Below are 72089 nucleotides of genomic sequence, written 5' to 3'. Positions count from 1 at the left end.
TTGTCTCTGCCTGCCTCTCTCTCTGTCTCTCATGAATAAATAAATAAAATATTTTAAAAAATCCCTTGGAATTCTACTGTCTGCAGAACCAATAATAAGTTTTCAAATATGTCATAGGCCATTATTTTTGTCCCAACCATCATTCCTGATATAACACCCAGCATTCCACTATAGCATAGCCTGATCTCTAGCCACTCCACATCACTAGGATTTTCTTTTAATATGCCATGTTCTCTTTTGCCTAAGTCATTGTACATCCCTTCTCTTCTGCCTTTAACACGCCATCCTTTTCTTATCCACTTATAAGACTCACTCCTTTTTGAGGGCTTCCCTGACCATCAGGGTGGAGCTAAGATGCTTCTTCTGTTCTCAGTTCCCATAACATCTTGCACAAATTGCTCTGTTTCTTATTTTGTCTCTTGCCGCCATTAATATTATTACCCTCATATAATAGATGTGGAAATTGAAGCTCAGAGAGATTATATAGCAGAAAGGTACCTGCTCTGAACATCAGTTATTCCCAAGCTGTAGCCACTGATTGATCTTCAAGAGGTTTAATTGTCTATATTTTCTAGTATGGTACATTTGATATTTGGTCCCTTTATGTCTGAATGGTTTAAAGTACATGCTTGACTATCAAAATACAGTAATACCTGAGTTTATTTTTATTTTTTATTTTTTATTTTTTTTTCTGAGTTTATTTTTAAAGTGAAAAGGCCAATAGCCTTGAATTAAGGACCAGTAAAATTATATATTTCCCATGTAAAAATGTCTCTTTTATCTACTTCCAATTGTAGATCATCTGATGGTCTTGTCAATCCTCTCATTTATAATCATTACAATAATATCTGGAACTAGTGTGGTCTAAACTACCTTGAAATTCTCTGCTCTTTTTCCTTGAAACAAACTATTAGATTTCTTTTCTTTTTTTTATTAGAATAGTTTTCTAAGAATTATTAGAGACAAGAAGATATGATTTACCCAAAGTGATATAGTCAATAGTGGTTTTGAAACACAACTTTTCTGATTCTTTATACACTGTTCTCCCTATTATGCTCTTACATAAATAAACTCTTTCTGTTTATTGTCCACATAAATTCTCAATTAAATTTCCACAAACTGAACATTGTCTGGTATAATAATGAAAAACAATTACTTGGAATTTTGTATGGGCACGAATGTCACTCTACAAATTCAAGCAAGGAAGAAACAATACATGTTTTATTTTCCATAAATCAGTTGATTTCTACATCAAGCCCACTATTCTATTCAGATGACAAGAAATTTAATCTCAGTAATTCTTGGGCATCCATTCTTTCTCAGGGTCTGGGACTCCAGTGTTAGATTTTTTGGAGGTGGGTCACCAAGTCATAAGTCTCCAAAGTTACCCTGAGACAACCAATATTCCTGACTACATGAGCCCTTTAAGTATATGGCTGTCTGGTTTTGTTCCTGTGACCCAGAAAGACATTCCTTTCTGGGGGCTTGTCTGCACCAAGCCAAGTGATTCACCATAACAGACCTCTCTCCTTCTTTCCTTCCCAACATGGAGTGAAATATATAGTTGGTATAGGGGGTTGGAAACATGGCTGGGGAAGTCTCCCCCTAACTCTCCTAATCAATCAGCCTCTACTTTAAATCTGCTTGTAATTTATTCTTTTTTTTTTTTTTTCAGAAAACCTTGCTAAATTTGCTAAGAGTCTAAGTTTTTGAAAAAAACAAAACAACAAAACAACAACAACAACAACAACAACAACAACAACAAAACGAGAAAGACTTGCAGGCTATTCATTTTGTCAGGCTTTTACATACCTTACTTCCCCTGAGCTGGCTAGTTATTTGGAACAGGAAAGAAGTCAGGTGAACTATGTGTGGTGAGAGGGAAGGGAAAAATATAGCAGGTCAAAAATTGTAAATCAATCTAAAAAAATCTCTAAATAACAACATCACCCATTAATATGTTTAACCTTATGGTAAACCACTTTACCGTATCATAGATGCAGTTATAGAGAACAGGATTAGGAGACAAAAAAAAGTAAGGATATGATTTAATGGCATGATCTTCAAGATATTGCAACATCAAGCCACTGAGTCTGAAAATATGGTTGTCATATCAGATATTAACAAACACATGACTTTAAAACTTGGACTAACCAGTAATCGTGCCTATAATATTTTAATTAAAGTTACTTAATAAAATCTATTTGGTTTCTGAGCTCCTATAATGGATTTTCTTTAGGAAAAAGGTAAATTCACTCTAAACATTTGAGGCTTTCATCCTGTGTAAATGTGGAACTGTAGAGCTTTTTAATTCCTTTATGAACTTTAGTTTCTTTATGTGACTTTTGGGTGGGAAGGAGACTTCCAGGACAATTTCTATGTAGGAGGATATCTTTTATCTAAACACTCTCAACCTTGAATCTTAACATTTACTTCTCTCCAGGGAAGTGGAGTGAGTTCCTTGGCTGTTGAGTTTGGCAAAAGAACTGGGAGTCAGTTCTTAGCCTTTCCTTACCTTCTCTCTAGGGTCAATCTGCCGATTAAAAGCAGGCCTTCTGACTTCTGCCTTAATGTCAGCTTGACAGGGGAAGACTCCATGTGGGGACTTCTGCCTTAATTCCGCCTCCGAGCAAGTGGGTGAGCTGACCAACTCTGGGCAGCCTTGAGGAAGCCGTTGTAGTTCCCTTTCAAAGCCATGTTAATTGGTTTTTATCAGTAATATAGGTGGTTTTTTTAAACCATTCTGTCAGACTTTTGTCTTATTTTTTAATTAGACCACCCATGGGGTCAAAACAAACAATGACTTAATTAACTGGGTTTCTTCTAAAAAACTAACAATCACTTTGAACAAGCTAGTCTCTAGAATTAAAAGCTGTGCCTCATATGGAACAAGAGCAACTGGCTGAAAAATTCAAAGCAAAATAATAAAAATAACAATAATAACCAACTTTTCAACACATTGCCAAATGAGGATGGCTGTGTTGATTGTTTTATTTAACTTCTAAATTGAGGTCAACTAAACCTACCATTCATTTTGTTGTCATAGTTTCAGTGTCTAATACAGTTAAATCCATTTTATCTCTTATTTTAAAAATTTCCAATTAAAAAACAATCTTACTTATCTCACAAATATTTTAGAACAAGACTCAGAATGTGCTTTTATATCCTTAAATCCAATCATTTCTTTTTCCCTTCTAGCTCTTTCATCAAACATATTTTGTACAGTGATACTGGTTGGTATAGCCTTAGCCTTTGGGTTATTTTCAATAATACTAGAAGTGTAGAATAGAAAGATGTTGACTTGTCCATTTTAGATTTTATTAATGTGGCTGCAGAACCATGGCATAACTAAACTTATATGATCTTACCCAGTGTTGGTAAGCTGCGGTCTCAAGACAGAATTTTCAACCAAAATCCCCGAAGATTATTTGGTGTTTCTTTGTACTAATTAAAAATGATCAATTTGAATGAAAATATTAGTGAGAATCTAAGTTTATGAATTTTTGCTGTAGGGATCAAAATCAATGCAGGTAGGAGGTAGTTGAGTTGATTTTCCCAATAAAAACTAACATTGACTTAAAGACACTAAAAATTTTTATAATTAGGTAATGTTAAAGCAAGCATATGCAAAAAGAGCTTATTTATGTCCATCTACTGATGTTAGAGGTTTGGTAAATTTACAGATTTTTATAATTTTAATTAGGCAATTGAGTATGGCTGTAATTTTAGATCTTGCCTACATATATGTAGACCTTATGTAAATTTCTTAGGTCTCATAGCATTTAATATTAATAATGTGTTGCTTGGGGGATCCCTGGGTGGCGCAGAGGTTTAGCGCCTGCCTTTGGCCCCGGGTGCGATCCTGGGGACCCGGGATTGAGTCCCACGTCGGACTCCCAGTGCATGGAGCCTGCTTCTCCCTCTGCCTATGTCTCTGCCTCTCTCTCTCTCTGTGTGACTATCATAAATAAATAATAATAATAATAATAATGTGTTGCTTGGTATATAAATGTAATGGAAAAATAACACAATATAGAGTATATGGTTTAAATGGCTTTGTGCATGTACTCTCTATATCTTATCTCTTATTTACTAACTTTTCATTTTGAGTGACATTAAAATGAACTAATGGGGACACCTGTGTGGCTCAGAGCATCAGCCTTTGGCTTAGGTCATGATCCCGGGGTCCTGGGATCGAGTCCCACATCAGGCTCCCCTTAATGTCAGCAAGCCTGCTTCTCCCTCTGCCTATGTCTTTGTCTCTCTCTGTTTGTCTCTCATTAATAAATAAATAAAATCTTTTAAAAAATGATTTGTTCCAGTAGTATTGAATGATAATTTAAAATCTTAATTCCTTAAGCAGTGTTGGCCATGGAAGAAGTAAATTTTGGACTGTAGGCCTTTTCCCATTACTCCAACACACTCAGTCTTTAACTCTAATCTGTTCATGTTTTTAGTACTGAGATTCTGACTTTTATAATAATCACTATCTCACTTATAAGACTGATTATTCATTAATACCCTTAATAAGTTTTCAGCAGAGGATAAGTTTTCTCTGGCATATTCTTTAGGAATGAGCGATCTAGCAGGGAGATTCTTAAGTGGTAAATCAGACTTGTTTGTGACATTTAAAGCATAACAGGCCAACAGGAGAAATTTGAAGTCAGAACTTTCACATGATTATTTATTTATTTATTTATTTATTTATTTTTATTTATTTATATTTTTCAATGTTCCCTGAACATCTTAAATATGCCAGTCTCTTCTTTAATATTTGTCTCTCCTTTTAGAATATAAGTTCTATGGAGGAGGAGTTTCTGATGTTAAATGCCCATAAACTAGCACTGTGTCCTGCATGTTGTAGCTCAATAAATATTTGTTGAGTCAATGAATGAATATCCCAGGCCCTGTGCTTAGTGATGGAGAAATAAAGTGAAGTAGCACACTGCCCTTGCAGCATTCTAACTTAATGACTAATCAGGAAATTATAGTAAATCCAGTCTTGTCATCTGAGTTATCAAAGGTAAACCTTAATGTTATTCCTCCTTAAAAAGAACCTAATTTGTTACAGCTAAATTTTTCCATTTCTACACCATAAGCAACTGTTATATTTCTATGTCCTTTCCATGAGGCTAAGAATGCGTTACCATATCTAACGTATTGTTAACACCTTCTTTTGCTCCTCATTAAATTAATATGAATCAGATGCTTTTTATGTGCTGATAGCTTTTTCCTTTTTTCCTTCTTTCCTTTTCTCTACCTTTCTTTCATTTCTTCCCCTAAAAGTCATGATAGAATAGAATAATCTTTCTAAATTAATGTATCTGAAGAGCTTTTAAAATATATCTGAAGAAAAAAATATATATATCTGAAGAAAAAAACAAACAAAAAATAAATAATAAAATATATCTGAAGAATGTCTTAGAATTTGGAGGCCATCATTTCTTAAATGGTTTTATTTTGTAGCATCCATCTACTTATGTTAGAGGTTGGGTAAATTTACATATTACTTCAAACAGTTAAAGGTAAATCTGTCAGAGATGCTGCGAGGGTCCTTAAATTTTTAGTTCAGAGGTGTAAAAATTTGGCAGAGTAAGCCATCTTCCCAGTACCTCCCTTGGCAATTAATAAAGCTTAGCGTCTCTTTGTGCACAAGTTGAAAATGTATCTGCACTGAGGCTTGACCAAAGGACATGCCTAATAAAACACATATGTGCATTGTGTGCATTCGCATTTAGAGCTAGCCAAAGTAATGATGATGTCTTCAGTATTGTCTAAGAACAGTATTATTACAGTTAAAATCAAAGTGCATGTAAGAAACTGCAATGAGGTGGGGCATCTGGGTGGCTCAGTCTATTAAGCGTCTGCCCTCCACTCAGGGTCCTGGTATGGGCCCCATGTGGGGCTCCCTTCTCAGCGGGAAGTTTATTTCTCCCTCTCCCTTTGCCCCTCCCCCCACTCCTACTCACTCTCCCCCCACCCCCCACCCCGCCCAAGAAAAGAAATTTCTATGAGGTGACAAAGGGAATGTAATGCCTGTAACTAGGAAAGTACCAATCACTTCCTCAGGTGCCAACCTGAATTATATCAAAATTGGAGTGGGGAAGTCTCAGAAAAGAATGCTGAATTGCAAGTGGGGGACTGTTGACTTTTTGGCCTCTTTGGACCTTTGCCCAATTCAGTGACTTTTCATTAATTATGTTGTCAGTGCAGCAGACCCTGGTAACCTGGAAAAGCCCATCTACTCCTTGGAGGAAAATATAATGGAAACATCTACAACATATTTGCAAACCAAGTACTTGTCAGAAATATTTACTACCTACTTAAGGCAGTGTGAAAATAAAGGAAGTCAAGAAAAAATAAGGAAATTTTTCTGACCAGAGATTCTTGTACTCACAATGCAGAAAATTTGCAAGAACTTGAATTGCTGACATGTGAGTTTTTTCTTTCCTATTCCTGGAATCCACTTAGCCTATGCAAAATTGAAAACATGGTATTGTAGCACTGTCTACTTTCATGACTCATAGGTAAATCTTATTTTCTACTATTTCCTTTTTTCTTAAAAAACATAAAACATGAGCAGTTCTATAGCTCATCACAGAAATAAATGGATTAGATTTTCTACCCATATTGTTCAGTGGATCAAAGGATGAAATTGTAAATCTAATTTTGATGAATTAACTAAAAAAATATAAAAAATTAAAATCAATTCAACCTTTTAGGGCATTTATATTAATCATCTAATCAGTTCAAATATATCTCTTCACTATGTAGCCATTAATATTAGCATTAATTAGATATGTCATTAGCTTTCCAGGAAAAAGAAAACAGAAACAGATATATATTTGATACATATTGCAAGTAGCATCTGAAACATAAAAGATATATTTATATCTAATAAATAATATCAAGTAATAGAAGTTAAGGAGGTTGTACCTCCTTATGCACTATTTATGATCATAAGGTTAATTACATACTATTTATTTATTTATTTAAAAAGATTTTATTTATTTATTCATGAGAGATAGAGAGAGAGAGGCAGAGACACAGGCAGAGGAAGAAGCAGGCTCCATGCAAGGAGCCTGATGTGGGACTTAATCCTGGGTCTCCAGGATCACGCCCTGGCCTGAAGGCAGGCACCAAACCGCTGAGCCACCCAGGCATCCCTCCATACTAACTTTTTAAAGTAGAAAATGTTGCAATGGCTTTCTGATTATATGAATTACACATACTCGTAAAATAAATGCTTTAATAAGTAAAACAAAAGAGAAAATGGAAATAAGAAAATCAGTGCACTGAATTCCAGAAATCAGAGATAATTTTCAGTTACATGTATTGGTCCTTGTCTATTTCATAAATACTTTAGAGTCAACAAGTCCAAAGCAAAATTAAAATCTTCCATATATTTCTGCTTATTGTCATATATTTTCCAGTTTGGTATCCATCTAGCTCAGGCAACACACCCAGGATTAATGACTGATTTTTCTCCCCCAACTTCTAACATTCAGTGCATCAAGATCAATTCTCCTCAAGCATTGATATTTATTCACTTCCCCTCATTTACATCCACCTTCTAATGTAAGCAAACATTAACTCTTGTCTAATCCATCCAACAGCCTACTATCTAGCCTCCCTACCTTCTCTTGATTTCCTCTAATCCAGTGATTCCCAGTTGGGGCAATTTTGTCATCCAAGGAGCATTTGTTTGTCATTTTGTTGGTCACAACTACTCACAAATAGTAGGGGAGGGTACTACTAGCATCTATCTAATAGGGACAATTCAGGGATACTGCTAATTGTTCTATAATGCCTAGAACACTCCTCCATAAAAAAATAATTCAAATTTAATTAGACCAAACTCTTGCTTAAAATCTTTTGATTCTTGGGACTCCTGGATGGCTCAGTGGTTGAGCATCTGCCTTCAGCTCAGAGTGTGAGACCAGAGTCCTAAGATTGAGTCCCACATCAGGTTCCCTGCAGGGAGCCTGCTTCTCCCTCTGCCTATGTCTCTACCTCTCTCTCTGTGTCTCTCATGAATAAATAAATAAAATATTTTTTAAAATCTTTTGATCCTTATTTTAAAATTTGCATTCAAAAGGTTTTTTTTTAATTTTTAACGATTTATTTATGTATTTTAGAAAGAGAGAGAGTGTGTGGGGCGAGGTGGAGTGGCAGAGGGAGAGGGAGAGAGAATCTTAAGCAGACTCCATGCTAAGGGCAGAGCCTGTCACAGGGCTTGATTTCAAGACCCTGAGGTCAGAACTTGAGCTGAAACCAAATGACAACACTAACTAAGTGAGCCATGCGGTGCCCCGGCATTCAAAAGTTTTAAATTGGCCTACTTGTTTACCTTGCTAGATTTATGATCTAAAACTTTCCTTCTCATTTGCCTGGGCTGGGACATAACTGAATTTTTCAAATTTCCTTGATATCACTGTGTTCTTTCAGAAGAGTGCTTTTGTATTTGTTTGAGCTGTTTGGAATGCTTTCCAATCCTCTCCCTCCTTATGGTCTAGGTAATCCTATTCATTTGCAGTTCTGAGTTTAAATGCCACTTCTAAAGGCTTCCCTAATTCCTGAGACCAACTTAGTTCTCTGTACTATACAAATGCTTAGCATTCTGTATTTCTCTTTCATAACCCTCATAAGACTTTTATTATCCACTTTTCTGTTATATGGCAGACTAAATGAAGGTGTGAACTTGGTTTATATTGTTTATCTTCTTATTTCTAATGTCTGGAACTTACAATGATCTCAAATTGTTGTTAGATTAATTACTATTTTGGAAGTCAATCTCACTGACATTTATTGTCATAATATATTATTTTCATAATAGATAAGTTTCATTGTTTTCCATCTTGTCTTTGCTCCAGACTTCTTTGTTCATTTTATTGTTTTCTAAATTTTGCTATATTGTCTGTTCCCTAATCCCCAGTCTGTACCCATCACTCTTAGTAATTTTTAGGTATGCTGCATGTTTTAGGTCAACTAATCATTACTTATATAACTTTAAATAATTATTATACATTTAATATATTTCCTAAATGATAAACTTTTGACATTAAACCACAGACACTGAATTCCTTCATCATCTGCAAAGATGATGAAATTCTTCACTTCTTTTTTCCTTTCCTGGCAACATGATCTTGGACTTTGGTGCCAGTCTATTATTCAATTTTATTACTGTTATTACTTAAATTCTGTCTTCATGGTTTTCTTTTAGCCTTTATAATTGTATATGGTGATACATATGGTAATAGTATGGTAAAAATAAACACTATCAGTATTTAAGATTAATCTAGTTTTATATTTATTCTCTGTTTCCCACTGGTATGTTCATACCCTAAACCCTTCATTTGTTAGTTCTGTATTTGAATATGTTGGTTGCCTGGATTGGTCTAATTTTTTTCCAAGAAATTAGCTGTCTACCTACTGCTTATTTATCATTCAATGATTTCAATATTCCCTGAATATTTGAGAATCCCTTCACATGTGATTAATAACTGCAATGGTTAGATATGTAACTTGTCCAGAAGTTTTCCACTCAAAATTTTGTAGAATTTGTTACACCATCATCAGAGTTTGCTGAGAATGTACAGGCAAGTCATATTTTTCTTCTTCCTGGTAGATGATCTCTTCCTTTTTTTTCGTATTTAGGGTAAGACACTCAAAAATATTATGCCTTATAAATGAGGCTAAATTTTACCTAGAGTGTAAGCTACTCTGTACTCTAATAAAGTTAAAGTTAATCACACTTAACCTTAAAATATGACTATCAGAATAAGATCAACAGCCTTTAAAGGAACAAAGTAAAGACCAAACAATAACCTAAAGTTCACAACGCAGTGCCTGGCTTTCAATTAAAAATTATTAGATATGCCAATAAACAAGAAATTTTGACACAAAATCAGGAAAGATCAGTGTATAGAAAAAAGTCCATAAGTGAAAGTAAGGGGGTTACTAATATTTTATTATAAATATGTTCTACTACATAAAAGAAAATACAAATATAGCGAGGTAATAAATAGAAGACACAGAAAGAATAAAATAAAGCTTCTAGGAAAAATCAAATATCTAAAATGAAATAGTCACTGATGGCATTAGCAGAAGATTAGAAACTTCAGAAGAAAATCAATAAACTGAAATCATAGCAACAAAAACTATGTCACATCAAACACAGTGAAAATAAATTCTGAAAAATAATGAACATACACTCAGTGCATTCTGTAATGATATACAGCATTCTAACATATGTGTAATAAGAGTCCACCAAGGGGGAGTGTCAGAAAAAAATATTTAAAGAAAAAATGGCTAATTTTTTCAAATTTGATGAAAGGTGAATACAGATCCAAAAACTTTCCAAGGATTAAAACAGGGAAAAACACATAGGGCACCTTATAATGAAAGTTGCAAAAATATAGTGATAAATAGAATTTCATAAAAGTGTCTCAAGAAAAAACATGCACTGTGTGTAGCAGAATAAAGACAAAATTACTATAACTTTTCATCAGAAACTATGCAAGAGAAAGGACAATGGAACAGAAATTTATGTAAAGCACGTAAATGAAGAACAAGCAAGCTTTCAACCTAGAAATTTCTACCATGTTAAAGTGTTCAAAAGCATGAGGTAGAGTTAAATCCAAACACACCAATAACTGTATTGGATTTTAATAGTTTAAACACTCCAATTAAAAGTAAGGGATTGTTAAATTGTAATCCAATTTAAAGCACAAACTATATACTGTCCTCAATAAACTCTCTTAATATATAAAGAAACATGTTAAAATTAGAGATGTGCATGTAAATGTAATAATCCTAAAAATGTTGACTTTGCAACAGAAATAAAACAGTATATCTCTAATAATATAGGGTCAATTCACTAATTAGGTTTGGTAGTTTTAGATGTGTATGTAAATAATAAAGCTTTAAAATGCATGAATCAAATACAGTGAATGGAGAAATAGCTAAGTTTACAATTATTTTTGGAGAGTACAACATTTTTCTGTCAGTAATCAATGGGGCAGGTAGACAGAAAATCAGTAAGGATATTGAAGACTAGACCAACATTGTCAACCAACTTGACCTGAGTGACATTATAGAATATTCCACCTAGAAACTATGGAATGTACATTCGTGTCAACTACACCTAAAAACATTCTTAAAGCTCAACCATATGCTGCCATAAATCAAGTCTTGATAGATTTAAAGGACTGAACCCATTCAAAGTATGTTTGTTTTCTACAACATAATTAAATTAGGAATTAGGAGTGTTAAGATATCTAGGAAAACTTCAAATATCTGGGAATTAAACAACGTATCTCTAGATTAATAGGTCAAAGAAGAAATCACAAGGGAAATTAGAAAATATTTAGAAATGAGTGAAAGAAAAATATAACAAAAATATAAGAATCACTTAATGTAGTATATAGAGAAAAAATAATGGCATTAAGTGCCAATAGTAGAATAGAAGCAAGATCTAAAAATCAGTGATCTTCTTAAGTGATCCACCTTAAGAAGCAGGAATAGAAAAAGATTAAATCTAAAATAAATAAAAGGATGGCTGTAATAAGAAATCAGTGAGAGAAAAAATGAAAAAAAAACTCAATGAAACTAAGAAATTTTCTTTGAATAAGCAATAAAATTGAAAAACTTCTAACTAGATTAATCAAAAGAGAAGACATAAATTACCAATATAATGAATGAAAGATGGATATCAATACAGATTCAAGACATTAAAAGGATAAGGAACTATTATGTGCAATTATACATTAATAAATTATACTATTATACTACCTACATGAAATGGGCAGACACAAATTACAAAATGAAATATAAATGAAAAAAAAATCTAGTTTGGGTGTAATTTAGTTATTCAACATTACACCAAAAAAAAAAAATCTAAATAGCTTTATATATATTAAGGAATTTGAATTAATAAGTAAAATCTCATAACTGCAGGCAAAAATACATTTGCTGGTGAATTCTATTGAAAATTTAAGAGAAAAATAATAGTACTATTTGTACCAAACTCTTTCAGAAAAAGGAGCAGAAAGAAACTTTTTCTAGTTCATTGTATGAGAGCAGCGTTGAGAATCTGTCAACGTAATTACCAAAAAAGATAACTATATATCAAGATTTCTCAAAAATATAGGTGCAAAATCTATGAAATACTAACAAATCAAATCCAACAATATGTTAAAAAGGTTAACACATCAGGTGTATGACCAAGTAGTCTATATACCAAGAATTTGGACTATAAAAGAGTAAGGGGAAAATATAAAAGAGTCAGGAAAAGAGTATAAAAGAGTAAGGGGAAAATATCATATAGTCTTCTAAATAGAGGCAGAAAAAGCATTTGACAAAAATTCAACAAACATCCACAAGGAAAACTATTACCAAATTAGAAACAAAATAGAACTTGCTTAGTATGATAAACTGTATTGACAAAAAAAATATAACACCGATGCCATACTTAATCATCAGGCTGAATATTTTGCTCTAATGTTGGGCATAAAGCAAAATTGTTCTTTTTCATTACTGTTATGCAACATTTCAGCAATAAAGTACAAAGAAGAAATGAGACATTTAGATTAGACAGGAAGAATCAAAATGTTGATTTGCAGATCACATACTTGTTATATAGCAAATGCTATAAAAACATCAAAACTATTGCATTTAATAACTCAACTTAAATTTACAGGATAGTAGGTCAATGTACAAAAATCCAATTTTATTTTTATTTTGTAGGAATGGACAATTGGAGGTAAAATCGAAATCAATATTTATAATAACATTAAGACCATAAAATATTTAAAGAAAAATTTAAGACAATATGCAAGAATTATATACTGAAAACCATAAAACATTGCTGAGAGAAGTTGAAGACCAAAATAGATAATTCTATAAAATCATGAATCAAAAGACTAAATTTTTAAAAAGTGAGTTCTCTAAAAAATGATCTATAGTCAATGCAATCTCAAGATTTCTGCAGGTAGTTCATAGAAATTGCCAAACTGTTTCTAAAATTTTTATGGGAAAGTAAAGAACCTGAAATAGACAAAATAATTTTTAAAAGTAAGGACAAATGCTAATTGATTTCAAGACTTATTGTAAAGCTATAATAATTAATATAGTAACAAAACAAAGGCACTCAGAAGAATGGAACAGAATATAGTTCAGAGATAGACCAATATACATATGGTTAATTAATGTTTTTTAACCAATGTACCAAAGCAATGCACTGGGGAAAAGAATTTTTTTTTTTTTTTTTTTTTGGTCAAATTGTTCAAGAACAGCTGATTGATTATCCATATGCAGAAAAGGTACCTGGATCCTAACCTCATACTATGCACAAAACTTAACTGAACCTGGATCAGAGAGCTAAACATAAAATTGAAAAGTGTACAACAGAAACTAATAGGGAGGAAATTTTTTCTTGATCTTTGGATAGACACACTTTTTGGGAACAGGACATAAAAGCCCAAAGCATAAGAGAATAAACTGATAAAGGGCACATATGTGTGTGTGTGTATGTGTATATATATATATATATATATATATATATATATATATATATATAACTTTTACTCATAAGTAAAATATATATATTTTATATATATATATAATATATATATATAACTTCTACTCATAAGAAAAAGACAGGGGGAAATATATATCGGATCTATACATATATATATATAAATATATATATATATCTGATGAAGGATGTGTGTTCAGAGTATGTGAAGAACTCTTACTTACTCTTCAATAGTAACTCTTACTTAGTAATAAGACAAGGTACTTAAAAATGAGCAAAAGTTTGAATGTACATGGCAAAAATAAATACACATGGCCAATAATCCCATGAAAAGTTGCTTAACATCAATAGCCTCCTGAAAAATGCAAATTAAAACCACAATTATATACTATCACACAATATTATATGATTAAATTATAAAGTATATCAAGATTCTATGGAAAAACGTGTACACAAATATTTACTTATGATCCTATTGATAGGAAAAATCTTAAATGTTTTTCAGCAGTTGAATGAATAAACAAATGGCTGTACATAATGGAATAATACTCAACAGTGTAAAGGAATAAACATACTGATTCAAGCAATCATATGAATGGATTACAATAAATTCTGTAAAGATACAAAAAAAAAATCCTGCTTAGATCTAAAGCTTGTTGTTAAATTTTATTTATATGGATCTCCAAAACAGTCAAATTTAATCTAGAATGGAAGGAAGCAGGTCAGTGCTTGCCTGGCACTGGGGCAGAGGCAAAGGGTTGATGGAAAGGGGTACATGGAACCTTTGGAGGGTGATGGAAATACTCTAGATTATAGTTAAGATTACCCACATACATAAACTTGTCAAAACTCACTGAAATACACACTTCAAATGGGTGTATTTCACCTTATGTCAGAAAAACTTAAGTTGCTGTCCTTAAGTGTATTTGCAGGGACAAGGTATCAGTAAATATTCTGAAGCTGGAGAATAAAGTGGACTTATTTATAAGTATGCACAGTATACATACAACCTGGAGACTCTTAAAAATGATTCAGTAGATGTGTGGGTGTGGAGGTTGGAACTGCAGCAATTTATACAGGTAGATTACAGACTCAGTAAAATGTGATATGGTAAAAATCCTGATGTGACCTCATTCATTTCTGAAGACTGGTAAAATCTGAAGTTATATGAATTACACCCAAGGAACAGAAACACTTTTTTTTTTAAGTTTAAAAAACAGTTGCTGATAGATTTTCTAATGCAATTTAATTGTGGTCCTTCCTGGAAATAGAGCAATGGGTACGTTAAATATTTTGAAGCATCATAGTGTGTTATAAATTCAATTTGTACAGATATCTACGATCTGTAGAGTAATAAAAATAATTTAGAATTGCAAAGCAATATATTGAAAAGTTTAGCGACACCTGGGTAGCTCAGTTGGTTAAGTGTCTGACTCTTGATTTCAGCTCAGGTCAAGATCTCAGGGTCATAAGATCAAGCCCCAGGTTGGCTTCTACACTGGGCATGGAGCCTGCTTGGGAGTCTCTCTTTCCCTCTCCGTCAGCCTCCTCACCCCTACTCATGCACTCTCTCTTTCTCTTTCTCTTAAAAATGTTTTTTTTTGCAGAACTATAATGTTAGAGCTGGAAAAGATCTAAAATATTTAATCCAATTTCTTCATTTCAAATACGGTGATGAAAGGCTAGTTGGTTGGTGGTGGATTGCATTATGACCTCTGATTTTTTAGATCTTTCTCTTAAGTCCATTAACATGTGGTTTTGGAGTCCCTTACATAAAAGGGAGGTGTATTTCCTTACCCCTGGCATTTGCATTTGGCCACGAGACTTGCTTTGGCTAATAAAGCAGACTGACAGTGTGCCAGTGCCAAGCCTTGAGTAGATTCAAACTGGTTCTCTTTATCACCTCAAAAAGAACATTCCCAGGTTAAACTACTGGTCTGAGAAAGAGGATGAGACAGATGGAGCAGAGTTGCCCAGGTGAGCTGTCCTATCTAAGCCAAGTCTAGAATAGCAGATTCCTAGGCAACCTGCAGAAGCAATGACGTAACAATCTTTTCTTGTTGGCTTTCCAACGTCCAATAAAATAACTTACCTGGATAAGTTTGGGGATGGCATTAGATAAGACAAGAGGCTAGAAGTACTCAGTGAAGTGTAGTGTTTCTTCACTAATTGGAGAATGGACTTCTACTTATGTATACAAGAGTACAAGGCCCAAAGCAAAGACTTAAGGAAAACAAAATTAGCTTTGATGTACACATAATTTACCAGAAGTTAAGTATTCTCAGGTGTTTGAATGCTTTATTTTGGGGATAGTACAGCTTGAAAGCTAACTATTCTATTGCATATTACAATATGCATTAGAATATTGCATATTACAGATGGCTATGTTGTAATTGACCCTAAAGCTGTGGGAATATAGTAGACAATTTTTTAAAAAATGAAGGGCAGAGAGAAAGAAGTCATATTTCTTGGGAGAAAATAATCCTTCATGTCATTCCTTTCTTTTAAACAAATATTGTATGTATGTATGTATGTATGTATGTATGTATGTATGACAGAGAGAGACAGGGAGAACATGAGTGGAGGGGATTGCAGAGGGAGAAGGAGAAGCAGACTCCTTACTGAGCAGGGAGCCTGATGACTTGGGGCCTGATCCTAGGACACTGGGATCATGATCTGAGACAAAGGCAAATGCTTAACCAACTGAGCCACTCATGGGTCCCTTCTTGGTGCCATTTCTCTCATAAGATAATTTTTAAAAATAAGGTAAGTAGGATGTTTTTATTCAGCTGAGTTTTTACTCAGAGGAGGAAACTAGAGGAATCATTGAGATATGAAAATTAGAAAAAAATAATGTGATATTCTACTTGGGGTCAAGCAGTACTGCCTTCTCTTGTCATTGTGGCTGCTAACTAGCAGGCCAAAGTGGTCAGGTGAACTTAACCTGACCTTGTGGGAAGCCTGGAAAATGAATGTAGAAGTGTAGTAGGAGACCCTGGCTAGATTAACTCAACCACATAGTAAACCTGCACCAAGCACAAGTTGAATTCAGTGCATCAAAAGCAAATGGCAAACAAAACAAAACAAACCAAAACCAAAACTAAGAAACCAAAAAGAAAACAATAAAAAAACCCAAACCCACAAATTTTCAGATCGTACAAAATAAAGCATCTTCTACTTAAATATTATCAAATGTGAAACAGATAAAAGATAAATTGGAATTAGCACAGTAGCTGCTATAAAGGCTTATAAAGGAAAATCCTTACATATTTAAAATCCGACTTCATTAAAACAAAGGGAAAGAAATTTTGCAGTCAGCCAAATTAAAACAAAAGAAAAAAAGAAAAAAGAAATCCAGGTAAGGATTACCAAGAATTCTTCAATAACCATCATAAACCTGGCAGGGGGCGTGCTGGCACCTTAACAGTCTTCCAATGTGTAAAATGAGCTAAGTGAAGCAGGTGAGTCTAAAACTAGGGAATTAATTGCACAAAAGGGCTGGCCTTAAAAGGACTGGCTAGGTTTTGGCAATACAAAACAAAACCAACCAGAGTGAGCTTAAGGGAAAAAATTTAAAAGCCTAACCAAAACCACACCAAAAACCCCATTTACTGGGAAGATGCAGTTATCTTCTACAAAACTGAAGATTATGGAGTTCGTTTGCTCTTACACAAGCTTAATCGGAAGTCTGTGTACTTAGTCTCTTCTTCCTGGGTCTCATGGCCTCTTGCTTTTGATTTTCTCTGCATGTCTGCATCATGCTCCAGTATGGGTGGTCTTTTTTTTTTTTTTTTTTAAGATTTATTTGTTTATGAGAGAGAGAGAGCGAGCTAAGCAGGAGGGGCAGAGAGAATCCCAAGCAGACTCTGCTGAGCCTGAGGTGGGGCTCAAGCTCATGACCCCAAGATCACCACCTGAGCTAAATCCAGAACTGTGTCCCCAACCAACTCTGCCACCCAGGCGCTCCAGGGTGGTCTGTTTTTACCTGCTCCTCTGTGATCCTAACCACTGATGCTAGCCTCATTCCTGCTGTGAGGGCATGATCTCAGTTTAAGTGGACTGCCAGGCTGACCTAGAATCTCAAATCCCAGTTTCTAGGAAATGTAATTTTATCGGTTTATTTTCAGTGCTGTGCCAACTTCTGGTCTACCAGTTATGTCCTGAATGGGGTATGTGTGTGTGGTCACATCTATAAACAGATGACCAGAGGCATTGTTCCCCTCTGTGGGTGAGAAGGGCCAATGCCCATAGGAAGAAAATTGTCATGGGTGGGGAAACATCATTTTAGGTGTCTCTCTAGTTCTATTCTTTGGCTGCCAACAGACAAATAGCTTTCCCTCTTTCCTGGTATACACGAATATTCTGAAGCATGTCTCTGACTACAAAAGCATTGCATCATTTCCTACTGCATGGCAACCCAGAGGCCTGGGCAGCGATAGTGTGCTGAGGAAGTCCTCAGAGACCACTGCCACCTGTAACTTATAGTGGCTTGGCAGGGGGAGTATCGAGAAAATTGTCGTAATTTTTTTTCATTTAGTTAAAGGAGCAAAATCAACATCTCCAAAATAGTTCATGCAGTATGTGCCTAAAAGATCAACTCCACCTGAATACAGGCATGCAGGAAAGTAAATTAAAAAATCAATTATTTGTTGTAGCAACATGTTAATTGGTTTATTTATTTGACCACCATTTTTCCCTACTTCATGGCTTTTTCTTCTTCATGGTATTCAGGGAACCGGGTGGAAAATTTGGGGTATGATACTCTAGGGTTGCTATGTAGCCTTAACAGATTATTTCTTTATGTCTTTCTAACCAGTCTTAGAGCTTGCAGAGGGACTGTAACTGTCTTGTTTCTTCTCCTCCTCCTCCTCCTTCCTCTTCTCTTTCTTTTTCTTCTCCTCCTCCTTCCTCTTCTCTTCTCTTCTTCTTCTTCTTCTTCTTCTTCTTCTTCTTCTTCTTCTTCTTCTTCTTCTTCTTCCTTCTTCTTCTTCCTCCTCCTCCTTCTTCTTCTCTCTTCTTCTTCTTTCTTCCTCCTTCTTCTTTCTTCTTCTTCTTCTTCTTCTTCTTCTTCTTCTTCTTCTTCTTCTTCTTCTTCCTCTTCTTCTTCTCCTCCTCCTCCTCTTCCTTCTTCATCTTCTTTTTCTTTTGTTGTCATTGGTGTGCTTATGATACTACAACTTCTATGACAACTTCAGTTTCATTTTGCAGCTTTTGGTTTCCTACAGGATGCTTCAAGAATTCTTGAAAAGTCATGATCTGGGAACATCCTTGCTTGTTTAAATTAAAGACTAGTTTTGAGCCATGAGACTTGAATTTCTTAGCAGCAAATCTGGATCCTATTTTTGCTCTAAATGGCCTTAATCTTAGGACATCATAGAGAATATAGACTTGGAGATAGTGGAGGCTCTATTTACATGCATCTGCACATATCAAGGCATTTGGTTTTATCTTTATTTTCTATGAGTTTTGACTTATTAAGTTAGTTTCATTCCACTGGAGCTGGGCTGTGGGTAAAGTAGCCTACAATCCTTGGAAAAGTGCACAGCTGGATCCTCTTAGTTATTTCTATTCTAATTGCCAGGAACTTACATTTTCTCCGTAAGTTCATTAAGCTTTTTTACAATATGAAGTTTATTAATAAAGGTAATTCCAAATGTTGACAGATAACCTGCCCCCCCCCCCCATTTTGGTTTAGCACAGTAAAAATTTCTAACTCACAAAGTATAGTCAGGTAGCAGTGGAGAGGATGGCCCTTTGAGGGGTTAGGCTGCTTTTGTCCCATCTTACAAAGATTTTGTGGGAGTTCCCCTCCACTTAGTAAATGCAAGAGAAGACAGAGGATTGATCATGAGGGCTTTGCATGGTCAAGGTCCAGAAATGCAAGGCCCCTTCCCATTGTCCAGAACTCAGTCACATGACTAGATCTCACTGCAACAGAGGACAAGAAAAGTAGTGTGCCCTGGAAGCAAACGACAGTAATTTGGTGAATTGGAAGCCAGTCTCTGCAACTACAACAGCCCTCTCTTTTGGTGACCAAATATGTTTCCCCTTTTGTTCCCGTACATAGTGGTAGCCCAAAGTTCCACCTGCTCACTACATTTTCTCCAAGTCCCGTGATGTTTATCCAGTGGTTTTAGAACTAAAATGTTAAGCTATCTGCTCCATTTTTTCCCTTTTCCGCCACATAATTGTAAACTAGTAACAGATAACAGCATTAAAACTACCATGCAGAAATAGGTGAAATGGTAGAGATGTAGCAGTAATTGTGTCATAGGAGTTGCAAATTCCATGCAAAGAATAAGGAAAGTTCTCTGATTAGAACCTGCTTCTAGTCTTTTATAGCAATGGCCTTGTTTGTTGTTCTCTGTGGACTCAGGCTCCACCTTCTGGGGGATGGCTTTTTTTTTTTTTTTTTAAATCCTCCATAGCCACCTCTGAAATGGACACTGAGGACTATTCTCTCCTTAGGGGCCATATGGTGGCTTTCAGAGTCCATTTCCTGCTAGTGCAAATTTGATAGCCAAAATTTATATTACAACTGCTACAAAGATGCACTTAGTCTGGGATTTAATTTTGGTTAATACAATGCCCTTATAAATTTAGTAGACTGCTAATTACTTGCTTGTAGTAGGTTTTGTATGCCAGTGACCACCAGCCAAATTCCTTCCTAGATATATTTCTCAAGTTTTATTTGTGCTGTTTCTTTCTTGCCCTCATGCCTTCTTCTGAGCTTATAATTGGCCACTTTATTGTCTTCTGAAATAATAGATGGGATGGCTACACTCTGATTTTTGTGGGGCTGAGTTTTACAGGGCTTTTGCAGTTCAAAATCCCTTTTGGCCTTAACTCTTCTTGCTTGGAGTCTGAAGCAGGCAGTGTTGTGACTTGCACAGATTCCCTCTCTTTCTCCATTTACCTGGATATAGAGGTTCAACAAAGGAGTCAAAGGGTTAGTGCACAGTGGAGCCACTGATGGGCTGAGCTTGTATCTGTGAGTTTTTCTTGGTAGGATATTTGTCTAAGGTTGCTGCCTAAACAGAACTTTTGCTTGAGTGGGAAATAGATGTTTAGTATGCTATGATTCTGAAATTTTGATGTTATTTGCCACAGCACTTAGCCTACCTTCACTGATTACAGGGGCAAAGCATAGAATTTTCTTATCATATATTTCTAGATCTAGACAGACATCAGCCATGTATAGGGCTATGTATTAAGGCTATGTATATGCCCTAATTTTCTCCACTTTCAGTGTAAAAAGCCTGGATTACAGTTTGTCTCTTTCTGGTTTCATATCTTGATGATACCTGAGACTTACCAAGAACACTGTCATATTTTTCCAACATATTTCCAAAGACTGCTAGGTGCATGCTCAGGGCCGGAGGAATCCTCATGGCTATGCTGTTGTGTCTCAACCTATACCACACTAGGTCTTACAGACTGTTACTAGAGGCACCATTTACTGGTATGAATGCCTCAGAAGGATTTAGAGATATTTTATAGAATGCAAAAGTAGAAAATAAAGATGAGCTTTGGGAATGGAAAGCCATCAGAAACTGGAAAATAATGAGGACTGAGGCCCTTTTCCCCAGTGACTACATGGTCTTTACCTCTACTTCTCTCTGCATGTCAGCTTTATTCTTATCTTCTGAAGACACTTCCCTGCAGTTCTCCTGCTGGTTGCCCTGAAGTTCCAGTTTACTGGAACTTGCAAGTGAATAACTCATACTAGAAGAGAACCTCTCAGTCCTGATTCTGAAATCCTAGAGTGAGAATCTGATTGGTCTAATTCAGTGCAACCCTGTTGTCCATCTGAAACCTGTAAATGAGGCCTTGGGTCATGTAGTACAAACATGGCTGCAGGAGGTCCAATCTTTTGAAATGTAAGGGACATTCCCAGAAAAAAAAGGAAGGTTACAAATCAGACAGATACTTTGTAAGAGTTACATGCTAACTAACCACAGCACCCTGGAGGACTGATAAATTCATACCCAATCTGAGCTGATGGCTGATATCTCCATCTCAGAGGGGAAAAAAAAAAAAAAGTTCTGTCTTATACAAATAAGTTGCCATGGAATCAGAAATCCTATGGTGTGGCTAAAAAACCCCACAGTTTTAAAATCAGAAGACTTAGGATTGGTTGTGACTTCGCTTTTATACTTGGAAGTATGACATTAGACAAAACATGCAACCTTTTCAGTTCTCATATTTTAGTGCCTGAAATTGAGCTAAGGGTCCCATAGGTCCTCTTTGTAGATTTGATAGAACTTAACTGGTTGTTTTGACTATGTATTTGGACTAATACTAGCTGTTGCCGGGCAGCTGGTGATAGTTTTATTTTTAAGACCTCAGGCTGTCTTTCTGATGAACTGAGTGAACAAATGTATTCTAAACACCCAAATTCATTAACCTTATACCAATCCCCATGCACTAATTTCAGTACAACTGGATCTTTCCCAAACGGGCACTAATTTCTAAACAATCCAATGCTGAAAATCTATAAATTAAACCTTAATTCACTATTAAAACCATATTTGCTTAGATTACATAACTGCCAAATCTGAGACTCTTATCTGCCACAAATGAGATTTTCCTAAATGTGTTTTTAATCACTTTGTTTTCATGTACCATAAGTGTCTTAGCTAATCTAAATAAATGTTGGTACTAATTCATGCAGCAAACAGTTTCTTTCTCTGTACTTTGATAGATCTCAAGAACTCTTTGTGTGAAGTTGGTGAAGTAGATGGTTTGCCTTGTACAGCTTCAATCCTCGAACCTGTCCAGGGGCCCAGAGAAGAGTTTCCATATCACTTCTTCCCTAGCTGCACAGTTGAACTTTGACCTTTCCAGTAATATAAAATGATATAGAAAAGAGTAGAAGTTATCTCTTCCCCTTCATGAAAATTTGTCCAATTTCTATGAGTAGAATGTTCTTTTAGGGCCTGATTCTCCAGTGAAAAACTGGTAGTAAATTAATCTGAAGCTAAATGGAGTATTCCACTTTATTGATGGCATCTTGTGGCTATAGGTATTAACCTGAACCTATTATTGAAGTCCCTGATTATCCATGGTTATGCTTACAGTTATGGTTATGGTTATGGTTATGGTTATGCTTGTCTCTTAAACTTCATCTCTTGCCACTAAAGTCAGGATTTTTTACCTTCAATTATTGCTCAGCTCCCTGTGCTTACTAGGCTATACTAGACTTTTACAGTTTTCCTCCTTGTAATTCCCTTTCCGTATTTTCTACTAGGCAAACTCCTAGATAGATATTGAAATTACATGCCCTGTGAAGAGTTTCTATACCAAATTAAGTGCAATGATTTAACTTTCTTTTATGTCTCAACTATTCATTACTTATCTCCTAAATAACACTCATCAAAATGTATTGCAATTGTTTATTTTCCTATTTAACATCCTACTAGACAATGTGGACTAATGAGAGAAAAAAATATATCTTATTTTTTAGTATGTACCGAATCACTACCAGGTTACCTAGTACTTAGAATGTGCTCAAAATATTTTTATTGAATAATTTTTAAAAATCTTTGTGACATTCTAGATAATTAGTGTGTCAAGTCCAAGGAAACAATATTTTGGCCAAGGAAAAATAAAGTCCTTGAAAAATTATTGTATTTAGATCTAATTTTTTTTTCTAGAAGCAATATTTCCGTCTTCTGCACTTATAAAATCATAGCACACGTACTGATTTCTGGGCTTAATATTATTGATAATACAAAATATTAAATATTAAATATTTAGAAAATAGTTGAACTATTTTCATCTGACTATGAGTTCCTTGGGTAACTAATATTGTGTAGGGAAACTGGAGGTTGGATTTTTATGTAGATATTTGAGAATAATGTCAAACACAATCAATGCTCCTATACTGCCTGGTTATACAACTTGTCATATTTGTTTTGTTTCAGCATTTTCTCACGGGGGAAAAAGTCTAGTTATTACTGAGAATGAGTATACATAAGAAAAGAGAATCTATAAAATTACAGAACACTAGCATTTTCCTCTTGTTATGACATATGGGGAATGACAACTGGAAAGATGTGTAATGGGATTCTTTTTAGCATTAAAGAAGGCTTGACAATTTAAAAATATTGTAATTAATTTCATTAACAGATAGTAGTGACTGTCTCCCTCCTACTCCAACATTTCTCCTCTTAATGGCAAAATAAATAAAATTATCTGTTGATGTAACCCTTTAGCTAACACATAATCACACCATCCTAATTAAACATTTTCAAGACCATTCCTGTAGATGAGTGATGTGCTTTGCTATTTTGGCTTGTATCTCTGGTTACATGAATTGTTTGGACTTAATTCTAGCTCTTTCATGGTAACTTTAACCATATTAGTCACAGAATTGAGCTAATAATTCTTTAAATTGCCTAGAAAAAGGCTAATCCCAAAATGTTATAATTTAGGGACACAGACCAAGGTATGTTAGCATGAGGTGTTGCATTTGGAATATGTAAATGTAAAAGTGTGTTTTGTTTTATTGTTTTCATGTCTTTATGTGCATTACATAAATTGTCCTTCTTTGTTGAATTTCTATGATTTTTGTAGTACTGATGATCTAAAGGTGACTTTTAAGTATGTGACCAAGTGAAAATATATTATGATAGTGCCTTAATCTGCTCAGACTGCTAAAACCAAAACATCATAAACCAAGTGACTTAAACTACAAACATTTATATTTCACAGTTCTGGAGGCTGAGAAGCATAATATTAAGCTAATTTAAGTAAGATGGGGAAAAACATGGAGAAAGGAGAACAACCATTCTAGGAAGAGAAACACATGTACAAGAATTTTGGGTTAGCAAATAACTAAGAAGGATACAAATGAATGAGTATATTTATTGTGAGAAAAATTTTTCATTAACTTTATAAGTATAAAATCAGTGGGAATTACAAAGTCTATGAAATTTTCACCTACTGGAGATCCAGAGAATAAGATTCTTCTAGGCAGAATACTATTAAATTATAATATTGAAATTATCTCTCTTAGCAGCTGCCATTAGAGAGACCTTGACTGACTAAAGAAAGTCTTTTCAAGCTATGCTTACACAAGACCAAAAAGAAATCAGCTAAAATATTAAAATCAGATGTAGGCACACATCCAAACACTGTCTACCCACACACCCCAAAACATAAAACCTATTGCCTGAAACAATTCCTCCCGAGTTTTTCACATCATGGCACACATAGAAAGTGATAGGTTGGGGTGCCTGGGTGGCTCAGTCAGTTAAGTGTCTGCCTTTGGTTTAGGTCATGATCCTTGGGTCCTGGGATGCAGCCTACATCCCTGCTCAGCAGGGAGTCTGCTTCTCCCTCTCCCCCTGCTTGAGCTCTCTGTCTCAAATAAATGAATGAATGAATGAATGAATAAATTAATTAATTAATCTATCTTTAAAAAAATTAAAATGTGACAGTATTTGTAGAAAACACTAGAATAAACAGGTGAGGCTGCTCATTGAAAACGTGACTCTCCTCAATGACTTTAGCCTTCAGAGATTCGGTCTTGCTACCCCCAGGGATTAGAGGACAAATATTTCAGCACATGTATAGCCTATTTCCTACACTCTGGTTATAAAAAAGAAAGAAACAAAACCTAAAATTTAAAAATAATTTCATTTTATAGGAACTGAATTTTATTAGTCTGCTTATATCTTGGATGCAAATATTAATGATCCAAATGAGTATTATTTTGGCTTTTGCAATCAGCACAGTCTTGGGGTGGTTCCCAATTTCTTTCCATATTGACAAAGTTCTTAAAAGGTGAGGGATGGGACTAGTTAAGAATGGGTGCACGCTTCAAAAAAAGGTTGTATGTTTTTATGACAATTCCTAACGAAGAACCAAAATACAATAACTACAGTTTGGGAACATCTCAGTGGAGAAAGGAGTTTGTGTCTGCAATGTTATTTTCATTAACGACATATTTTTTCAGTTAGCTCTAAAAAATGAGTATGTCATTCTTGACATACTCTTCCTGTCACACTTGTTTAGAATAGTTCAACAATCATCAGGATACAAGCTAGAAGCATGCTGTGCAAATGATGAGTTTTAGCACCACACAAGTAGCCATGTTTACTTAATTTGGAAGATAGCACAGTAATTTTCCACTTAAAGTTCTGTCTGTGAATCTATAATGGAAACGATTTCCTTGGATGTGGCTTTCGCTGCTTTAACATTTGTTGTTATTGTTTTGGTTAGGCATCACTTGCCTTATATTTTCCTTTCTGCTGTATTTGAATTAGATACTCTTACCTATGCAGTGGCTTTGAGAATATATCTTAAAGGGAGTTTGCTATTTTCCTAGACAAGCTTTTGAAGCTCCTTTCCATGTTTAGGTAACTATTTCTTACAGCTTTATTGATTTAGGTCTAATTACTTGACGTAAGTTGTGTCATCTCTCTGAATTAAGGATGTGTTATGGCTTTTGTCTCAAGCTGTTAGTCTATACTTCATTAATGATGCTTTTTAAAGGTTACAGACATTTTCTATTGGAAGAACTGTTCCTCAATTCATCATTTAAAATTTTGTAAGTATACTTTCTGGGTATTAAATATTGCCATTATCATTAATATTACTAAAATAATATTAATGATATGTCAATATGCTGGAGAATACAGAGCTTGTGGAAGTAGATATTCTCTCTCAACTGCAAACTAAGAATTTGAAGAAAACATTGCACACTTCTCCCCCGTAATTGATAAACTTAAGCTTTTGGGCATGAATAGAAAAGTCTCTTACATTTTATGCCTATATATTATTTATTTAAATAGCTATGGCATGAGCGATCCACTTGCCAAAATCACTGGAGCATAATGAAGCAGCTAACTCTAGAAGCTGCATTTTGCTCTACTGGTAGCAGATTCAGATTGTCCTTTCTTTTCTTGTACCTTCTTTTTTTTTTTTGGATGTGGCATGAATAATTGCAGCCATGGTAGGAGATGGAGGAGGAAACATCATGCATACAGAGGATACAAGTGGACTCTGAGGTTCACTGTGGTGCCCTCTGCTTTCTTCCCTATAATGCACTCTTGAGGAACATCTCCAGAGGTTCCCCAAGCTTGTGCATGGGAGAACATAGCTAGCAAAGCTTTTTCTTCAGAGCATGTAGGAAACAACAAGGAACGTGGGGCCAAGTATTTCTAATTGGTGTGTTTTAGATTCTACATCAATGACATGTTTCATAGAATGTGGAAACATGGATGGATGATGCTCAAAGAAACCCTCTCACATCTAAGTTGATCACTGAAGAGGACAGGTGAACTCAGTGAGGGCAGATACCTCTGTCCTTGAATGACAGCACTGAATGTTGTGACTCTTGTATATCGAGTAGTTTAGGTTCTCTTTTAATCTGCCCTCTTCCTTATGCCAGCTCCAATAATACAAAGCTTTGCCAACATTACCTTCTAAATGTTTTCCAGATCTGCCCTCTTCTTCTCCATCTGTGAACACTGTCATGGATGATACCCACATCACCTTGCAACCTGACCACTGAAACAGACTGTTAACCAGTTTTTCAGGCTTGTTCCTTTCAAGTCAGAACTCCACTAAACCATCAGATGGTTCTAAAATATCAATTAGATGCTGTCATTTCTTTGTTTAAAACTCTTGAGTGGCTCCCATTGCCCAGAGGATATAGTCTGTTTCTTAACATAGAAATAAAAGCTCTGCATGCTACACTCTTTATGCCTCTCACTTTCCCTCTACTCTTAGCATCAGCAACACTGAACACTTGTTATGCAGTTTCTCTTTCTCATACCTTTGCTCATGATGTCCTATCTGCTTAGAATATATATATATATTTTTTTCTCCTATTCATGTTTGGCTCTCCTTCATCCTCCGAAATTCTGTGCAAGTTTTAACTCCTCTAGGAATGCTTCCTAGCCCCTCCTAGGCAGGGTTAGATGCCCTTACTCAGTGCCCCATATGTTTGTAATGCACCTCCTTTATAATGACACTTGCTCTATCATCTATGTGTTCATCACCATCATTATACTGTATTCTCTTTGAGGACAGAGAATCTATCTTATTCTTTGAATTCTTGGCTCCTTACCAGGTACATGACTCACTAAAAATGCCCAGTATGTGTTTGTATAATGAATGAACTAAGATGCTTTTATCAATAGATAAAATCCCTATAGCAGGAGAGATGAGAGAGAGAATGAGAAAGAAAGAGAGAGAGAGAGAAGAGGAACCTGGAAATGAGCCTTTGGAAATTTCCCCAAATTACATCCTTTATTGTATTCTATTTTGTCTTCATAGGACAATAGGAATTCTTATCTTTAGATCAAGGGCTATAACTGATTTCCTACTTTTTTAGAACCACTTCAAAATGGATGGTATAGTCTCAACACACAACACTCTGTATTCAGTGAATATTTGTGATTGAATGATAATCCTTGGGACACCACTGAGGTATCACTCAGTGTCAAGACTGAGCAATGTATAAGAAAAGTTGGTTCAGAGCAGAGATATAAATGCTCGATATTATATTTAAGGAATGTTATTGTGCCTTACAGAAAAACATGAGAACATTTGTGAAAAGACAGAAACTTGAAAAGTAGGAAGATCCATTCTTCAGTGTGTTTATCTTATAATTTATCATCCATCAATTATCTTCCTAATCTTTCTCACTGTACCCATCACCCATTTCTTCTTTTTTTTTAAATTTTTTATTTTTTATTTTATTTATTTATGATAGGCACACAGTGAGAGAGAGAGAGGCAGAGACACAGGCAGAGGGAGAAGCAGGCTCCATGCAGGGAGCCCGACGTGGGATTCGATCCCGAGTCTCCAGGATTGTGCCCTGGGCCAAAGGCAGGCTGCTAAACCGCTGCGCCACCCAGGGATCCCCCATCACCCATTTCTTACCACCAGTCATTGTGTTAGTTTAGTGCAGTGGCATATATTTTATTTCAGTAGTACAATTGAATATGTTTGCAAATGGGAGGGAAGCCTGAATGTCAGCATTAACTTTACATATATCCTATTATTTATATAGAAGCCAAGGGCATTTTCTTCCTCCTGCCAGGTAGACAACTCTTTACTCGGCAAAACAGGAACAGTTGCATAATTCTTATCTACCTAGAGAATCAGAATTAAATGCATTCCATAAAATTGTTGCATGTAAAATTGGCATCAATTAATACACTGAACTATTCATTCTCTCAGATAGAAATGTCATTTAAGAAATATGAAGATATTACTTCATTGTGCTAGGAAGAAAAATGGGGCATCAGGAGGATTCTTATTCAAGCACCGATAGCTATTAAAACCTTACCTGAGGTGCCCCGTAGCAGGACCTCTTTCACATCCTGTCTTATCTTTGACAGCCTGTCTTAATGCTGAATCTTAAGGCCAGAAACAGGCCACAGCTCAGAAGGGTGAACACTGTGTCTATTGCACAAGATTCTATAGTAAATGCTTTTTTGTCCATGAGTCCCAACTGTCACTTACTCTCTTTATCACTTTGTATGTCCATAAAACTCATGACAGTTGACATACATCAATCAGGAAAGGTTTATCCTCTCTTTGCCACTCACAAGACACTTAAAGAATCGAGGCAACACAATTCCATTGAATTGTACACATTTGGCCACAAAGGGATGTTTCACATTTATCTACAGAGCAGCAGACTAGCATGAAATGAGGCATGGTTAGTTCCAGTTATACCCTTGATCTTTCTAGCAGAGATAAAATTCCTTGATGGAATATCTAAAATTCTTAATAAAAATTCCTGGAAGCCTGTGAACTTCTTGGCACCATGTGTAAATTTAGGAGAAAAAAAATCACAGATGTGGATTGTTAAAAAGGGCTGATTGGTTTATTGGGAGGGGGTGGAATGGGAGAATTACTGAGCACTGGCATGATTTTCTCCCCAATATTCCCTGAATATTGTGTATGGTTCCCTAAAATATACAAAACATATGAAAGGAGGGAAAATTAACCTATAAAGAAACCATGGATCTTGAACAACCTCTTGACATACCTTCTAAAGAATATCTGACAGATATAGAAAATTCTGAACTAAATGAAAGACTCTGAGATTTAACAACTACTCTAAAATGATGAATATGATGTTGTTTTTAATAACGTAAATGATAGAGTTGTGAATCACCCTGATGATGATCCTTATCTCAGAAAGACAACGGCTTTCGGGACATGGGGGAACTAACTGTGAAGTGCAGTGAGGTGCACACTGCTTGAGATCTAGTCTCATTTTTCTAGGATATCATGTATTGGGTCTGAAGGAGGTATTGAGATTCCATGTCATTTAAACTCTTCACAGGGCTTCTTAAACAGAGAGGTGGCCTGGTGTCAAATGACATTTTTAAAGAGAACAAAAAGAGGGCAGGCATTGGTGAGACAACAGTAAGCCATTGAGAATATATAGTTACTAGAGGAAATGATAAATGTAAGACTGGAAGACAAAAAATGTTATTGAACCCCAAGAAATAGACTGCACCCTCTGTGCAGAGGATATAGGAGATTTGGAACTTAGAGATGAAAGTTTATACATTTGCTGCATGCCATCCCAAGGCATTAATCCTTTCTACTGTTTTCATGCCTCCAACACTCCCAAATAGTTAAAGAGGAAACGAGAAATAAACAGTATATTGTTCTTCAGCTGGAGACCGGGGTATCTTATTTTTCTTTTTAAAAGCTGGCAAAAAAAAAAAAAAAGCTGGCTAATGGGAGTCTACCCACACTATGTTTCTACACATTGCAAAACAGATACTATGGCCTCCATTTAAAGATGATTAATAGAAAGGATTTGATGGGCAAAAAGGACCACAAAAACAAATGAAGGAATGGATTAACATTCAAAAAACTATTAAGACTGAATTTTGGAAGAGGAATTTACTTGGAAAGAAAAGGAAGTTTCAGAAATAATTATGTGCATTCTTAAGGAACTTAAAGAGATCATGGAATTTCTATGAAACAAAGGATCATATAAATTAAAGTTACTGACAAATTCAGGAAAAGAAATTGAGGAGACACATAAAAATTAAAATATTTAAAAACCATTTGTTTTAAGAAAAAACTAAAAGAACTGGTAAAGTAAAAATCAGAAAAAGCACAGCAACAATAAACACTTTAAGAAACAAAAACATGACATGGGAAGTAAGATAAGATCATACATACTGTAAAGGGAAAAGTTATAAGAGCAAAATGTTTAGAAAATCATACATGTGCAGAAATCTCTATCCATCTATCTTCACGAATAAATGGATAATTAGTGTTTCTCAGGAAGAGAACTCAACAATTGAATTACAAAAATATTGAAAGATATATAGAAGAAAGCTTTCCTTAAAGTAAAAGTTAGAGATGCGTATTTTATGATTTATCTCTTGCTGTATAAGAAATAAGGGCAAAATTTAAAGGCCTAAAACAATAACAGCCTCTTTAAAAAAAATTCTCTCATGACTTCCTGTATGGTTCTGGTTCAGGAACTCTCATGTAGTAGCTAGAGCTAGAAGAGCAGAGCATCTTTCTCTCTCTTCATAGAAAGATCTTTCAGCCGTTCCATGTAGTCTCACTAAGGGCTAGTTTTGATCTCTTTGGAGCATCAGGGCTTCAGGGCATTTGGACTGTTTACCCTGTGACTGAAGACTTCTAAGAGCTAATGTTTGAAGTGAACAAAGCGGAATGCATGGCGTTTTTATCACCTACTCTCAAAAATCACTTAGAGCCTTATCATCTATAGTCAGAATCCTGCCAACGTTTCAGACAAGGAATGATACACTCACCTCTTTATAAGTGGCAATGCCACACTTTAAGGCAAGCATGTGAGATAGATGGTATCGTTGTGGTGATTTTGAACAGCAATCCATCACACATATTGAAAGAGGTTACTGTAAGTATAGCAAGATTTAATAAAGAACTAATAGACACTGACAAAGACATAATATGGTGAAAATTTTGAACTTTAAGGTTAAGGAAAGAATAATATAATCATTCTTGAAGAAGAAACAATCACAGGTAAGAGGAAGTTCAGGTTACTCTGAGATTTTCCACATAGTAATGTTCAAGAACAGGAAATGATGGTACACTTTTTTGGAGTTATAAGGTGAAAAGACTTTTCCCCCAATAACATGTCTAGTCTGTAAGTACAAGTTTCATGTATAGAGATGACAGGAAGAGTATTTTAAATATGTAAAAGCTGAGTATATATCATCTATTAACCATTATGAAAAATCTTCCTGAAGACCAAACCTAGTCACATTAAAAATAGAAGAATAAAAATTTAAAATAAAGAAATCATGAGTAGACCTTTTTGTTTGAACAGTGGAATATAAAATCAGTGTTTTCCTTTGTTTTCTAGAAGTCATTCAAAAGCACCAAGGAGAACAATGACAGACACATTATATTTGGTGAAACTGGAAGAAGCTAAAACCCCAAATCATCAGATATAATAATAAGAAGAATAGGAATAAGAATAAAGTATAGAGGGTAGGAGCAAACTTTTGGAGATAATAAATATGCTTTTGGCAAAGATTGTAGTAATGGTTTTAGAGATATGCTCATCTCCAAAGTCATTAAGTTGTATACATTAAATATGTATAGCTTTTTATATGTCAATTATACCTCAATAAAGTGGTTTAAAAAAAGATATTTGGAAGGTGGCTTACAGTAGAAGGCATGCAGTAGAGCAAGTAGGAGGAATGCAATAAATGATTATAAGAGCTTTAGATCAGGGAAGGAGCCAATAAAAAATATTTTATCAGTGATGAAGGTCATGCCAGGTGGTAAACCAAAGTTCCTTATTTTCAGCAGCAGATATAACAGTAAACATGGCATGACTTACTTGACCCAGTATGGTTCCAGGAAGCTGAGGAATTGAGACTAAATGAACAATTCCATGGGCAATACATATGTGCAAGCAATGCTGTCTATTTGTAGCATAGAAAGAGTCTTTAATTTGAGAAAATTGATGCCTATTTCCATTGCATGGGAAAAAGCCACACCCAGAACCCCTGATCATAAGAATCAAGCCTGTCCTGAATACCACTGCTTTCTTTCTCTGACAAATACTCCTGGCAAATAGTTGCTGCAGGAAACATTCACTTTTCTCAATCATACAAGAAGACACTAGCACAGAATCTGTTCAAAGACAAAATCAGAACAAAAGAAAGTTTTTCATTATAAATTTAAGAAGATGTTAATAAGTTCACTTTTCTATCAAGTAAGATACAAAGCCAAAAGGCAAGAGCTCTGGGAAGATATGCTGAGACCATAAAAATGATCAGCTGGTAGTGCTCAGGAAAGTATGGAAATGACATAAAACTACTAAACAAATTGAGCTGAACTCGCAAGACGTTCACTGAAGCACAGATTATTCTGAAAACAAAGGATACAATGAAAAAAGTAAATTAAGTTAAATGGAAAAAAGACATTAATAGGAGACTTACACAATTAAGAAAACAGACATTTAAAAAATGACTGATTTGGAAGTCCTATGCACAGTTGGAATCCTCTATGAAGAAACAGCAAAACAAACATAACTATTTTTGAGATTAAAAAGACATGAACTTACATATTGAAAGGTCATGTTGTGTTGTTCTCAGTAGAAAACGAGCAAGAATGGTTAACAATGAGGCAATGAGGGAAGTTATTTGTCTTTTAATGTACAAAAAGAATTCACTGGAAAGCCAGATGAGAACATAAAGTAGCCTATTATATAAATTAATTCAACCTACATTTCTCCACAGCAACCTTTTATGCAAACAGTCAGTAGAACAATACCTACAAAATGCCAAAGGAAAGAGAATGCACCCAAGGATTTTATGTCTAACCTGCTGCCATTTAAGTATAAAAGCAATAAACATGTTTTTGAGTGCTTTAAATACTTATCCCCCAATTTTTTTTATTTTAGAGTTTTCAGAAAAAAAAGAATAATAATAGAATAGTATGATAAATACTTGTATATATCCTCCACTTGAATTCAATAATTTTTACCTTTTTGGGAGGCATATTTGGTTTATCTCCAGACTCATCTCATCTACTTTTTCCTTCTCTCTTATCCTTTCCTTCTTTCTCTCTCACTCTCTTTTTTTCTTTCTGACTCTCTCTCTCTCTCCCTCTAAATATATATGTATATATCTAAAAGTAAGCTTAGGACTTTAGACAACTTTATTCCTCATTACTTGAGCATTCATTTCCTAAGAATAAGGACAATTCCCTACATAATATACTGTTGTCACATGTGAGAAATATAAAATTATTCCATAGTTTCACTTAATGTCCAGTCCATGTGAAAATTTTCTGATTGTGATTATATATTTTACCATTTGCTTTCTTAGGAACTAGGATCCATCCTAAATGGATGCTTTGCAATGGTGATTTTGTCTGATTAGTTTCCTAGTAGTAAAGTCCCTTGCTTTTAATTTGGTTTATAACATTCACTCTTTGAAGAATTCAGGACAAGTGACATATGTATTTTTCCAATTTTGCATTTACCTGATTCTTTTTTCTTTTTTTTTTTTAACCTGTTCCTTTATCATTCTTATTTCCTGCAAACTGGAAATTAGGTTAAAGGTTTAACAAACAGTTTTTCAGTTGCACAAACATAAGGAATATTTTCCCCATAAGTTCCTCTTTTTGAGGAATTTAATTGGAGGGCAAACTTAGTTTATCAAGATATAATTAGCAAAAATATAACAAAATAATCAGTTCTGATCACTGGATTTATTTTAATATTACTTAGAGTAGAGGCTAAGTGTCTATCACAAAAGGAACCCAAATTCACTGACCTAAATTGGATAAAAGTTTTGGTTTTTTGCTGTTTTCATGAAATAATACTGATGTGAGCCATCCAGGGCTGACATAGTGGCTATCCTGTAGGAAGACATTCAGGGACCTATGTCTTTATATGTTATTTCTTCACTATATCCCAGGATGATTACATACTTCATCTCCACAGTTTAGACTGGCTTATTCTCGAACCAGGCAAATGGGAATATGGAAGTCAATATCAGGCAGTTTATTTTTTAAGGAAATATCCTAGATGTAGAACACATCACTTTAGTTCATACTCAACTAGCTTAAACTTTGTCAAAAAGGCATACCTAACTGCATTGCAGGCTGGGAAATTTAACCTATTGTTTGATGACTGGAACCTGAATAAATGAAAGGAACTCATTATTAAAATAGAAAATGAGGGTGTTGGGCAGCCCCAGTGGCGCAGCGGTTTAGCGCCGCCCGCAGCCCGGGGCGTGATCCTGGAGACCCTAGATGGAGTCCCATGTCAGGCTCTCTGCCTGGAGCCTGCTTCTCCCTCTGCCTGTGTCTCTGCCTTTCTCTCTCTCTCTCTCTCGGTGTCTCTATGAATAAATAAATAAAATCTTTAAAAAAAAAGAAAAGAAAATGAGGGTGTTATGTGGGGATCACTAGCAGTCTTCACTAAATTTGAGTGTACTAATAACACTAAAAAATGTGGAGATGGCAAGGATAGAATAGAAGTGCCAAATGCACTGGAAATGTAAAGAACAAAAATTAGAGGGAAAAGGATAAAATGTAGGATATAGTGTAATAGTGATTTTTTTCATTTCTATTAACTATAAGTCAAAGAAAGTTATTTAAAAGTGCCTATCAGAAAAGAGATTATATAACCAAATTTAGAGCATCATGATAAATATAAAGATAATCATTGACTTAAAATGGGAGTGAAGACAAAGGAAAAGATAAAAAGAAAACAAATTTATGAATTACAGCATAAAATTAATATCTATTGTCTAACAAAATGGAAGACTACATGTATTAGGTAAGATTATACATTAAATTACAAGCATAAACGCCATGATGTATTAAAGAAAGCTTTAAAAAATGATGAAGTAAAATGTCAGAGACATAAAAAAAAAACAAAATCAGAAAGTATAGCATCAACTAGACTGACAACTAAAATCAAATAATTTTATCAACAACTGTAACTAAATAGACATATCAATAAAGATGACTTTCAGATTGGATTACAAAGGAAAAACTCTATGCCATGCTGCTCACAAGAGAATGGACTGCTAAAGTAATTTAGAAAGATTGAAAAACAAAAATGTGGGCAGAGATACACCAAGCAAATGCAAACAAAAAGAAGTAGAGTTATGATTTGGCATTCAGTTGAGTTTGAATGTAGGCACTTGAAGAATTAATGGAGACAAAGAACAATGCTAAGATGTGCAATTAACAATAAAGATCTAACAGATATGGATGCCTATGAACAAGCAAACCTAACATTATTATGCATAAAGTAGATACTATAGGAGACATGAGGAAGAATGAACATATATTAATGAAAATAAAATATTTTAATTCATAGATTTTAATTCATGACAGTTGTGAAAAAATATATAAAGATACCAAAGCCTCAAATGGTCTCGTGAATAAGGTAGATATTTTTGAAATATACCAATTTTGTACCTAAAAGCTTTGTATTTCTTCACCTGCTCCTGGAGCAGTCATGAAAATAGGCTACGTATAGACTCTAAGCCTTCATAACCAATATTTCCAGGGCTATTTAAGCCATTACAAAATGTGGAAAAATTATTTTATGGGGTGCTTGGGTTGCTCAGTTGGTTAAGTGACTCTTGATTTCTGTTAAGGTCATGATCTCAGTGTCATGAGATTGAGCACCAAGCCTCATGTGGGGCTCTGTTTGGGCATGGAGCCTGATTAAGATTCTATCTCTCCCTCTCCCTCTGCTCCTGTCTTTCTCTTGCTCTCTCTCTCTCTCAAAATAAATACATATTTTTAAAAAGAAAAATTATTTTATAAAATGAATATAATGTTAATTAAAAAATACAATCATGATCCCGGCAAATTTTTTGTGTATATTGACGAACTGTTTCTAAACAAACATTATGTGGAGAAACAAAGACCTAGAATAGCCAACACAATAGTGAAGAAAAGTTGGAAAAATGACTTCAAGACTTACTATAGCTAAAATAATCAAGATAGCATGACATTGGTGAAAGACTAGACAATTAGGTTGATCCAAGAGAATACAGAGCACAGAAATGGATCCACATAAAAATAAGCAACTAATCTTTCAGAAAGGAGCAAAGGCCATTCAGTGGACTAAAGATAGTCTTTTCAACAAATGGCACTAAAACAATTGGATATCTACATGCACACACACACACACACAAAAGAAACTACAGACCTATAATTTCACAAAAATTAACTCAAAATGATGGACATAACTGTAAAACACAAAAGTATAAAACTTCTAGAAGATAACATAAGAGAAAATGTAGGTGACCTTGGGTATGATGAGGACTTTTTAGATACAACAACAAAAGCATTGCCCACAAAAGAAATAACTGATAAACTAGACTTCATTAAAATTAAAAATGTCTGCTTTGCAAAAGATGACGTACAAAGAGTGAGAAGATTAGCCACAGACTGGGGGGGAAAATATATGTAAAAGATATATGTGATGAAGGACTGTTATCCAAAATATATGATAAATACTTAAAATTCAACAACAAGAAAACAAACAACCCGACTTAAAAAATGAGCTAAAGGCCTTAACAGACACCTCACCGGAGAAGATATGCAGATGAAAAATAAGCATATGAAAAGATATTGATGTTCCACATCACATATCATTAGAGAAATGCAAATTAAAATAACAATGAGATACCACCACAAACATATTAGAATAGCCAAATTCTGGAACACTAACAATACCAAATGTTGGCTAGGAGGTGCAAGAACTCTCATTCACTGCTGTTAGGAGTGCAAAGTGGTATGCCCATTTTGAAAGACAGTTTGGCAGTTCCTTACAAAATGAAACATACTTTTACCATATGACTCAGCAATAGTGCTTTTTGGTATTTTCCCAAAGGAGTTGAAAACTTACATCCATGAACAGAGATGTATAGTCACTTTATTCATAATTGTCCAAACTTGGAAGCAACTAAGATATCCTTCAGTAGATGAAACGATAAATAGTGATACATACAAATGGGAATATTACTCAGTGCTAAAGAAATATGAGCTCTTAAGCTATGAAAAGCCATAGAGGAATTTTAAATGCATATTACTAAGTGAAAGTTACTAATCTAAAAAGGCTACATATTGTATGATTTCAACTATATGACATTGGGTAAAAGGCAAAACTATGGAGACAATAAAAAGATTAAATAGTTTCCAGGGGTACATGGGGTAGAGATAAATAGAAAAGATGCATAAGACTTTTAGGGCAGTGAAAGAACTCTGTTTGATATTATAATAATAGATGTCATGCAGATTTGTCTGAAACCATAGAATGTACAACACCAAAAGTGAATCCTAGGAAACTAGTAAACTATGGACTTAGGGTGATGTATTAGGTTGATTCATCTTTGATAACAATGTCCTACTCTGGTGAGGGATGTTGATAGTGGAGGAGACTATGCATGTGTAAATTGTAAAAGAAATTGTAGAATTGTAAAAGAAAAGAATTGTAAAAGAAAAACAAAGAAAAACAGGGAAGAATTATATACCAAAAGAAAATTACAAACCAATCTCACTGTGACTACGGAAGCAAAATTCCAAAATAACTGGAGCATATTATGATAGTTATATACTTTTGTAAAATGGTATTTATTCAAGGAATGAAAGGATAGTTCAATGACAACTAAAATTAATCATAATAATAGAGCAAAGAAGAAATATCATACTGTCATTTTAATGTTGAAAAGCATTTTTTCAAAATTAAATATTTATTCTCTTTTTAAAAAATATTTACTCTTGATATGAACTCTTTTAAAAATATTTATTTATTTCTTACAGAGAGGGAGAGAAAGAGAGAAAGAGAGAAGGGGGAGGGGCAGATGGAGAAGGAGAGAGAGTCTCAAGTAGACTCCCTGTTGAGTGGGGAGCACAATGAGGGCTCAATCTCATGAACTTAACGTCATGACCTAAACTGACATCAAGAGTCCAACACTTAACTTACTGAGCAATCCAGGCACCTCTCTTGATATTAACTCTTAAAAATAAAGTCGAAAAGAATGAATCCCAATGTGATAAAATAAGCTTGTCAAACAAAAGACTGCAACAATTCTTGTTGAAATAACTTTAGAAGCATTCCCATCTGTGTCAGGAACAAGGGATATACTCCATCATCATCACAGTTAATTGAATTGAGTCTGTAGGCACTAACAACCGTAAGAGAAAGAAATTAAAAATATTTGAAAGAAAGAGATTAAATGATCACTACTTGCAAATGAAATGTAGAGATATTTGAAAAACTTAAAAATTTCAACTAAAACCACTAATAAGAGAATTCAGTAAAGTGGTATGTACAAATTTAATATACAGTAATCACGTCTCCACTGATACAATGCTGCAGAATATAAAGCAATAAAAGATCTTATTATATTATCAATAATAAAGGATAGAATGCCTAGTGTATTAGTTTTTTATGGCTGCAGTAACAAATTACTGCAAACATAATGATTTAAAAAAACACATTTATTATCTTACAGTTCTGGATATGACAAGTCCAAAATGGATCTAAATGAGTTGGAATCAAAGGATCAGCAGGACTGCATTCTTTTTGGTTGTTGTAGTAGAGAACATATTCTTTCCTCTTCACAGCTTGTAGAGGTGCCCACATTCTTTGGCTCATGGCCCTGTTCTTGTACCTTCAAAGACAATCTGAGCCAAGTTCTTTTCAGACTTCTAGCTCTCTGATTCTTCCTCCACTGTCTTCTCCTTCCTCTTATAAAGAAGCCTTATGATTATACTGAGTCCACCTGAATAATCCAGGATAATCTCCACATCTCAAGGTCAGCTGATTAGTAATCTTAATTCTATCTATAACCTTTATTCCACTTTGCCATGTAACATAATATATTCATAGTTTCTGAGTATTAGGATGTAGACATCTTTGGGGTGGGGAGGAGCATTATTCTGCCTACTATACTTAGCAATAAATTTAGCAATAAAAGTACAATGTTTATTGTAAGAGAACTTTGAAATGATTCAGTAAGTTGCAAAAGAACACTTGAGGAACTTGAAAGACATACTATTTTACTTCAATAGAAATAGCAGGTACTTGGATGGGAAGAAACAGCATCACAAATAAACCAATTATCCTTAAATTCATCTACACACTTAATTGAAACAATCACAATAAAAAAAAGCTAACAATAATTTTGGAAAGAGACAGGTGATTCTAAAATACAGATGAAAACTGAAAACAAAAATAAATAGGAAAATTCTGAAAAGGAAGAGTAACGGGTGTTACCAGATATTAAAGAATATTACTAAGCCTTGATAATTCAGTGGCATATGGCTCATGAATAAACAAATACATCAATGGAACCACATAAAAAGTCCCAATAGGTGCAAATCAAATGAGAATTTACTAAATGATAAAGATTATACCTTAGACAGTAGTGAAAAGTTTTTTTTACTAAAACCAAATGGTGTTGGGGTGTCTTGGTAGCCATCTGGACTAAAAAATGTTCTTCCATGTCTCATATTTTATACCAGGGTATATTTCAAATGAATAAAAAATTAGAAGATAGAAATAAAACCACAAAACTACTACAATAATCTGTGGGTACAAATGGTCCGACATCAGAACCAAGAAGGGCTTTCTGTGAAAGAAAACTCAGAAGCCATGAGGAAAATGATTGAGACTTACAACTACATAAACACAATAAAAACAGTGATGAAAAAAATGGCAAAATTCACCATAAGTGTGTCCCAAATTTAAGCGTGGTAAAACTATTTGTAATTCTTAGAAGTCTAATTTCCCTTAAAAATGAAGCATTCCTATAAATTGGAGGAATAAAGACCAACAAATAAATACAAAAGAAATAACAAGGTAATGAAAAGATAGCAAAAGAAGGAAATAGTTTCAGTTTTAGATATATGGAAAGATCCTCAACCAAACTCATTCAGGATGAGACAAATAAAGAGTAATTCTGCAGTGTGATACCATTTGTTACCTTACAGGGCATCCATAATCCAAAAGGTTAATAGCCTATTCTGAGTGTGAGGTTGAGGAGAATAGCCACACCTGTTCACTGCTTGTGATAATGTAAATAGGTACAATCCCTTTGTGGGGAAGATATTGTCTACCAAAATTATACAAAGCATACCTGATGCCCAGCAATTCCATCTGTACAATATATTTCACTTATGTATAAAGAAATAAAAATTTCACTGCAATAATCTCCCTTTAGCAACTAAATACCACAAAAAAAAACCCAAAAATCTATCAAGAGGGGACAAGTTAAATTATGGCATATCACACAATGGATATTATGTAGGTGTGAAACAATGACAAAAGCCTTTGTGTAGAAGTATGGAAAAACCTCCATGATACATTTTTAATTTTTTAAATTAAAAAAATTAAGGAATAGACCAATTTGTATCATGTTATTACCCATATAAAAAAGAAGGAAAAAAGAATGTATGTGTGATAGCTAACACTTGGAAAACACTTCCCATCTATTGTAATAAAGAGTCATTTCAGGGAAGGCATTGTCATTCTTTTCCCTACACCATAACCAACATTATCTGTATTATGTACTGCTTTATCTTCAGTACCTACCACAGAGCCTAACACATGGGTGCTCACTAGATATTTGATGAATAAATGAATAAAGGATTTCTTTTATTTATTTATTTATTTATTTATTTATTTATTTATTTATTTAGGATTTCCTATTTAAAGATAACAAAACTAAAGCTCAAGTAGGTTGTTTAATTTGACCCACAGCACACTACCAATAAGTGGAAGGCTGTCATCTCTGGATATGTCTTTGGAAATATACACCCTTACAGAGCCATCTCATTAGTTATCTGTGAAGATGCAATCTGCCTAGAGGGGTGCTGGGAACACAGGCAAAAGTCAAACTTTTTCTATATGCCCCTTAATATTTATTAAATTGTGAAATATGTGACTATACTACATAGTCAAAAAAAGAAAACATGAATAGGGATGCTGATATTTAAAACACCAGATGCAAGCACAATTTTTTAAGAACATAAATAATTTAAATGAATTACACAGATGTGAATAACTGTAAGAAAGGGGCAATTCTTGAAATACATGCTAAAATACTTATGATTTGAAAATAACAGACTGGGATGAAACCTCAAATACAACCAAAGGAGCTGAGATGGAAAAAGTGAAGAAACCTAGCTTCTGGGTCTTTTACAGAGGGTAACCTCTCTGGACAGTTTCTGAAAATGGTATATTGATATGCAGGCACCCATCTTATTTAAATGTATAACCATAGTCTCTAATAGTATAAAAATCAGTTCATACACCTGTGGGCAATGAAAACAGTATAACAAAAAAAAGGCTACTGAAAGAAATTCATACATTAAATGGACTAATAAGTAAATTCCAACCCATGTTAATAAACTGTTTGAAATAACTCAGAAATGTTGAAATAATGGGCAGGGACTAATCAGCGAATATAAACCAAAAAAAAGAAGAAAGAATGTATAATATCAAAATACAATTTTGGAAAATATTAAATAAAAAGTGATCCTTTTAAAACTATGAACTGAGTTCTTAATGAGCCTTTATGTACCAACTGACTTAATATCAGAATACCTGAAGAAAACATTGCAAGAACTGAAATGAGAAACAGATGGAATAGCAACGGGAGAAAGGGAACTTAAGAGAGAGTATTTCTGTCCTTGAAATATCAAAAGTTGTATATAAAAGTCGTTCCTACATAAAAATCTAAACTATATTGTAAAACTTTAATATATTCTAGTCAAATAAATAAACGTCTGTACTAAAAGATATAATCTGCAAAGTGAGAATATTTTTTTAAATTGCCCCTGGAGCATTTATGAAAAGAAAAAAATGTAATCATGTATTAGCCAAAAAGAAATTTTGAACAGGAAAAATACTTCAAATCATATTCTGAAACCACAGCCTAATAAAGTAAAAAATAAATGTCAAATTTAGAAACAAAAACTCCAAAGCATTTGACATTTTAATACCATTCTTTTCTAAAGAACTCTTGGGGCAAGAAGCACTTAGAAGCCACAATTGCAGAGTATTTATAAAATAATAATAACATGGCCTCAAATATTTTTAGTGCAAACAAAAATAATGAAGATAATAAAATTCAATAAAATCAAAAAGTTATGAAAAACAACACAGTGGACCCAAGGAACATAGAAGGAAAAAGTGATGAAGATGAAAACATAAATAAAGGAATTAGGGAACAGAAAAATGGTAGTGTTGTCAACAGTTTATTCTTAGGGGGAAAAAACTGAACCTCACTTGCTCATTCAAGAAAACAAAATAAAGCGCAGCACAAACATGAGAACACTAGATATGAGAAAAGAAAAACACATATAGGTGACATTAGAGAATTTAAAGATTATATTTCACTCTTTTACCCAACTCCATGTCAATAAATTGGCAACCTGGGTGTATAAGTTATATTCTTTTAAAATTAAAATTTCTAAAACGAATGTAAGAAGAGAAGGAAATACAAAACACAAGAATACAAATAACCAGAGGTAAAAACCCATGATGTTTTGTGATGCTAAAAGATCTGTACTTAAAAAATCACAAAGTTCAGATGATTGCATAACTGAACTTTATCAATTCAACCATGGAACATCTAATTTTCATGTCAAGCGAATTATTTCAGCAAAAATAAAAGTCTGCTTTCTATTTCTTGTTATAAAGCCATATGGCTAAGATTGAAGACATTGAAGAAATATAGCACAACACTAAGGACTAGTATTTAGAAATACACTGAATAAAGCTATATGTTAAAAACAGCTCAACATAACTCCAGTAGGGTTTATCCCAAGGACTGCAAATATGGTCTAACCTGATAAAATACGACTCACTACATTTAAGTTAAAGGATAAAAACCAAATAATTGTTTTGATAGGTAGGAAAAGCCTTTGATAAAACTCCATCTTTGTCCTGAATAAAACTTTATATATACAATGGGCAGCCCCGGTGGCCCAGTGGTTTAGTGCCGCCTTCAGCCCAGGGTGTGATCCTGGAGACCCAGGATGGAGTCCCACATCGGGATCCTTGCATGGAGCCTGCTTCTCCCTCTGCCTGTCTCCCTCTGCCTCTCTCTCTCTCTCTCTCTCTCTCTCTCATGAATAAATAAATAAAATATTTTTTAAAAACCCACTTTATATATACATTATAATAAGCAAACCCTCCAAACAATATGAAGTGTTTTGAAGAAACTTGAAGAACTTCAAATAAAACTTTGAAACTCTTTGTTGGAAGCCCCTAAACCTAATTTCTTGTTTAATGGGAAACAGAAATGGTAATGGAGTGGGATGCCTGGGTGGCTTAGGTGGTTAAGCATCTGACTCTTGATCTTGGCTCAGGTTAGTCTCGCGGTCCTGAGATTGAGCTCAGCTGGGTTTGGACCCTGCTTAATATTCTCTTTCTTCCTCTCCCGCTGTTCTTCCCACCTCTTCCTCCATCATAACTCTCAAAAAAAAAAAAAAAAAGTGGTAATGGTGTAAGTTAACTAACACCAAGACAAAATAATCAGATAAATTCAGATTTTGTGAAAATATGGAAGATGATTCATAAATACCTACATATATACATATACAGGGAGAGCAATTATATTCATATATATGATTCTCAAGTGCTCGGTGATGAAACATTGTTAGAAAAAATGATTGTCCTCTCAACATTATTTTTCATATTTTCTTTCAGATACTAGCCAGTACAATTAAGCAAAGCAAGAAAATAAGAGACAAAAATGTTGAAAAGGAGAGAGCATAAGCTTTTATTTTAGGAGATTATGGGAGAGGTGAGAATTAACCCAAAACTCAGCCCTTGAAAGTTTGCATTTCGAGTGAATTCTATGGATCTGTGGTGGTGGGCTCAGGATCTGTGCTTTATTGTTAAAGACAGTGAAAATGCTTCAACTGCAGTTTTATCCGATCCCTTAGAGAAACTGGTTGTTTTTTTTAAAGCATTCAGACTTACAATTCAATGTGTGGGTTCCCTTTCTCAATCTGAGGTCCAGTCTTCTAGATCTCTGTGCTCTGCTCTAGAATACAAAAGGCAGCAGGGGACCTGCTCTCTGGATACTCACCTCAATAGAAGCTATGCCACCAATCTTGGGGGAAAACCAAGATAAACGACTAAAAATAAAACTGTTATAAATAATAGTAGAATTCAATTAGATTTTAAATCAGTATTAAGAAAACACCATTGCCTTTTCTATATCCAAACCAGCATCAGTTAGAAATAAAACAAAAGCCAACAACTACAAAATAATACAAATATATAGCTTTTGAAAACTAAGAGAAATGGGAATAATGAGACACTGTTATTGATACTAATGATCTCTGAGAATGATCCAAGTTCTAGGAATTGATTATAATCTCACCAACCACAGATGTTATCCACAAATGCCAGCAGAGGAAGCAGCATCTCACAGGACAAAGAATATCTGACATGCCAGAGGAGATAGAAACCAGATAAACTTAATTCCTCTCTATGCTATGAAGCTGCAAAAGTCATACCTTTCTGCCTCCCCACCCTCATAACTGAGTACTATCTTGGACATATGCTGGGTTTGAAGAACCTAAGACTGAGAAATATGACTTACTGAATATAACTTACTGAATATGACTTACTTGAATTATTTTTACCTAACAGAGTCTGAGCACAAAACAGATGTACAGAGGGATGCTCAAAATTACCAAACCTGAAGGCAAACCTATATAAATTATGGAATAAGACTAAGCTGTACATCTGATTGAACATCATTAGTTGTTTTACTTCTGCAAGTCAGTTGTGGGAGGTACGAGAGGAAGACCAGATTCACCGCATAAAATAAGCCAGTTTATATTTTCCCAGCACATCTGGATTGTTGGATGAGTTAAGCTTTGTTAACAAAGATACTTAGATTTCTTTTTTTTAAAGGCACAGACAAAACACAAAAGAAAATAATAAATGCCAAAATTGGAACGTGATTTTCTCAAGATCGGTTAAAATTTTAGAGACCTTTCTTCTGACATTTTTCACATCTAAAACATCTTTACAATATGGATTATGTTGGCAAATCTAAAAAATAAACCAGCTAACTTAGAACAAGAAAGAAGGAGGAGCACCTGGGTAGCTCAGTCAGTCATGTGTCCACCTTTGACTCAGGTCATGATCCCAGGGGCCTGGATAGAGCCCCACATCACTTGGCAGGGAATCTGCTTCTTCCGCTGCCCCTCTCCCTGCCCCTCCTCCTGCCTGTGCTCTCTCTCTCTCTCTCTCTCTTTCATCTCTTAGATAAATAAATAAAATCTTTAAAAAAAAAAAGAACAAGAAGAAAAGAAAATAGCAAAAATAATAGGTAAGAATTTTGAACACATATCATATGCCTGGCAATATGCTAAGCCCTTAAAACATTTAATTTTCTCATCAACTCATTTATTTCCCATCATCTCCATGAGTTATGTTATTACCCTATTTTACAGAATCGAGGCTTGGAAAAGCTAAATAACTTGACCAGGATCATAAAGCTAGGTAATATTGAATTATAGATTCAAAACCAGCCAGTTCAACTTCAGAGCACTTAAATTTAACTAACTTGTTCTATTGCTTCCCATGAGGCACCATAGATCTTCTATTCTATGGACTCCATCTGGCTCTTGTATTTTTTCTCTCTCATCATTTCTATGAGCAAAACAAGAATGGGGAGCAGTCTGGCAATTCTTATCATGGTGTGGATAAAGTTTTCTGGTTGGCTCATTTAGGATCTAGAAATTCACTTTCTGTGCTTATCAATTGTCCACAAAATGCACTTTAATTGGAAATTATCTGTTGACAAATTCAAAAGGAAGGGAGAACGTAATGTTATGTGTATTTTTTCCTTTTATTAACCAAATGGTACTGCTGGCATTTCACAGAATAATAAAATATCAGACCCACAAGACAGGGCACAATCTAGTCTACTATAGTCAGTCATTTCAAATTGTGTTTAACAATGCCAACAACATATTAGACAGTAATGATCTATTGCCATTATAGCAGTAATTCTTGTCATTTGTATTGACTACAAATTTTCACAGATATTTCTGGCCTCTCCTTCCCTTCATGCTTTATAAAAGAGTTTAATTTTTGACCATCAACATTATAACCATAATTATAGAAGATGCACAAATAAGACCCACTATCCACTTTCAAAAGGTTGTAAGTTCATAGTAAAGATAAAACACATAAATACTCCAGGCAGAAGGCACTGATGTAAATGCCTATGAAAAATGTGTTGTTTATATTGAGAGAGATCCTTTTTGGTTAGAGAATAAAGGAAAGTTCATGAAGAAAGTCACATTTAAAGTGAGTTCTCAGATATAGGTAGAATTTCAACTAGAGGAAATGGGAGAATTATTCCTGGATAAAAAAAATCCATATTTGCAATGAAATGGGAGATTGGAAAATAGAACATATGCATAGAGATTCCTCAGTAAGCCTGGTTGGTTTTAATGAAGGTGGAGGAATAGAGTGAGGAGGTAACAACATAGATTGGAACCCATCTGAATGTCCCTGAGTGTCCCATAAGACTACTTTATTCATTAAAAAGGAAAGTCATTTAATTTTTAATAAGGTAAATATCACAAGTAGAGATTTAATCTTGTGATCATGTACTATTTTTATTAAAGAGGAGAGAGAAGCTGAATGTGGAGAACTAAACCAGAGAGTTAATATCATAGCTCAGGTAAGAACCTAAAAGAGGAAGATAATACCAGAAATAGAAAGAAAGAGGGTAGGTCGGTCCACAGTCTCAACAAGATTATCTGTGGGATTTAGTGACAGATTGGGAAGAAGAAAGAAAAATATATGATTCTGAGTGTGGATATTGGCAAAAATTGTGGTATTATTGAAGAAAAAGAGAAAGTTAAGAGTAGGGACTGGCATGAGAAAGAGAAATTGTTTACCCTTTATCATGAAGAATCTGAAATATCTATGGTAATTTGGGTAGATATTAATGTACTACAGGTGGTTGGAAGTATCTCAAATTAATAAGATAGAGTAGTCATGTTGGGAACTCTAACTTTGTAGCTATTCACATTATATAATGCTTACAATGTGGAGATGGTCAGGCCAAATGAGAGGGAAGATTGAGAGAGGGGAAGAAAGCTGTGGAAAGACTTGGAGCAATGCCTACTTTTCAGCAGCAAAAGGATTAGGAAACAAGTAGGAGAGGAGACAAAAGATACTGTTGGAGATTGAGGAAGAACATAGGAAATACCAGGTATTCTAAGAGGAGATGGTTTTGTAAAAGAAGAATTGGACTGCAGTTTTAAATGCTGTGGACTTTTTCAGCTTAGAGAAGGTAAATCTTTGAAAAGAACATGGGATATAAATGTTGATAAATATTATTACTGAGAAATAGATTCATAATACTAATTTAGAAAGAAGCCAAAACATAAAAGCTTGGGTCATGAATTTATTGCTTCTGAATCCCCTCATTCTATAGCTTGTTTTGCACTATATACAGGTGCTAATCTTATAAACTATTTTTTACTTTGATTTAGTAAATAATAATGGTATGACAATTTTATTTTGGGAAAGCATTTCAAAGGTGACTTCAATTTTCCAAGAAAAGCAATGGTAAATGATCATTTGTTAATGGCTATATTGACAATATAGTGAAATTTTTAGACTGGAGATATTTTAAGCCATGAAGAACATAAAACTTAGAGGTCCTTAAATCATACATGATGCTGGTTTCACCTAATTGATAATCTACTTAGATCTCATCTACTTAGAATATTCACACACCAGTTATGAGGTGTTTTAATTGCTCAAACATTGAAAATATGGGGCCACCATATCTTGAAAGCAATTAATTACTTAGAAAAGGAAAAACGTTTCTTGCATTCTTTTGACTATGTGGAGGTGAAATTCCTGGAACATTAAGTTTTCACCTGAGAAAAGATCATAGGTTATTTATTAAGTTGTTAATTAACAGAAAAACACATTTTATTTTGCAGGGTATTCAGTTGAGATTTTTCTTGAAACCTTAACAACTCTGTTTTGAAGTCATTTCAGGCTTCCAGGTAATTATTCAAGCTTCAAAATCAATGGTTAAAACCTATGAAATTTCCTCCCAGAGATAAATACAGACTTTTGATTGAGTATGTATGTGATGTATATATGTGTGTACTTGGAGATGATAAGGTATTTATAAAAATGAAGAGAGTTGAAAAGTGAATAATGCTTAAAGAGATCAATTCATTTTATTTATTTATTTATTTATTTATTTATTTATTTATTTATTTATTTAAAAATATTTTATTTATTCATTCATAAGAGATAGAGAGAGAGGAAGAGACATAGGCAGAGGGACGCCTGGGTGCTCAGTGGTTGAGTGCCCTGCCTGTGGCCCAGGGCTTGATCCTGGGATTCTGGATGAGTTCCACATCGGGCTCCCTATGGGGAACCTGCTTCTCCCTCTGCCTATGTCTCTGCCTCTCTCTCTCTCTCTCTGTCTCTCAAGAATAAATAAATAAATCTTAAAAAAAAGTAATCAGAGAGGGAGACAAACCATGAGAGACTCTTAATCATAGGAAACAAATGGAAGGTTGCTGGAGGGGATGTGGTGGGAGGTTGGGATAACTAGGTGAACAGCAATAAGGAGGGCACATGATATGATGAGCACTGGATGTTGTATAAGACTGATGAATCACTGACCTCTACCTCTGTAACTAATACACCATATATTAACTAATTGAATTTAAATTTAAAAAAATAAAGGCCTTTTGGACAGTTAAAAAAAATAAATTTTAGCTATTTTACTAGATATCTGGTGGACTCTCAGTGTGGTTTTAAATTGCACTTCCCAAATTATTAGAGGCATTTCCTTAATGGGAAATTTGCCAATTGTATGTTTCCTTTGGTGAAGTGTTTGTTCAAATCAATTATTCATTTTTTAAAAATGTCAGGTGGTTATTCCTAGTATTGAATTGTAAATGCTCTTTATATTTTCTGGACAAAAGTGCTAAATCTGGTGTTTATGTTTCACAAATACTTTCTTCCTATTTTATTCTTTTTGATGGTATTGCACCTGAAATTGTTTTTGTAATATCAGTTGTGAATTAAATGCTAAAAAGTGTAGAAATACAACTGATTTTTGTGTATTGATTTTGTATGCTGAAAACTTACTAAACTTATTTATTCTAATAGCTTTTTGTGGGATTTCTTGAGTCTTTAAAAATATAGCACCATATTATCTATGAATAGATACAAATTTATGTCTTTGTTATAATCTGTCTTCCTTTTTATTCTATACGAATTTTATTTCCTTTTCTTGTCTAATTTCCCTTCTTATAGTCTCCAGTACAATGTTAAATATAAGTGATGAGAGTGGACATTTTTGTTTTGTCCTGGGCTTGGGGAAAAGCATTTAATCTTCCATCATTAAGTATTATGTTAGCTGTGCTTTTGTCATAGATGCTCTTTATTTGATTGAGGAAGCCTTGTATTTCCAGTTTCTTAAATGTTTTTATTATGAAACAGTGGTGGATTTTGTAAGATGCTTTTTCTGTGCTTAGTGAGATGATGTAGTTTTTTTCTTTTTATTTTATGAATATTATGTATTGTATTAACTGATTTTTAGGTGTTAAACCAACTTTGTATTTCTTGAACAAATTTCACTTCATCATGTTTTATAATCCTTTTTATATGTTAGTAGATAGAGTTTGCTAGTGTTTTATTGAGGATTTTTTCATCTATACTCATACATGGTATTGGTTTATAGTTTTCTTCTCTTATAATGTCTTTGGTTTGGGTGACAGAGTAATATTAGCCTTGTAGAAAGAGTTGGGAAGTATTACTTTCCATTACCTGAGAAGAGATTGTGAAAAATTGGTACAAATCTTTAAATGTTTGGTAGAATACACCAGTGAAACTATCTAGATCTGAGAATTTCTTTGTGTTTATTATTAGTATTACTAATTGTATTTCTTTATTTACTATAGGTCTATTCAGATTTTCTGTTTATTTTGAGCCAGTTTTGGTAGTTTATGTCTCTTTATAATTTGTTCACTTTATCTAAGTTATCTAAGTTTTTGTCATGGATTTTTAAATAGTATCCACTTACAACCTTTGTTTTAAAGATTTATTTATCTATTTGAGAGAGAGAAAGAAGCAAGTTCCTGGCTGAGTGCAGAGCCCCATGTTGGGCTCGATATCAGGACCCTGACTGAGATTGTGACCTGAGCCTAAATCAAGAGTCAAACACCTTAAATGACTGAAGCCAACTTTTGGTTTTGTTGATTTTTCTCTATCATTTTAAAAAATATTCTGTTTTATTTATTCTCACTATAATTTTTATCTTCCTTCTGCTTGCTTTGGGTTTCATTTGCTTTTTTTAGTTTCTTGAGGTATAATCTGAAGTTACCTATTTCAGATCTTTCCTTTTTTTCTAATATGGGATTTACCACCATAAATTTTCCTCTACGTACTGTTTTAGCTTTACCCTATAACTTTTGGTATGTTATGTTCTACTCTTTATTCATCTAAAAACATTTTCTAATCTCCTTATGATTTTCTCCATTGGCTATTTAGGAGTTAGTTGATTATTTTTTGCTCCATTGGTTATTTAGGGTTTAGTTGTTTAATTTACACATATTTGTGAATTTTCCAAATTGGATTTTATTTTGATTTCTGGCTTAAATTTTAAAAAAATTAATCCTTCTTATTTATTCTCTCTTGTCATTATTGAACTACTATTTTTAGAGGGGAGTGGGGCAGAGGATAAGAGAGAAAGAATCCTAAATAGGGGTCATGCCCACTATGGAGCCCAAAGTAGGACTTGATCTCATAACCCTGAGATCATGACCTGAGCAGAAATCAAGAGTCAGATACTTAACTGAGCCACTCATGCACTTCTCTAATTACTATTTTTGAATGGTTTTTCTTACTTAAACTCTGCCAGTATTGGTTTCATGTATTTTGGTGATGTGTTCTTAGATACATGATTTCCATGATCAATTATTTTTTCTCATAGTTTTAAGTCTGGCTTCCCAAATGTTGTCCTGGTCAGCCGCATTTAGTGGTAAGTCACAAAATGGTTAGCAATTGTGTCTACTGAGACTGATATTTTCAGCTTTTATTGTTTGATGTATTCATGGCTAGGAGATTGCTTTCCCTGTACAGAAAGTCTATGAGTTTATTCCACTTTCCACCATGACTTGTAGTTCAGACTTTCTCTTTCTGTATATTTTTATTCTATCATCCCTCTAGGAATGCTTCTGTGTATTTTACCTCCTGGTTACAGGTAACATTTTTATCTTTTTTTTTTGCATATTTGATCATTTTTTATTGATGCCAAACATCATACATTTTACCTTGTTGGGTGCTGGATTTTGTTGTGTTCCTTTTAAGAGTGTTGAATTTTATTCTGGAACTTTCTTTAAAAGATTTTATTTATTTATTCATGAGGGAGATAGAGAGGCAGAGACACAGGCAGAGGGAGAAGCAGGCTCCCCACAGGGAGCCCAATGTGGGACTCGATCCCAGGACCCTGGGATCATGCCCTGAGCCAAAGGCAGAGGCTCAACCACTGACCCCAGGCGTCCCAGTTCTGGCACTTAGTTATGTCAAGCATATGGATTTTTTTCAGACTTTCCTATGGCATTTAGAACATTTAGTCTAGGATTAATTAACCTCACTGCAAAGGCATGGCTCTTATGAGGATTGTATCCAATGCTCCATGTATTAAATTTGAGAAGTTAATAATAAAAAATAGTTGAAGTGGGGATATTTTAGTGAAGAGCACAACAGTGAGCGGTATGAGCATTGTTTGGCATACTGCTTTCCAGTCATTCTCTCTTGGCCTCAAGAAGGATTTTCTTGCTCTTGTATTGATAAGTACTCCGCCAAACACCCAATGAAAGCTCTGTATAAATTTCTGGAAAACCTCTTCCATCCTCTTGTCTTTTATTTATTTTTTTTTCTTTTTTTTTTTCATCCTTTTGTCTTTTAAACTCTGTCAAACAAATTCTAAGTATGTCAGCCTCCCAACCTCCATTCTTGTTATTTTCAAATAAGTCTGCCAAGCTCTCTTTGGATTGTCCCTTCATTTACTGAAGCCTCAAGTTGCCTCTAGGCAATAAACTGGAAAAACCATAGAGCTTACTTACCCTTCTCTCAGGATTACTGTCTGAAAGGATTTATTTTTTCATATATTTTGTCCCATTTTCTACTTGTAAATGGTGGGAAGGCAACCGGTGTAGCAGTTAATCCTTCATGTGCATAAGCCATGTAACTTTTTTTAAAACAAAATTTTCTATCTAAGTGAGTGATCATCTTTCAAAGTAGTATAAGTTTTCCAACATTGTTAATATTTCATAATTAAAAGTAAATAAAAATAGCTAACATTAATCAAGTGCTTACAACCATGCAATAAAAAATGAGGCATTTTATAAACAAATTTTGGAATTTCTAGTAGAATCTTCTTCAAAGGCTAATGCAACATTTAAAAATATCTTCTATGACCATAAATATTCAATCCTGAGGGTTGATTAAATCCTTTGAATTTGAGAAGTTAATAAAATATATAGTCATTCTGAATATTTTTGGAAGTAAATAAGATACAGTTATTGAAAAATATCAGATTACCTAAGATTTTACACTTGTTCTTCTTTTTGTTCTGATTAGCTTTTGCATGTGCTTCTAGACTCAACTTGGATAACATCTTCACAAGGTTGGACTCTTTTCTAGCTCTCCCAACTGTGTTTGGTGTTAAGCGCTTTTATATATCTATGTGTATACTACACCTGTGACTACCACTTCAGATAACATGGTTTCTTTCCTTTTCTGCTTCCTGCTCTTCTTATATTTTTCTCTTTTTTCCCCCCACTGTGTCTCTGGGATTTCACTCTTCACCAAGTGTGATGGTATTTTCTTGAGAATTGTCATATGTTTCCCTTTTCTTCATTTCCATGCTCTCTGCTTTCTTTACAACATTCATCAGATTTCTTTTATATCTCGGTATAGTAAATTTGAGTCCATCTCCCATCTGCATATAGGCCCACCTCCTAATACTGTCTAAATTATCTTTAAATGACTCCTCACTGTTTCACCACTGAGTTTTGTTTCTCTAGCCTAGCAAAACACACTTACTCTGATTATTATGTTTCTTCTTTATTTGCACTAATACTGTGACCTCCTCAATAACAGAGGAGGTCTTTCTGTCTTTCCAGCATCAGCACCTAGCATAGTGACTGTGGAGAAGGTATTTCAAGCAGCTGACCTGTGATCCATTCTCCCCTGATCAAGGAATGCTCCTAAAAAGAATGCCTGGCATTGGTCTAATTTACTTGTCAACATGCTGATAATAATGAGACTCATGGTAAATAGACTATGATATTGGCTAGGAAGAGGGTACTTGCCAGTAGAAAATATATTTCTCTTTTAGGATTACTTATAATAAACAAATATAATGTATGGAAGCAAGTTTCCCTGGAGAATATCATGTAAGCGATTAAATGATCTGAGTGCCAAATAGAAAGGATTAACAAAGAAAAGACTTGTTTGTGAAGAAATAACTTGTATATTTTATTTAGAGATGATCTCTGTTGCCCTGGTTGGGCCAGAGAGCACATATTTTGAGTGGGAAGGACTTGGGGAACCACATGGTTGGCCTAAATCTACCTTGCTTTACCTGTGCCTCTTAATTGCTTGCTTTCTTTTCCTTCCTTCCTTCCTTCCTTCCTTCCTTCCTTCCTTCCTTCCTTCCTTCCTTCCTTCCTTCCTTCCTTCCTTCCTTCCTTCCCTCCCTTCCCTCCCTTTTCTTCCTTTCCTTTCTTCCTTCATGAGAGACACACAGAGAGAGGCAGAGACACAGGCAGAGGGAGAAGCAGGCTCTGAGCAGGGAGCCTGATGTGGGAGTAGATCCCAGGAGCCCAGGATCACGATCTGAGCCAAAGGCAGACGATTAACTACTGAGACACCCAGGTGTCCTGCTTGTATTCTTCAAATCATTAGTAAAGTTTGATACTAGCTGTGGTAGGCAGAATATTGGTTCACCAAAGATATGCATGTCCTAACTCCCAGGACCCAGTATATATTTGGCTGTTTGGCACAGAACTAAGGCTGAAGATGTAATTAAGATTGTGAATCAGCTGACTTTGATATGGGAAGATTATCCTAGAACACCTGGCTCTGTCTGATGTAATCACAAGGGTCTTTATAAGTAGAAGAGGGCAGAAGAGTGTGAGTTATAACAATGGTAGCGTGAAAAGCTCTTAGCTCAACTTTACTCCCTTTGAAGATGGGAGAATAAAGTCTTGAGTGAAGAAATGCAGGCAAGCTTCTAGATGCTAGAAAAGGCAAGGATATGGGTTTTCTTGTATACCCTCCGAAAAGAAAGCAGCCTTGTGGACATCCTAATTTTAGCCCAGTGCAATCTATTTCAGGCTTCAGAACAGTAACATAAAAAATATGTGTTGTTTATAAGTCACAAAGTTTGTTATAATTTGCTACAGCAGCAAAGGGAAATCAACAGCAGGTAAGATCTTTGATTCATGTGATTTTTAATTTGATAATCCAATTACTTGTGTTCAGAAATCTAAACAAAATAAGTTTCCAACAATTATTTTTTGCTTTAACAAATGGTAGATGGAGTGTATTCTAAGGTTGTCTTAATGTTAGGTTTTTAAGCATTTGGCATTAGAAAATAATTTATAAGATGGGAGACGGGTTTATTATTCTGAAAATTAATCTTTGACATCTGTAAAATGGTATATTTGAATAAGTGTTAGTGCTTTATACAAACTAATTCAATAATAATTAAACATTGCTTATGTTCAAATCACTTCAGCAAATTCTATCAATGGTTTTAAAAAAGACAGTTACAAGATAAAATCCTGCCTTCTATAAAACTACCATGTAGTAGCAGATACAGATGTGTGATAATATAAGAAGCATTAAAGCATAGCTACAAAAACACTGTGCATGTCTTGAGAAGAACATTTGCACATGCTGGGGGGGAAACAAGCCAGGCTTTAGAAAGCAGTAAATTTAATTTAATAAATAACTAGTTTAATTTGGAGAGCCAGAGGTGGGCTCTCATGGAGAGTTGTGTATGGAAATTGTGAAATAAAGCCTAACTACAAGCATTGAAGTGACCAGTACAGGGCATATTTAATAAGCGTCAAATGGCTGCTTGTATCCTGCAAAGCCAAACCATGTTTTGTGCTTATTAGAAAGACTGGGTCAGATGGAGTTGCGCCTCAGACTGAGCAGGTGAAATTCATTTTTCCATAGCAGGTGGGGAGACATTGAAGATGTTTGACTAGAGTACTGCTAAGCTTATAACTGTACCTGAAAGGATTCTATAGGTGGCTGTTTGTAAGAGCAATTGCAAGTAGATAGACCTTTTAGGAGGCAATTACAATTATCAAACAGGAATTCATCAGTGATACTGTAGATATACTGGCCACTTCCATTAATGCCCATTTATGCTATTTGACATGCTGAATTTGTACATGATCAGTTCTTCTGTGTATCTCTTACCTGCCCTTGGTAAATATTTTCTTTGCAAGATACACATTTCTTTTAAGCTGTGAAATTAAATCCTGAAAATTAACAAGCAGTAAGAAGCAAAAGCAATTTCAAATATTCTCAAGTCCGGATCTAATGGATCATCATGTTATCATTGTAAACTCATGTTTACTAACATCCAGGGAAGGTGTTTGAACTCTAGTGACTTTAAAATATGAATTAAGAAAAGCTAAATATCTGTAATCATAAGGAACCAGGATCTTCATGCTATTAGAATAAATTTATGCATTCCTGCACCAGCAATATTTCTCTTCTATAAAAAAACTCCATTAGTAAAGGGAAGATGCTATTTTAATGTATTATAGGAGTTTGTGCTTTTGAATAAAATTAGCTCTTTTTCTTTGTTCCCAGCCATTTAATGACCAAATGCTTATTCACTGAGGTCAATAATAATAAAATTAACATCACTATGTGTCAGCTATACTCCAGACACTATTCTAAGAATTTAAATACACCAAGTCATTTTATGCTCAGAGCAATTTTAGGAGGTAGTATTATTAATCCCAATTTAAGGATTTAGAAATAGGAGCACAGAGAAGAGTTAAGCAACTTGTCCAATATCACAGAGCTAGTCAGTGGTGGAGCTGAGATTGAAGCCCTTGCAATTGAGTTCAAATTCTTAACTACAACACTGTATTCCTTCCAATGGAGTGTTTCTTGATGACTTGCTTGGATACACAGTGTATTGGTACCATTTTCCAGTTCAGTATTGATACTGAGTGGTATCAGTGAATGGTTTGCTCCCATTCTACCTGGCTTACTTGGTAGGAGCAATACCGAGGCATAACAATGTGAATAGAGAAGGATAGGGCAAAGAGATAGGAGAGGAACAGGGGAAGGAAAAGACCTAGGTAACTTTTCCTCTTGGTAATGAAACAAAATTAAAAGATTAGATACAAAACTCAGTGTTATTATAGAACCATTTATATTCTAGGAATCCTAAGACACTAATTTATGACTATGTCATCTTTAGATAGGTGGAAAAATGGGTACACTTGAGTGGCTCAGTCAGTTAAATGTCTGATTCTTTGTTTCTGCTCAGGTCATGAGCTCATGGGTGGTTAGATTGAGCCATGTGATGGGCTCATACTCACCAGGGAGTGTACTTGAAGATTCTCTTCCTCTGCTCCTCCCCCTACTCACCAGTACAAACTCTCTTTCTCTTTATCCTTCTCTCTCTCTCTAAAATAAATAAATTAATCCTTAGACAGGTGGAAAATAGATTCCTAAATGGTTATTAGTCCAAGGTCATGCACTGTTAGTGGGAAAGAAAGTATTTAGCCTTTTATGAGACTGTCCTATTGCAATATTTTGATAAATGCGATTTAAAAAAAAACTCTTGAGGAAACTGCATGTGCATGTGGGCCTTGGAATAATTTTGTCATTATTAACATTATTATTTATTGTTACAACAAAAGAAATGATCATTATTTCTTTGAGTTTAGTTGGTTTTTATCTGTTACAGAGGTACATATGTAAATACTTCCTATAAGACTTAATGAGAAAAACAGTATCACCTTGCACTCCCTTCAAAAATTTTCTGTTCCTCAGAGAAACCAATGTTTTCTGCTATGTAAAAAACCCATTAGCTTTGCTATTATTTCTAGATCTTTAAGTAATGTGCCTTTATCTCTCCTCTGCTTTTTCAACTTTAAGCATCAGGTGTTGACTTCCTATTATGGGAGATGATTGAGCCCAACCACACACAAATTCCCCATATCCTATCCTTCCAACTTGGTTGCATCCAAGTTTTGGTTAAATCAATATTCTGTGTGCGTTGCCAATTAAGTTCCTTCTTGGTTCTTTTCAGTGCTTGCTTGAATTTCAACTTATTTGGGTCTGCTGATTCATCATTTTTTCTTCTGCTATTCCACTCACAAAATTGTGTGGCTGTATCATCACCTGCTCTCCCCTTTTATCTGTCCTTATATTGTTATGTTTTAAAATATATTTTCTTGCTGGTGTGTGTGTGTGTGTGTGTGTCTAGGTCTAGTAAGTGTGTTCAATATTCCATCTTTTCCCAGATGTCCTTTTAGTTCCTCAGTATCCATTAAAAATCTGGAACAAAGCTATAATATAGTTTGCACTTGGACAGAAGGAGCAATGCCTTGAGGATAATCAGACCTCTGAGTCAGGTAAACAAAGACTGTAGAAAATAAGCTGTGCATTTTGTAAAATAGATTTGGAACATAGAGAACTATGCTATGCTGCCAAAACTGAGTGCTAATACCTCTTTTTTTTTTTTTTTGCTTGGTTTATAACACCTAATATTAAAATGGCTCACACTGATATTTGATTTTTTTTTTTTACAAAAATGTATTAAAATTAGTTTTGCTTACAGGACATTATCATTCCCTTTTGTACAAATAGTACAACCCCTTAAGGATTATAAAACAGATTGAGTAATCTCTCTTTTAAACCAGGTCAAAATAAATGTCTCATTCAAGATAGAAAAGATGGAGATATTACAGTAGAAAAACTGGACTTTTAATTTGTATAGAAAGTTATTCATATTTGTTAAAGTCTCAATAGTTTATGTAGAGATATAAATTTAAATTAAATGTTCAGTCACTTTGAGGATTTCCTAAGAGCAATGCTTTCAGGATACTATCAAATTATGACTTAGTTACAAATCACTTGAATTTATCAAGGTTGTGTATATTTTATTTTCTTTTAATTACAGCTGTGACCTCCAGTATGTTAAGTTTGCTCATTCGTATCTATTACATTATGCCTTTTAAATATTAGAATGTACAAGTCTTGGAAATTTTTGAGGGGAAAGCTATGAGGAGAGGAAGAGGGAGAATCCCAAGCAGGCTTCATGCCCAGCACAGAGCCTGAGGCAGGGCTAGATCCCACAACCCTGAGATCATGACCTGAGCTGAAATCAAGAGTCCAACGCTTAACTGACTGAGCCACATGGATGTCCCAGTTTTTTAAAAGAATATTCAAAATTCCTGGAATGAGATAAATTTTGAAAAATGTTACAATCAATAATAACAAATAATTATGTCTTTTTCAGGGATAAATCAAATATCTCTGAACTCACATTTAATATTTTCAGTTATTCATTTTTTATCTTTTATGAGGCAATGTATTTATTCAATTAATACTTAAAGAATTTATTCAATGTGTGAGACACCATCACTAGCTGTGTTGATTCAATATTGCTTTCAAAAAGCTGGGAGAGGAAGAAAAATCCTCTTACTGACATTCTCCTCTGTCTTAAAGTAAAATGTGGAAAATAATATTTCCTGTGTGTTCACATTTCCAAAAGAAAGTTGATGAATAGGGGGAGCAAAGTTGAAGAAAGTATATGGACTTTGGTGCTATTCAAGCTTAAATTTAATTCCTGATTTTGGCACTTACTGGCTGGCTGAGTTTGAGATGTCTCCCATTTTTGTCACAATTTATATTCCAATAAGTATCCTACAGGCTTGCTGTTAATATGAAATGATATATGTGAAAACCTAAGACCTATTGTAAAGCTTAACAGTTTTGTTTTTCTCTCTTTGAATAAACTTGGGCATATACAGAATCTTAGATAGAGCATTAGCTCTCTGGGTAGAAAATCACTACTGAAGTACCAACAGTTGTGATGAGAACATTGTAAATATATATATATATATATATATATATATATTTAATATAATTAAAATATAATAAAAATATATTATAAATATAAATATAAATAAATTATAATAAAAATATAATTTAAATATATATATATATTTAAATTTAGGACTAGAAGGGACTTCAGAAAGGATCTAATCCAACCCTTTTGTCATTCTCCATCACACTGGCACATAGCAAACTAAAGGCAAAGCCAGGATAGGACTCAGAGTCCTGAGTGTTATGTTCTACCTTTTATAATAGAAAAGATGTGGGAAATCATATCTTAAATGATGACAAAGTATAAATAAGAAATCTAAATTATTTGGGCATTTCAATAGCATTCTAGATGGTTTTATTTTTTATTTAGGAAAATATTTTATTTATTAATTCATGAGAGACAGAGACATAGGCAGAGGGAGAAGGAGAAGCAGTCTCCCTGAGGGAGGCACGATGCAGACTCAATCCCAGGACCATGCCCTGAGCCAAAGGCAGACACTCAACCACTGAGCCACCCAGGTGCCCCTAGATAGTAGTTTTAATTCAATGCCTGTGATGTCTTACATGAGTTGAAAAATCTATGACCTTGAGCTTTAGAGCTTTAAGTGACTAAGAGGCTCTCTTCTGAAGTTGTTATAGTACACATTGGATGTTCACTGCCAAGTGCTGTGTATTAAGTCAGAAACCAGTATCCTTTCAAGCCTCTCACTCAGTTGGTGGTTGGCTGCTTTCAGAGTTGTTCTCTTCGATACCTTTTCTGTATTCTTCCTAGAAAGAAAAATTGTCTGCCTCCTTCTGTTCCAATCACCTTCAGATACCTGAAAAGTAAAGGGGGAAAAAAAAACTGCAATGAACTGTGGGAGCATACGTTTCTGATGGACTGTAACCATTTGGAGAGTCATTGAACATTAACTACTTGAGCTTTCCTGTTAGTATTTTTTTTAAATACAGATAAACAATAAGCTGTAGTTTTAAGAACTTTCTGTAATACACAGATATGGGACCTGTCAGTTCTCAGGTCACTCCCTGAGTTACGGTGGGTCTGGTTAAAACAATAACAAATCAGATGAAACCTTTTTAAAGATGGCGATCTTATTCTTACCTCTTTCCTTGGAAGGTGTTTGGGTGAACATACACCTGAGAGGCCAGGTAGCTTCTTGTTAGCCACCAAGTCTTTAAATTTCTTATGATTTCAATGTAGACCCTGAATTAAAGTGACAAGCCATTAGACTTGGGGACCCCTTTTCACCTTTTTTGGTGTGTTTATATTTCATTTGGATCAAGAGCAAGTAGCTTCCATTGGGTTAGTATCTAAATCATAGTGAAATAAATGCATGCTGGAGTGGCTTAAACACTTGGCCTTTAGCGCTGAATTCAATTCTCAGACTGCCGGCTATAGAGCAGCCAGAAAATGCTGATTTATGATAAGAATAAAAGAAAGGTGGTCTCTATGGTCCTGTTTCATCCTACAAAGCCATGATATTTCAGATACCTTAAAGATGAATTCCCATTTTAAAGATGAATTTGCACCTCTTCCTTGGAATGCTCTCATACTTTAGTTAGATTTGCAGACTGGGGAGGGTTTATTCTTGCTTTATTTTCTCCAGATCCATACTTTATCAGAAGTGAATTATCTTTTTTTTTGAGGCATATGCATTATATTATCTGTCATGCACTTCCTCTCTGCAATGAGTCTAAATAAAAGCAATTATTCTATGGCTTCCCCTTTCATTCCTCTCCTCCACTTTCTGAGTACAACTAATAATCAGAATGAGGCAGACATTAGCATTTTCTGCAGCAGTGACCCAGCATAGAGACTCCTTTGAAAGAAGGAGCATGATTGCAGCTCTCATGTTGCTGTCATCCTCTTGCCTGAGTCAGAAATAAATGAGAAACCACCAATTCTCATAGGGAAGGTACTTTCAGACTTTTATGTTGATGGTTAAAGTGCTCTAGATTATTGGTCTCTCAAAACACACACACTACTAATCTCACTTTGACTGCTGACATGTAAAATATATTGTGCAACTAACATGGGAAATCGTTTTGAACAAAACAGAATGATACTAGTGAAGTTTTGATGATTATGAAAACTCTTCCTGGAGCTCTTTTCTCTTCATTGCTCAGATTTATCTGGATTTATGCTGTGCCATGTACACTAATTGTTGGATAGAAATTTTCTTGTACAACAAAGGCGGGTCCTCAGAAGCTGGCTGTTGGGAAAATTATTATGAGACTATTGACTCTTATTCTCTGCACATGAGGGGGAGTAGGCTGACATAAATACCTTTACAGTGTCTCAAAATGGAATGGGTTGAATCTGAAATAAAGCCCCACTTGCCTCCTTTCTATCTTGATACTAAGGTTCCCTGATTTCAGCAACATGCAAAATGCATGCAGGAGACCCTCTATGCCAGTATGTATTTCTGGAGAGTTATTTGTAGAAGTACACATAACACATGCTCATCCTTCCACTGACACACACACTTTATTAAAATCTATATGCCGGGTCCTACACATCAGTGCATTCATGATATCTCTGACTTTTTCAGTTCTTGAATGGTTCTATTCCCTCAATTAATATATTGAGTGTACCTATTCTGAGGAATGTATTGGTACTCATTTAATGTGAGAAGATGGAAACCCTAGATGATCAACATTTTTGCCTGAGTGATTGCAGGCAAATGAATCCCAAATCCATGTCACTCACTCTTAATTGCTCCATCATAGCACAAGCCCTCCCACCCCAACTGGACATCAGAGCTTCTCAGGCTGATCAAGACAAAGACTCTGGTATGTGATCTTGAGCAAATCTTGCTTCACTGCTCACAGTTCCAATTTACTCAGTAAAATGCAGAACCTTAATAGACGTGGGATTTAAAAAATTGTGCTTATCCAATGCATAAAACGAGTTTTTTGCAAAGGTATTTTAGCCAAAGTAGGAGTGGAACCCGGGGCCCAGATCTTGACTTCTTTGGGCAAAGGGTATTTCCTCCACAAATCAGAACAACCTGCTGGTCTATTTGGTTCCATCATGCAGTGTGTTTTCCTTTTTAGAAAAGTAAATATAAAGTGAAATTAGTGAAAATTAATATACAATGTAGGATTCATAGGACAACTAGTTCTGCTATGAGATGGAGGTGTTACTAATAATTCTTGTGGTAAGAAAAGCCCTATGATTTTGTTACATTATTTATTGACCAAAACAGGGTAGAACATAGCAGTTACCCTGTCAGTGATACCCTGTAAAGTTGAAGAGGACCAACCGCCCCACTTCTCCAAAGGTGGATACCTGCTTTGACAATTCTTTCCTGACCCTATAGATGACCATTAGCCCAACTATCCAGAATGATTGAGTCAATGCTACCAAGGCATTTATTTTAGATAGCTTTCCTACTGCCTTTTCTTTTTTTTTTTAAGATTTTATTTATTTATTCATGAGAGACACAGAGACAGAGAAGCAGAGGTAGAAGCAGGCTCCATGCAAGGAGCCTGATGTGGGATTTGATCCCGGGACTCCAAGATCACATCCTGGGCCGGAGGCAGGCGCTAAACCGCTGAGCCACCCAGGGATCCCCTTGCCATTGCTTTTCTCCTCTTCTTCTTGTGAGATAATTCTCTGAGGCTCTGAAAACTAAACCCCTTGCCTTGCTCCCCAAATTTCAATTACAGACAACCTTAATCCCCAGGATCAGTTAGTTAACAAAAAGGTATGAGGTAATATAGCTAGCAGTAGTAAGAACGATGGCCCAGTATCAGGGATCACGCGAAGTTTTTTTTTTATAACAATTACTTCATCTTGTCCTTACTATAAGCTGTAAGTTGTAGATTACTCTTCTTTTAACAAATGCATCATAGGAGGTTGGCAATTCACCCCAAATTTATAGAGGAGATGAATGGTTAACTTGGAGGTGTGCATGCTGATTTGCTTGCTACCTGAATGATACACTTTGAACCCTGAATAAAGCAACCCTGACCTATAAATAAGGAAATGTACTCTGAAGCTTTGATGCTTCTTGAAGAGGGTCCTAAATAACTGAAGTTGCAATCCAAGACCTCTTCCATTATATGTGGATCGACCATGGACTGTGCTCCCCACTTTTAGCTCTCCTTGCCAGAGAGAGAGCTCTTCCCCCGCTGCCTCTTTATCCTCCTCCCATCCACCTCTGCTAGCAGATGACTCCTCTTTCCAAACCAGGTATCAGTGAATTTCAGATTAATGGCATCCACTGGTCACTGTGTCTCTAGCTCACCTGACTTGATTCAAGAGTTCTTTTTCCACTAATTTGGCCACCTGGACCTGGATTTGGTTGTCACATCAGGGAGTTGGGACCTGATTTTTCTTCTGCCACAGGCTTCTTCCTGAGCCCTTGCCTTGCACCTAATCCTGAGTGAATCTTTAATGAAGCCCCTCATTTTGGACATGAAGCAAAGTTGTTCATCTTCTCTGCAAACATCAGTATTTTACTACCTATGTTGCCCTGAACCTTGCGAAAAGGCTGAGAATGTTCTAGATTACTTGAAACATGTACAAAGACAAAGTCCTCTTTTCAGGAATCTCTAACTTTCCAACCAGCATCCAGTTCTAGCATCAAAGCTTATTTGTTCCCTTCTATAGTTCAAGGAGTCAGATACCCTTCCTGTGGGTATGTAACTATGTGTGTCTTCCAGGGAGTTCAGGCTTTGTTTCCTTGTGATGGAGAACACTGATCTTTGAACATACTTGCCCTGAATTGTTAGTTTCTACAGGGAATTCATTATCTTTGCTATTTCTGTTTTCAAAACCAGGACACCTACTGCCCTTTCACACTCAAAATGATGGCTGTCACAAGTAGAGTAATGAGCATCATCAGGCTGATTTAGAAAAGACTGGAGCAGTGACAAATAATTGTGTCATTGCCAGTAGGAATGGTAGATTGAAGAGAATGAGTTAATTGATTTGCACACCAAACCGATATTTTAGAAATCAAATGCTTTTAAGGCTTTGGGAAAGTACGACCAATTTTTCCTAGAAGTAGATCCTGTTTTCTGCTGCAGAAAGTAATGGTGTGACAACCTGTCTGTCCTCTCTGAGAAAAAGGATTTTGCTGGCTTCAAATTATGCTCTCATGTACAAGTTAGATTTTTACATTGCTCTTCTTTCTATTAGGACCTGAGTATTAAAAGAAAGTCCATTCTCTTGGTGGTTGTTTTGGTCACATTGTTCTAGTGTAGAACACGACTCCTTTGAGGGAGTAAAAAAATGAACGCAAGCAAACTGTTCAAGCAAAACCAAACAGCACCTCAATTGTTGAGAAAAGGGGGTAGGGCTGAAATGTACAGTCTGCACAAAGCATCCCTTCTCTGGTCTCCATTTTACACCTTCAAAATAGCTATTTGCTGGAAGTGTGGGACAGAGACACTTCCTTATTGTGCCTCTATATACACTGAAGAAGAAAAAAAGACTGTGTCAGAATCTAATTGACAGAGTGAAATTGTTTTTACATTCTTTTGTGCTTTGACAGCCAACTCTTATGTTATTTAAAAGGAAATAGGGGTACATGTCTTATGCTAAGAAAATGCTATTTCTTCCCTTATTGTAAAATGAGTGATTTTTGGACAAAAAAGTAGTGCCTTGTTTCACAGACTTCTCAAAACAGAGTTGCAGTTAGATTGCCACAATAACAGATATCTGCCATATAAAGTGAGCCATATTGGATATTAAAATATTCTATTCTCATTAAAAGTAATTCTGGAGGTCACAGTTCAACCCCTTTATTTTACAGATGAATAAACAAATTAAAACTTTGAGAGAGTTAGTGACTTACCAGAGCCCTCCCAGCTCTCCGGATGCTGATTGAAGTAATATGATTGTTCTGTTGCTCCCTACATATGATTAATTATACTTCTTCCATGAACCTCTATACATTTATGGGATTATGACTGTCAAAGAAATTTTGCCCCCTGGAACTACACACATCTGGTAGAAAAGGAAGGCTAAAATAGTTCTACTCCCACCAGTAGAGAGGCCCAGATTTCTTGATTTGGGACCAAGGGGCAGGGGGCTCATGCAGAGTCAGAGTTTCTTTAGAAAAGCACCCAGGGCTTGGCTGAAAGCAGAATTATAAAGAAAATTAAGTCAATCCTTTACATCTTTCCTGTCCTCCTACTTGTAACTTTAGTTCACTTATCCCACTTCCTGGACCAGGATTCTGGTGGAAATTTATGACTGCCTGGGCTATTCGGGGTGGGGGGAATCCTACTGATATTTTCATTTCATTTTTAACATATCAAGGATTTCCTAAACTTCACTGATTTTTTTTTTTTATTCTTGAATATATTTTGTCTTACATGGAAACTGGTTTTTAATATTAAAATGACTACTTCTAATACAGGATAATACTAGGTATACATAGATACATACACATATGTTTTAAACTATAGGTTTTGAGCTAATACACATGCATGCATACACACAAACACACATACACTAGTTTGAAACAGCAATACTGGGGATGTCAGGGTCAGTAGGTAGAGCCTGTGACTCTTGAACTGAAGGTTACGCATTCAAACCCCATGTTGGGTGTGGAGCCTACTTAAACAAAAGCCAAAAACCCAAACCCCAACTGTGATATCATTATTACAAATGCCAACTGGTGAATAAAGTTTTAGATACCCTTTTAGTTCTATATTATCTTAGAATATATCTTAAGGATGGACAATTAAGAACTGTCAGTAAATTTTGTTTGGTTTTTCTCTGAGAGGATTTGTTATCAATTTGTCATACTGTTAGGTTGGTTAATTTGTTTTCAATTTTAGGGCTCTTTTGTTCATTTTGGTTGGATTTACAATTTTAATATATAAAATATTGACATATACCTCAAACCAAAGTCATATAAAAAGGCACACTCGTGCATTACCTCCATACTCTCCCTTCTTCATATGTGTGCCAAATGTAAGCATTTTTATTTTCTGGATTCTCTTTGAGGGCTTTTATTCTGCTTGTTGTTGTTGCAAGTATGTGTTTATTAGGTGTATGTCTTTTTCCTCTTTTTTCTTACTAAACCTAGTGTGTAATTTCCATCGTTCTGTAGCTTGTTTTTTTTTTATTTTTGTACCTTGTTTTCACTTGACACTATATCCTGAAAATTATTCCATATGAGTATAGAGAGATCCTCTATACCCTTTTCTGGGGGGGCGGGTGTAGTATATTACTGCATTCTTTTAATTTTCCAAAATTTATTTCACCAGCTCCTTACTGATCAACACTTGAGAGGTTTCAATTTTTTTTTTAACATTATAGATAATGCTGCAATGAAAGATCTTTTTCCAGTGTCATATTGTGTTTATAGAAAGGGCCTTCGAGATAGATTCCTAGAAATGGGATAGCTGAATCAAAGGCAACATTCATCTGTAATAGTGCTAGAGGTTGCCAATTCTTCTCAATAAGGGAATTATTTTATATTTCCATTATTAATAGCATATGTATTTTCTAAGTTTTGTCAATCCAATTTGTTCTTTTTAATTTGCTAGTCTGATATGTGAGAAATGATACATAATGGTTTTGTTTTACCTTCTCAAACTTACGAGTGAGATAAACATGCTTTCATACATTTAAATGAGTATTTAAGGCTTCTGTTGAAGGCAAGATTTTTTTTTAAGAATAGAGATATAACTCTCATAATAAAATTTTACAAGAATATAATCCTTTCTTAATATCCATTGCATTTGATATTGTAAAAAAATGGGGGATAGTATGTGGAAAATAAAGCTGTTTGGTATATTACTGAAGGTTTCTGAATTTACTGATTTATGGTATTAGTAATTAAGATTTTTTCTTGTAAAAATAGCACATGCTTTTTTATTTGGAAAGTCTGTAAAAGTAAACAGGTCATATCACCTAAGGCAGCACATTTTGGAATATTTCCTTTCAGTCTTTTTAACTCCTTTTCAAGCATTATTGTCCATAGTATTTTTTACATTAATAGACTTTTTTTTTAAGTAGTATATTTAGGTTTACAGAAAAGTTGGGCAGAAAATACACAGAATTCCCATGAACATGGAACATCTCTCCATGCACTTAAGTTTCATTTCTTTTATCAGAGTTTGTGTATATTTTATTAGATTTATACCCAAGTATTTCATCCTTTTTGGCATGAATATAAATTGTGTTGTTTTTAAATTTCAATGTCTAATTGTTCATTGTGATAAATTAGAAAGCAATTGACTTTTCTATGTTAAGTTTGTATCTTGAAAACTTGTCATTATTACTTATTATCAACAGGAGTTTTTTTGTTGATTCTTTGTGGCTTTCTATATAGATAACCAAGTAATCTGCAAACAGTTTTATCTCTTCCTTCCTGATCTGTATATCATTTTATTTTCTTTTGTCTATTGCATTAGTGAGAACTTCCATTACGATATTGAATGGGAATGGTGAGATTGTTTTTCTTGTTTCTGTTCATAGGGAAGAATTTCTGTTCATAGGAAGATATTAGACAACTTCTCACCATTGTTATCTGTAGATTTTGTGTAGATATTCTTTGTCAGGTTGAAAAAGTTCCCTTTTACTTTGTGGAGAAGTTTTATCTTGAATGAATGTTGAATTTTGTAAAATGTTTTTTCTCCATCCAGTAATACAATCACATGATCTTCATTTGCTTGTTGATGGGATGGATTATATTAGTTGATCTTAGATTGTTAAAACAGTCTGGTTTACCTAGAATTAATCTCACTTGATCACAGTACATAATTCTTGTACATTATTGAATTTGGCTTTGCTGAAACTTTGTTAGAGATTGCATCTATGATCATGAGGAATATTTGTAGTTCTCCTTTTTTAAAAAAAAATTTAAAGATTTTATTTATTTATTCATGAGAGACACAGAGAGAGAGGCAGAGACACAGACAGATGGAGAAGCAGGGTCCACGCAGGGAGCCCGATGTGGGACTCCATCCTGGGTCTCCAAGATCACACCCTGGGCTGAAGGCGGTGCTAAACCGCTGAGCCACCCGGGCTGCCCTAGTTCTTTTTTGATAATGTTTTTGTCTGATTTTGATATTATGATGGCTTCACAGGATAGGAAGTATTCCCTCTGCTTCTATGTTGCAGAACAGATTGCAGAGATTGGTATCATGTCTTCTTTAAATATTTGGTGGAATAAATCAGTGAAACCATCTGGGACCAGTGCTTTCTGTTTTGGAAGAAACAATAATGACTGATTCAATTTCTCTACTAAATCCACTCTTACAGTGTCTGTCTTTTAATTGGTATATTTAGACCATTAATATTTAAAGAGATTATTGACATAATTGGGCTAATATATTTTATATTTGTAGCTGTTTTCTATTTATGGATCTTCATACATTTTTGTTTTGTTTTGTTTTTTTGTGCCTTGTCTGGTTTTAACTGAGAATTTCGAATGACTTCCTTTTCTCTACTCTCTTAATGTATTTATTATGCTTTTCTTTTTAAAGTTTTTCATAGTTGCCATGGGCTTTGTAATATACATGTACAATTAACCTAAGTTAGTACACTTACAAATAATGCTATAGTACTTGAGAAGTAGTGCAGGTACATTATAATAGTATTCCCAGTTATTCCCATTTTTGTTATGTTGCTGTCATTCATTTCACTAATCCATAAGGTTTGCCATTATTATTTTGAGCAAAATTTCAATTGTTAGATCAGTTAAGAAAAAGAAAATATTTTATTTTCATTCATTCCATCTCTAATGTTTTTCTCTTCTTTATGTAGATTCTAGCTTCTGAAACATTTCCTTCTCCCTTAAGAAATTCTTAATATTTCTTACCATGCAGATCTACTGGCAAAATATTCTCAATTTTTGCCTGAGAAAGTTTTTGTCTTTTATTTTGAAGAATAATTTTGCTGGATGCAGATTTCTAGGTTAGTTGCCTTTTTTTTTTTTCTTTCAACACTCTTTTCCTTTCTTTTAATCCTTAAAATATTCCATTCTCTGCTTATTTGAATAATCTTTGAAGAAAAATTTGATATAATTTTCATCCTATTCCTTTATCGATAAATGAGTGAGGGATTCTCTGCCCACCCAACCCCACCTTCTTTTAAGATTTTTCTCTTTTTGATTTCCCCTAGTTTGAATATGATGCGACTATGTGTAGGTTTTTGGGTATTTATCATGTTTGGCATTTGAGAATCTGGGATTTGTCATGTGTTATCTGAAATTATTTATGGAAAATTATCAGTCATCATTACTTCAAATATCCTTTATCTTTTGTTCTCTTTCTGATATTTCAAATAATTGTGTGTTAGACCTTTTGTTCCTGGACAATTCTTGAGTATTTTGTTAATTTTGTTTTTCTCTTTACTTTTCAGTTTTAGAAGTCTCTATTGACCTATCTTCAAGCTCATGGAGTCCTTTCTTCATTAATGTCTAGTCTAATGATGAACCCATGAAAGGATATTCTTTACTCCTTTAATAGTGTTTTTGATTTCTAGCATTTCCTTTTTTTTTTTCTCTTAGTGTTCCCATTGTTCTGCTTACATGACTTATCTGTTACTGCATTTTGTCCACTTTTACAATTAAAGGCTTTAGTGTAATAGAATTATTTAAAATTTTTGGTCTAATAATTCCAAAATTTCTGCCATATTTGAGTCTTGTCTGAGGCTTGTTTTTCTCTTCAGCTTGTAGTTTGGCCTTTTAGTGTGCTTTGTAATTTTGTTGTTGTTGTAATTGAGAGCTGGACATAATGTATTGGGTAAAAGGAAGTAAATAGGCTTTTGATGTGAGGCTTTAGATTATCTGGCTATGAGTTAGGGTGTGTTTTACTCTTTACTATGATAAAATTTCTTTTAGTGTCCCTGGTTTGGTCTCTCCTGATGTCTTTGACTTTTCCTAGAGACTTTTTCTCAAAAGTAGTTTGAAGCTTATAGTTCTTTCAGCTATAATCTCCTATAATGCAAAAAGCACAATCAGTATCATTGATATGGTAGTAAAGTATGGGGAGAGGGGAAGTGTTTTGTCCTCCTTTGATTAGATCTCATTCTTTTAGTGAACTTTCACAAATGCTCCTCAGCTTCATTCCCACTACCTCAGAGGAAGAAGGAAGGCAGGCTGGGGTGGGGGTGGGGGGTTCAGGAGTTGGGTATTTACTTTCTCTCACCTCAAAAGTGAGAGGTGGCTGGAGTGTGTATGTTTTCCTTCCTGTAGTAACTTAGGTCCAGAAAAAACCCACTTGGGTTTGGTTTTGGTAAAATACTTTCTCTAGAAGATGGGCTATTTTTTTTTTTTTTTTTTTTAAGTAAACTCTGGATGTATTTCAAAATGGTTACCTTTCTCCTCCCCTTGATAGAAGCTTGAGGGGATTTTTCTAATCTTGAACCTGAAATTCTAGTAGGACTTTAGCAGGTAAGTCATGGAAATGGGGGTAGCCCTCCAAAGCTGAGCCTCCAACAATTTTTATCTCTCAAGATAGTCCATGCTGTGTCTCTGGCAATTAGTCAATTACACTTTAAGAGTTCTTGTCTGTTGGTGGCTCCAGAAGCCATGCTTCTGCTTCTGTTATGTGATTCTGTCTGCCTATATCTCTCCAGTTTGAGGGGAGTTTATTCTACGACCTCAATTTTCTGAAAGATAAAAAAAGAATTGTTGATTTTTCAATTTGTTCAGATTTTTTTTTTCCTTTTTGCAACGATAAGAGTGAGGACTTCTGAGCTCTTTTTCACATGTCTTGCCAGAAACAAATGTATCCTATTGGTTTTTCTTTTCTTTCTTCCTTTTTTTTTTTTTTTTTTTTTTAAATACAAACAGTATAAGAAGGATAATAATCTGGCATATTTACTACTTTATTGTAGTTCTTTGTTAATTTTTGTTAATTTACATAAATGATTTCTTTTTATAAGGATTTTAAAAAATTCTTAGTAATGGGAATTTAAGCATTGACTTTTAAAATACTTAAAAAATTAAAAAATGACTTTAAAAAAATTTCCCTTTCTAAATTAAATAATACAGATTAGAAGAATTTTTATTTTGAATGTAAACTTTATTTTTTCTTGGTATCTGCTGGCCTACATATAAAAAATTCCTTCTTGAAATGCCAATTGAATTTTTTTTCCTACCAAGGGATATTTCCATACATGTAGATATATATTGATTCTGAAAAATAAATCCCTTGGGGAAAAATATTCAAGTTTTATGACTAACTTTTCTCAATGAACATTCTTATTATAATCTTTCTTATATTGTGTGATTTCTCTTTTTATGGACACTTACATTTGTAGTGTTATAACCAATAGAACTTCCCCCAAAATGATTGGTGTTGATGCTCTGGGAAAACCAAATGAGATTTCCATTTCAACCTCAACTTCCTTGTAAAGTAGTAATAAATTGGTATGACTTTAAAATCCACAGATACCGGGACACC

The sequence above is a fragment of the Canis lupus genome, chromosome 22 (assembly GCF_003254725.2).
Source record: "Canis lupus dingo isolate Sandy chromosome 22, ASM325472v2, whole genome shotgun sequence".
Lineage (NCBI taxonomy): Eukaryota > Metazoa > Chordata > Mammalia > Carnivora > Canidae > Canis > Canis lupus.
Note: the sequence above shows the minus strand (reverse complement) of the source record.